The 72,089-nt window shown below is 37.3% G+C and overlaps 3 protein-coding genes across 4 annotated transcripts; 1 reads left to right on the plus strand and 2 right to left on the minus strand.

Annotated features, from left to right (window-relative positions):
* Positions 1-9,606: 9,606 nt before the first annotated feature.
* Positions 9,607-29,616, plus strand: LOC110603614 (transcriptional corepressor LEUNIG). 2 transcript variants are annotated; one of them, XM_021741408.2, is made up of 19 exons: positions 9,607-9,870; positions 9,951-9,998; positions 10,979-11,076; positions 11,196-11,305; positions 11,879-12,160; positions 12,242-12,315; positions 12,450-12,534; positions 12,618-12,687; positions 15,319-15,368; positions 15,538-15,828; positions 21,516-21,662; positions 22,079-22,321; positions 25,662-25,779; positions 25,873-25,982; positions 26,283-26,432; positions 27,458-27,613; positions 27,719-27,835; positions 28,681-28,887; positions 29,093-29,616. In XM_021741408.2, exons 2-19 carry the CDS (start codon positions 9,970-9,972, stop codon positions 29,234-29,236), a joined length of 2,481 nt encoding a protein of 826 aa, XP_021597100.1. In that variant the 5' UTR covers positions 9,607-9,870; positions 9,951-9,969; the 3' UTR covers positions 29,237-29,616. The 2 variants fall into 2 exon arrangements, with proteins under 2 accessions (XP_021597100.1, XP_021597101.1); XM_021741409.2 differs by lacking the exon at positions 10,979-11,076 and having other exon boundaries at positions 9,608-9,870.
* A 140-nt stretch (positions 29,617-29,756) lies between these two features.
* LOC110603615 (gibberellin 3-beta-dioxygenase 3) lies at positions 29,757-32,193 on the minus strand. Its single transcript, XM_021741410.2, has 2 exons — positions 30,954-32,193; positions 29,757-30,354 (listed from the first exon to the last, which is right to left on the minus strand). The coding sequence occupies exons 1-2, from the start codon at positions 31,412-31,414 to the stop codon at positions 29,757-29,759; spliced, it is 1,059 nt and encodes a 352-aa protein (XP_021597102.1). The 5' UTR covers positions 31,415-32,193.
* Positions 32,194-35,841: 3,648 nt separating this feature from the next.
* On the minus strand, positions 35,842-47,081 carry LOC110603698 (ABC transporter G family member 32). Its single transcript, XM_021741542.2, has 24 exons — positions 46,623-47,081; positions 45,680-45,800; positions 45,490-45,578; positions 45,321-45,405; positions 44,742-44,901; positions 44,484-44,560; positions 44,333-44,386; positions 42,728-42,818; positions 42,310-42,611; positions 41,951-42,229; positions 41,445-41,761; positions 41,176-41,336; positions 40,997-41,100; positions 40,384-40,543; positions 40,154-40,276; positions 39,961-40,052; positions 39,547-39,879; positions 39,189-39,479; positions 38,856-38,939; positions 38,608-38,741; positions 38,269-38,496; positions 37,685-37,856; positions 37,342-37,596; positions 35,842-36,373 (listed from the first exon to the last, which is right to left on the minus strand). Exons 1-24 carry the CDS (start codon positions 46,895-46,897, stop codon positions 36,101-36,103), a joined length of 4,260 nt encoding a protein of 1,419 aa, XP_021597234.1. The 5' UTR covers positions 46,898-47,081; the 3' UTR covers positions 35,842-36,100.
* Positions 47,082-72,089: the final 25,008 nt, after the last annotated feature.

Genomic DNA, 72,089 nt, shown 5'->3' on the forward strand with positions numbered 1-72,089 from the left:
GATGAAATGTTTATGGACCGAGCTTGACATATAGTATGCTGACCCAACTAGAGCATTTGATGAGGGCTCTAGTATAGGGGTTCTATGTTTTCAGACATAGTGCGTGCACAGGTCAAGTTTGGTAAGTGAAAAGTGTAAAGTTTTATGGAAATGTTTGATCATGTATGGGATTATACCAGCTGTACAAAGTGCATAGTAGGCTTGCTACGGGTCCCGGCGGCCTTAAGCCGATCTGGATTCTAGCACCGATAGCGGTCCAGTTTTTGGGCTGTTACATCAGCCGCCAAACTTGCTTGGGAGGCAGCCTTTTAGTCGCCTAACTTGCCCCCGAAAACATGCACTTTCTTCTCTGGAGGGGAGTTTTGGCCGCCGAACCCGCCCCCGAAAGTCTCTGACTTTCGGATCTGTGGAGGACCTTCGGCCGCCGAACCTGCCCCCGACAGACTCCGACTTTCGGATCTGTAGGGACCTTCGGTCGCCGAACCTGCCGCCGAAAGTCCCCTGTCCAGCCTTCCTTTGCCTGTTTTGCGTGCATGTTTTATGGTGTTTTAGGGGGTTTTTGGGGAGATGTTTAGAGTCCTTAGAGAGTATGTTTGGTCCCTCATTTGAGTCCACCTGTGTAGGATCAGACCTGAGGAACCGAGGTGATCAGCAGTGAGTTAGCTGCTCCAGAGTCAGTTGAGTATCAGCCAGAGGTGAGTAGAACACAACTCTTTTTATTTCAAAGCAATTAAACTTTTAAGCATGTTCATGCATCATGAATGCCATGTATGTAATAGGTTGTATTGCATTAGAATTCACGAATATGACGCATTGCATAATATGATGTTGATGTGGATGGATGTTGGATGACCCATTGGCCCTTGATATGATATGATATGATATGGTATGGTATGGAAGTCCAGATCGAGGCCCATTCTACGCCCCTGGCACAGAGTAAGAGAAAGTCCAGGTCGAGACTCATTCTACGCCCCTGGCACAGATGGATATGTTATGTTATGATATATTAAGCGAAAGTCCTGAGGAGCTCCCGTTGTGGGCCGGGCACATTGGATTATGTAGAGGGCCATTGGTGACAAGTCCATCCTTGATGTGAATTGTTTGTGATGTGATGCATTTCATGAAAGCATATGTTTAATGAACCATTTTTACTGTTCTGCTCACTGGGCTTTTGTAGCTCACCCCTTTCCCCTAACCCCCAGGTTTGCAGGGTCAGAGATAGCAGGAAGTCAGCAAGGGTAATGGCTATGTCATGTAATAGAGTTGTAGTGGACATGTAATGTAATGTAAAGTAATGTAATAAGGATTAGTATTGTGCTTGGCCCTAATGTTTATTGTAAATCCTTGTTGTACATGATCTTTATGTAAATGTTCTAATGATGAGATATGTTGAACCAGGCTTGACATATGAGATGTTGACCCAACTGGAGCATTTGATGAGGGCTCCAGTAAGGGGTTTTATGTATACAATCATGATACATGCACAGGTCAAGCTTGGTATATGAAAAGTTTAAAGTTTTTATGTAAATGTATGATCATGTATGGAATTTCATCATGTATAACAGGATGTATGTTAGCCTTGCTACTGATTCCGACGACCTTAAGTCGATCTGAATCCTAGCGCCGGTAGCAGTCCAATTTCCGGGTCATTACACATTTCTTCAGGATTGCTTGTCTCTTGAAGCTGCCTACTTGGATTTCCACGGGAATGACTGCCTCGGCTCTGTATGCAAGAGAAAATGACTTTCTCCTGTAGCTGCCCTGGGGATAGTTCTGTATGCCCATAGTATGTGGAGTAATTCTTCGGACTAATTACCCTTGACTTTGTCGAGTCTTTTCTTTAGACCCCATATGATGGTCTTTTTGTTACCTCAGTCATAACATTGGTCTGGGGGTGATAGGCTTAATTGAATCTTAAGTCAATTTTCCATTTTTTGCATAAATCTTTAAATCTGGAGCTTGCAAACTGAGTTCCATTATTGATGATTACTATCTTTGGTATTCCGAATCGAGTGAATATGTTCTTACTAATGAAGGAGATCATTTGTTAGGTGGTGATGGACTATACTGCTTCAGCCTTTATCCACTTGCTGAAATGATCTACTGCCACAATTACGAACATCCTTGACCCGGTTGCCTTAGGGAACTGGCCAAGGATGTTTATCCCCCACTGAAAGAAAGGCCAAGAACTTCCAATGGCCGATTTTATTTCTCCTAGGGTTCTTGGGATGTTTGCATGCACTTGGCATCTTTGACACCTCTAGACAAGTTACTTTGCGTCTTTTATTATCATCGGGCAGTAATATCCTTGCCTAAGTGCTTTCTAAACGATTGTTCGGGCTCCTTCATGGCTCCCACAATCACCTTTATGGATATTCCTTAAGATTTTCTAGCATTCTTCCTCGGTAGCACACCACAACCATGGATATGTTGAGGACCTCCTGTTTAACCAACTATCAATTAGTGCGTATGTAGAAGACTTCCTTATTACATATTTGGCTAATAATTCATTGGCTGGAAGATAATCTTGTGTTAAGAATTTGTATACTGGCATCATCTATGATTCCCCTTCTTCTATGGGGAAGGACTGTTCTATTTCTGTTGTCGGAGTGTGCAATTTCTCGAACTAGAATGGTTGGTTCAAGTATTGTTCATCCACCGCTGCCATCTTGGCTAGAAGATCCGCCTCTTCATTGTTGCCTCTAGCCACCTGGCAAAGTTCACAGCTGCCTCGCCCATCTTTAATCCTATCCATCAGGGACTGACGCTTCTCCTCATATCTGACAAGGTTCGGTTCTCGGACTCTAAATTGTCCCTTGCAGTGATTAACAAACAGCTGTGAATCACTAAAAAAAATGAATTTTTATATACCTAATTCCTTGATGATTCTTAAGGCCGTTATTATAGCCTCGTATTCAGCAACATTGTTGATGGCATTGAAGCCGAGTTTGGCCGCATATTGGAGCTTTATTCTTGTATGAGATTGTAGTATGATCATGATTCCTGAACCCCTAGCTCCACAAGCTCCATCGCCAAACTTTCCATACCTTTGTGTTCTCTTTTGAGGACCCTGAATGTTCTAACAGCGGAGTCATCTCTGCAACAAAGTCGGCTAACTCCTGGGCCTTCATGGCCTTTCTTGGAACATACCTGATATTGTAGGTTGACAGTATTACTGCCCAGGTGGATAATCGCCCTAACAACTCCGGCCTGTATAAAATCTTTTCACAAAGGGTAATATGTCCTGACTTTTATAATATGTGACTTGAAGTATGGTAGTAACTTTGTGGCTGACATTAGAATTGTGAATGCTAACTTTTCGAGAGGGGGTGGTTCAACTTTACTCCCTTCAACACCTGACTGGCATAGTATACTTGTAACGGTCAGCTGCCTGCTTGGGATTCAATCCCACATCGACGGAATACGGCAATTCCAAATTGTATATAATAGCTAACACGAAACTACTAAATAACTTGGGTTAACCATTTTGGGCCAAGTGAAAAATAGAGTCCAAAAGTTATTTGGACCAGTTTGGACCGAGCTGTTTCAATTGGTATCAGAGCCACCTTGGGTCAGACAAATTGTACAGAGTTAGTGGACCTGCGAGGAAAGGGCTACCCGTATGAGAAGAGGTGGAGTCGCCCGAGGTACTAGCGAACCACAATACCCGAAGGTTCGGTCCTGGTTAACAATTGTATCTGATTCAGTTGCGACGAGGACGTCGTAAATTTAGAGGGATCGAGTGTAACGGTCAGCTACCTGCTTGGGATTCAATCCTACATCGGCAGAATACGGCAATTCCGAATTGTATATAATAGCTAGCACGAAACTACTAAATAACTAGGGTTAACCATTTTGGGCCAAGTGAAAAATAGGGTCCAAAAGTTATTTGAGCCAGTTTGGGCCGGGCTGTTTTAATACTGGTGTAATACCCGGCTAGACTCCGGTATCGGAATTCCTACCGCCCGGTGGAATCTCGGATGTCGGAAACCTCTAGAAGGGTAAAACCATGTTTTCATAAAATGTTTTAATGTATTTCATGGTTTTAAGTAAAAAGGAAATGAGTTTTTGCATGAAAATAACCTTGGAGGAAAACCCAGGTTCGGCCGCCGAACATGCAGGCATTTCGGGTGTGCCTTAGGCCCCCGAAGGCATAAGTGAGGGAAGTCCAGGTTCGGCTGCCGAACCTCAGGTTCGGCCGCCGAACCTCAAGTTTGGCCGCCGAACATGGCATGCATGCGGAGGCACGTTCGTCCCCCGAACGTGGCCTGGCCAGCCAATATAAAAGGGTCCCTTAGCCGAAAACGGGCGAGTTTTCTCCCCATTGTCGGCCAAGGTGAGCTCTCCACCGTTCCTCACCAATCTTTGAGTTCTTCCTTCAAATCTTTCACGATTTTCACAAGTTTTCATCTTGTTTTGAAGATTTTCAAGTTTTGAGCAAGTTTTGAGCTTGGAGATCCAAGGAAGTTGAAAAATCTCCCATCTCCAAGATTAGGTCGTCTCTCTCTCGATTCTTCAAGAGGTAAGAGCCGATCTTAAGCTCATTGCATGTTTTAAGTCAGTTTTATGAAGATCTATGGGGTAGAATGCATGTTTAGCTTATGGTTAGGTTTATGAGTTCATGTTGTGTTTTTGAGCAATGTGGCTTGCAAATGCATGTTTGATGTGTTGTAGATGGGGTTTTAGATAGTTTGAAGCCCATAGGAGCTTGTATGATTGTGTATGTGTGTTGTAGAATAGGTTTATGCGTGTTTGAGAAGTTTTGGAGGCGTATATGCATAGAAGAGCTGAGTTTCTGCCATTCTGGGAGAAACCAGGTTCGGCAGCCGAAGGAACTTTCTGCCGCCGAACATGCTTGTGGAAGCAGCCTTCGGATGCCGAAGCTTGCCCTCAAAAGGAGACTTTCGTCTCTGTCTGGGAGTTTCGGCCGCCGAAAGTGCCGCCGAACATGCATGAGTTTCGCCTCTGTCTGGGAGTTTCGGCCGCCGAAGGTGCCGCCGAACCTGCCTGACTTTCGGCTCTGGAGGGACTTTCGACCGCCGAACCTACCGCCGAAAGTGCCCTGTCCAGCCTTCCTTTGCATGTTTTGCATGGATGTTTTGAGGTGTTCTAGGGGGTTCTTGGGGGATGTTTTTAGAGTTATGTTATAGTATGATGGTCCCTCATTTGAGTCCACCTGTGTAGGTTCGGACCCGAGGAACCGAGGACTCCAGCAGTGAGTTTGGCTGCTTCTGAGTCAGTAGAGCTTCAGCCAGAGGTGAGTGGAATAACTCTTATGCTTTTAAATAAATAAACCAGTTTTAGCATGATTCACGCATCATAAATGCCATGAGATATAATAGGGTGCTTGCATTAGAACTCACGAATATGTTGCATTGCATAATATGTTGATGATGCGGATGAATGTTGAACAATCCTTTAGTCCTCATATGTTATGATATGATGATGATACGGTACGGAAGACCAGTGAGGCGCATTCTACGCCCCTGGCACCATGTAAGAGAAAGACCAGTGAGGCCCATTCTACGCCCCTGGCACAGTTGGAATGTTATGTTATGCTATGTTATGAGTATGTAAGAGAAGGACAAGTGAGGCCCATTCTACGCCCCTGGCACAGTTGGACCATGTAGAGGACTATTGGTGACAAATTCATCCTTGTTGTGATTAGCTGTGATGTGATGCATTTCATGTTATCATATAAATTAAATATTTTATTATTCTACTCACTGGGCTCTAGTAGCTCACCCCTTTTCCCTAATCCCCCAGGATTGCAGGTGCGGGTTAGACTGAGAAGTCAAGAAGAGTAAAGTCGTGTGTTTGTAATAGATAGAAAGTGGACATGATAAATTGTAAAATGATGTAAAGTTTGAATAGTCATGTTATGTATAATGATATTAAGGATTAGAAGTTGTGCTTGACCCTATGGATGTTGTTATCCCTTTTATTACATGATCTTAGATGTTTTATGATGTAGATGTAAACCAACTCAACACATGTTATGCCACCCATTGGGGGCATTGATGAGATCCCACAGAGGGGTCAAGTATATGATTATGGTTATGTTCAGTGCATGCACAGGTTGAGTTTGGTGTATGATAGATTGTATGAAAGAAAAGTTTTAAATTTTTATGTATGTTGTTGATCATGTATGGGATTAAACAGGTTTACAGGTTACATGTCAGGCTTGCTACGGGTCCCGGCGGCCTTAAGCCGACCTGGGTCCTAGCGCCGGTAGCGGTCCGATTTTCGGGTCGTTACAACTGGGCTTTGCTCCCCGTTGTTTTCATGAACAAGTATCGAGTACATCATTTCCTTTGTCATCGATAAGTATAGAAATAAAATTTCCCCTTCAACGGGTAGGCTTAACAACAGTGGGGATGATAAGAAGATTTTTAGACTTTCAAATGCCTCTACACACTCTTCTCCCCTTCAAACTTGCCTTTGCCTTTCAAAGTCTTAAAAAATGGGAGACACCTTCTAGCCGAGTATGATATGAAACGACCCAAGGCAGTGATCCACCCATTTAGCCTTTGTATCTCATTAATGGTTTTGGGTACTTTCATATTTTGGATAGCTCTGATCTTCTCAAGATTCACCTCTATACCTCTTTCTGAGATTATATATCCCATAAACTTTCCCGTTTTTACTTCAAAAGTACACTTTTCAGGGTTTAACTTTATACTCGCCTTGTTCAAGATGTCGAAAACTTTTCGAATATCTTCTGGATGGTCTTCTAGGGATTAACTCTTCACTATCATGTCATCCACATACACCTCAACTGTTGATCCCACTATTTTCTTGAAGATTTCTAACACCAGCCTTTGGTATGTCGCATTTGTATTTTTCAAAAAGACATTACTTTGTAGTAGTAAACTCCTTCATCTGTTATGAACGTGGTCTTTCCTGGATTCTCAATATCCATCGTGATTTGGCGGTACCCTGAAATGGCATCAAGGAAGGAGACTACCACATACCTTGAGGTCGAGTTCACTAATCTGTCAATAGATGATAACGAGTAATGATCTTTCGGACATGCTTTATTTAGATCAGTAAAGTTTACGCACATCCTCCAATTTTCGTTAGCTTTTTTTACTAGGACCTCATTGACCAGCCATGTGGGATACTAAACTTCCTTTATCAACCATGCACTTAAAACCTTACAACCTCTTATTTGATCACCTGCTGCCTCTCTTGTGCGAACTTTCTTTTCTTTTATTGGACTGGTTTGATGGTCTTGTCAATAGATAATTTATGAGTAATGAGAGCTGGGTCTACACTTATTACATCTCTTAGAGACCAAGTGAAAGTGGTTACTTGGCTCTTTAGCAACTCTATTAAATGAACCTTCATTTCTTTGGTTAATGCAATGCCAAACTATACCTTTTTCTCCTTTTCTATTTGGACCTCCTCAACCAGATCCACAGGTTCTGACTTTATGTGAGATTCTGGTTTTCTCCAGTAAGTCGATGGGTATAGTTGCTTTTCTGAGGCTTTTTGCAGAGTATTTGTAATTTTTTTTGGCTAATTTTGGATTGCCTTAGACCACTGCTATTCCCCTAAAGCTGGAAGCTTAAGACACATAACACCCATATTAATAACGATACTATGGTAATTCAGGACCGAACGGTCGAGTATCACATTGTATGCAAATGAGATGTCTACCATCGCAAACTCTGCATATAACTCTCATTTATACTTTTCATCTCCGAGTACCGGGAGAAGGTTGACGGTCCCCAGCACTGTCACAGTCTTATCTCCTAATCCTACTAAAGGGTAGGAGACTCTAACAATACTATTTTTATCCAAGCCGAACTTGTTAAAAATATTTAGGATAAGAAGGTTAATAGAACTACCTGTATCCACTAGTACCCTCCTTACCTCGTACCGGTTTAGGAGGATCCTAACGACCAACGGATCGTTTTGAAAGAATCCAATCACCTTATCCACGGGGCTGAATCTTACCTCTTACCTGGTCCATGATTCTTGATAAATAGATAGGACGTCCTCTGCTACCCGCTTATTTTTTTCCCTTATCCTTATCAGGTTCTCTGATGATGACATGCACAATTTCAGCCATTTCCGAAAATAGAAAAAAGTTCCTTCTTTAGAGAGAAAAAAAAAAGATTAAGACCCTGTCGTAAACCCAAATGATCAGAAAGAATTCAATGGGCTTCTTAGCAATGAACCAAATGATGTTGCTGAGATTAGATTAACGATATGACCAAAATAGAGTTGTGATGTGATTGGCTAGAACTTGCAAGAGAAGAAACATGAGGCGGTGATGGGTGCCCATGGCAGCCACTCTGACGCTCAAATCAGTATCTTGAAGAATAAAGAGAATGTAATGGACTATTTAGAGCTTGAGTAGTATTAGAGATAGCATGCCTTTACCTTTGCGATCGTTTCTTTTTTTATACTATAAGAAGATGGAGATTAGTATAGTATTTTTTGAGAATCCGATGATGATGTGGTCGGCTGCTCGATAAGGGATGATACATAGCAATTAGCCTTGGATTTTACGACAGACTTGGACCGAACCTAATTTTTGCTACTGACGTCCGATGGAGACCCACGATAGTTTTTTAAAAAGAGAATTTCGAGATGCACGACTTTCAAAAGTATGATGAGCGCTGTAGGTCTGTAACAAAATTTGAGGTGAAAATTTCACTATTTAGAAGGTCAATTTTGCATTTTGATTATTGTTTTGAATTTTTTTTTTATAATTTTTTATATTAAGGTTTTTTTATTATAAATAACATTTTATTGACTGTTTTGAGTTACTTTCCAATCTTTCAAAAAATTTTTAATAAGAGTTTTCAGCTTTTAGCATATCGTTTCGTATTTCCCAAACGTTATTGATTGAAATTTTCGACAGAGTCTAATCAGTCCTATATCAAGAGATACCACCAACTAATATGTTAGTGATCTCGCGATTACATGTGAGATGAGAGTATATTTAGTAACAGTGATTTTGTGCCAAGACTCGGCCTGTCGAGGAGGACAAGCCTTGATGGCAAACTCGATATTAAAGTGTCTGGATCTCCCTTTTTTCTAATCCTCGAATGGCCACTTATTAGATATTTGCCACGTGGCCTGTTTTGTGGTGATAATAAATTACTTATTTTGGATAGGTATCATATAACATCAAATAGTAATTTTTTTCTATAATTAATATAAAAATTACTATTTAATCTTTATATTATAAAAAAAATTATTAATTGATTTTATTTTAAAAAATACATTAAATATCTTTAATATTATAAAAAATATTTTAATTAGTCATTTATTAATTTTATTTTTTAAGTATGATAAAAAAAATTAAAATTTTTTTAATATAGAAACATTAATTAATAAATTTTTTATAACTTACAAAATAAACAAATGAATTTTTCTAAAATTTATAAACTAAAAATAAAATATTTAATAATTAAAATTAGCAAAAAAATTAATTAATAAATTTTTTAAAATAACAGTAACATTTTAAACTAATAAATTTATTGAACTAAATATTAAATTTCTCTATTAAAAAAAAAAAGCTTCGAACAATCTCATAAATTTGCGTTACAGAAGTCTACCTGGGCCTCATCTGAAGTACGCACGAGAGACTGTTGAAATTGAAAAGAAAACAAAAGAAAGGGAGAAATTATAAAGAAAGGAAAATGCAATGGCTCACGCGCACGCATTCTATAGACTTCAAAAGAATGAACTGGAATAGCATATCTTTGCGTATCGTTTACCAAGTGGAGGAAGGGGTGGCAGTGGCAACCAATTTCTAAGGATTTTCTTTCCTTTTCTTTACTTTTCTTTTCTCCTTTGAACAACCCACGCAGAAGAAGAAGAAGAAGTTCTAAAGAATCTCATCCAAGAATTGTAGGCAGATATTCTTCTCCTTTTCTTTTTTTTCTTTTCTGCCACAGTTTCTAAGGTTTTCTTTTTCTTCTTTACCATAGCTAAAGCTCTACTACAGCCATGTCTCAGAACTGGGAAGCTGATAAAATGTAAGAATACACTGTTATTTGGTGGTATTACGTTTTTTTCAGTCATTCTTTTTCTGGGTTTTAGCTCATTTTAAGCTTTTTGGACTTTTGGGTTTTCTTTTTAGGGTTTTTATTTTTATTTTCTTTGATGTTTTGTTTCGTTTCATGCTTCTTTAATTGGCAGTTTAGTGGTTTCTTGTGGAGTTGGTGTTGTTGTTGTTTTTTATAATCATTTTTCATTCTTGGGCGTGCTTTGTGTTCTTGTGCTTTAGTTTTGGTTCTTGGTATTTCATACTTCTTGGATTTTCAATAGAGATTTATGTTTTGCTCAGTTCTGGTTGCGGGTTTTGAGATTTGGCTCTTCGTTGTTTATTGATGCTATGACCCTTATGGATTGTGTAACGGATGAACTGATCTCTTTTGGGGGTTATGTTACTCGCATTTCATCACATTTTGGTTTCCTGTGTTAACGTAAGGAGATAGTTCTGTTTGGATTCTATGATTCTGTTCTCAATTTTGAACCTTTTCTCCCTAGATTTTAATCACTTCAACTAAAAGCAAGTACTTTGGCTTGTTTTAGAAATAAAACAGGGTTTTGTTGAGCTTTTCTTCCCTACCATTTTAGATTCAAAGTTGGATTTTTGAAGATTTGCCCTCAACCAAATGGATCATATTACTGTTCATTTGGAGGAAATGGGAATTAAAGTTTCTACTTTTGTGGCCTGAGCTGTTTGATACTGAAGATGAAAATGAAATTATAATTTCAAATAAGCTGTATTATTTTGTTAGAATAATCAATGAGGTGGGTGGTTCTTGTTTGAGGTTTTGAAAATTAGCAAGTTGTAGAACAATAAATTTATGCTCTTTTTTTTCATTAGTCTATACTCTAATTTATTAGCAGTATAGGCTTTTAGGTCTTCGGTTCTCATGTGTTTGCCATTGTTACACCCTCTTCTACTTTGTTTGACATATTTGTTATGTTTCTATTCATGGTGCAATAGGCTGGATGTTTATATATATGATTACCTTATGAAGAGAAAACTTCATAATTCTGCAAAGGCGTTTCAGGCTGAAGGGAAAGTGTCCACAGATCCTGTTGGTAAGGCTATTTAATAGAAGAGATAGATAGTAGTTAAGCAAAGGGTTTCAAATGGTGCTCTTTCATTCATCTTTTTTTGTAACTCTACTAATGTTGGTTTTTTGTGTATCTTTACCCAGCTATTGACGCACCTGGTGGTTTTCTCTTTGAATGGTGGTCTGTCTTTTGGGACATCTTCATTGCTAGGACAAATGAGAAGCACTCAGAAGCTGCTGCATCTTACATTGAGGTCAGTTTATGGAGTTCGTTTAACTGTTCTTTTTGGTTAACTTTTCAGATAGTTCTTGTTTTGATTGCCTCATTTTTATTCTTTTCTTCCTGCGCATGCCTATGTGGTATAGGCCTAATTCCAATATTATGCTTTCTGTATCCAATCACATGTATCTAATTTGCTAAGGAAAAATGAAATTGCATTTTTCACATAGCTAATGGAGTTGTCAGTTGTCTATTTGACATTTTTGCAGCTTGCTCTTTGTTGTGGACGTACTCTTCCAACAAAACCTTTCCCTGTACAAAGGAAGGAAATTGTCTTCTGCAGTTTTGTCCACTCTTTGAACTTGTAACTTTTGATGTAAACTTATGTTGCTAAACAACACTTAAATTTATTGTGCGAGTCTTTAATAGTTTTCTCCACATTCACTGCAAGAACATAAATAGCTTTTGTGTGATGTGTCATTGTTGTATCGGCAAAATAAAAATAGAGCAATATGTTTCATTAGACTTTCTTCAATAATTTGCCGTATAGTTGCTAGGTCAGTAATGTTCTTGACAAACTTACAGATCAAATGTTTTAAAATGACAGACTCAAATAGTCAAGGCACGGGAACTGCAACAGCAACAACATCCAAAACCTCAGCAGCAGATGCAGATGCAGCAGATGTTATTACAGAGGCATGCTCAGCAGCAGCAGCAGCAGCAGCAAAGAGATGGCAATCCACATCCAAGTGGAACTGCCAATGGCCTTGCTGCTAATGATGTCACAAGACATAACCCTGCAACTGCAAATGCCTTGGCAACAAAAATGTATGAGGACAGGCTAAAGCTTCCACTGCAAAGGGATTCCCTGGATGAAGCATCTGTGAAGGTGTTCAGTTTTGTAAGAGATTTAAGATTGACATCTTTTAATTGCCGATATTTGAAGTTCTAACTTCATATTATTATTCAGCAAAGGTTAAGTGATCTGGATCCAAATCATGCTTCATTGTTAAAGGCAGCTGCATTAAGTGGACAACCACCAGGGTACTTTTCTGCATGATATTATTTTTGTTTGTGATGATTATGCTGTATCATGATATAGTCTTATTCTGGCTTGATATCATCAATTAATTGTAGCTGACACCACATATGTGTATTTTATTTTATTTTTTGGGTAGGCAAACACTGCATGGTACGCCTGGGGGCTCAGGAAATCTGCAGCAAGCTCAAAATCGGAATCAGCAACTTCCTGTATCTACGCAGGTAAACTTTTGTTCTGGGTTTTTTGAATGACCTTTAGAACTCTCATATTTGTTAGTTATACCGGTTCATTTTTGCTGCAACAGGATGTAAAGAGTGAGATTAATGCAATGATAAATCCCCGGACTGCTGGTACAGAAGGATCATTGATTGGAGGTGGTGATTCATTTCCTTTTTACTATTTCAGAGGAAACCTTTTGTTGCCTTATTATATTTGTGTGTGGATAACTAGGAAGTGCTTTGAGAAAACTGTTTCATTCAAGAAATAATTTTAGCAATGAATTCAACTAAGATCGCCTAAATCCTTAGTTTTAAATATTGTTGGGATAAAAGTACTTGCAAAATCATTAATTATTATATCCTTGAAAAAAATGGGAAATGGAATAGAATTAGCAGCAATGAGCCAAGGGGGATGGCCCCCTCCTGAAACTTTTGAAATTTTTTAGGGGTATATAGGTAATTTTTCCTAAAACATGAAAAATTAACATTAGTTTTCTGTATGTTATAAACTTACCAGCTTACCCTTATTTCAAAATTATTTAATTATTATTATATTTTATAAAATCAAACTCTTTAATCCATTTGTTAAAGAAAATTTTTACTATTTAATCCCTCATCTTCTCTATTATTTTTCAATCAAAAAAATTTGCTTCTCATTTTCAAGATTGAAGTCCAAGTCTCCATTTTTTCTTAGGTTATTCTCTCATTATTTAATTTAATTTCATATACCATTTTTATTATTAAGTGATAATTTTTTTATTTATCTCACTTGGTGACTAATCTATTTATATGATTGAAATTATACGAAAATAAATTTTAATGGGTTAGAATATTGATTTTTCTAAAAAAATCAATAGCAAATCATTTATTAAAATATTATATTATTTTAATAGTATTATTATTATTATTTTTTTTTATGGATTTGCATGTTACAAACATAGCGAAAAGAGATGTTTTTACGGTAAATATCATTAAAAGTCGACTCTATAATAAAATTGGTGATGAACCATGAATATTGATGGATAACTTATATTGAAAGAATATATTTGCAAATGCTGATAATAATATCATCAAGAATATATTTCAATCAATGAAAAATAAATGAGAATGATCATGACATAATTATAATAGTTTACTCACTTTTTATAAGAATTTATCTTTTGAATATGTATTTATTCTCTCTATCCTATAATTTTTATCCATTTTGATTTTTCACACATATTAAGAAAGACAATTTATTTTATTAACTTTCTAATTATACCCATCTTAAAAATATTAAATTTTATTAAATATTAAGAAGTGTTTTGAATACTTATTTAGAAAAATAACAATTAATGATAGGTTGATTTAGAAATGATATAAAATTAAGTAGGATTGTAATAGTCAATTATATATTACTATAATAAAAGAAAGTGGACAATAGTTTTGGGACAATAAAAAAAATCAACAAAAATAATGGAACGGGAGAGAATATGTTTTATTTACCTTAGTTATTTAAAAATTGGCTCCCCGAATTAAATTCCTGCCTCCATCACTGGGAATCATGGTCTTTGAGTTAAGATTGGGGCATGTAACATGAAGACTGTGAATTAGTTGATTTACCTAGGATAATGCTTATCCATATTATATGAAAAAGCACATACTTTGGGAGATCATTAATAGGGAAAAGGGAATATTGAAATGAATTGTATGACGATATACTGTATCCTCAACTATTAACATATGTTTCTGACACAGACAAGGAACTCAAGAAAATTCAAAATTAAAGACCCAAAAGACTTGAAGTTATGGTCTGGATGTCACATAGGATGTATTTGGCACATGTTTGGTGATGAGAAGCTTTGTTGGGAATGAACTTAGGCTAACCTTGTCTTGATGTTTGCATAATTTCTAGATTTACTGTAAAATATGTCTAGATGTTTTAAGGAGTTCTGATTTTTTTCTGTTTTTAAGTTTAGGGTCCTTGTTGATTTAGGATAAACATTATTCCTTAAAGCTTTCTTTAGGAGATTGAACCCTTAGAGGATTGGCTAGTTCTGGAATCCATATCTTAAAATCTAGGATTAATATGAGTTTTATATACCTATTATTGAAATGCCTATAATGCAGTTCTGTTATCGGAAAAAATACCAGAGGTTATGCTTCTTTGGTTGTCTCCAGCAATTTTACTTTAATCTGATGCCCATACAACCTTGGATGTTATGCTTAGGTAGCTTACTTGTATTGTATTGCAAACAGCTCAGAAATCTTCTCGTGTAAATTTTGCTTCTCCTCAAATCTTAACTGTGTACCTGAATTTCTAGTCATATTATTATTATTATTATTATTAAAATATTTTGATAATACAATACAAAAAGTGAGCTACAATATATCGTTTATGTAGTATAGAAGTTTAGATACTTCTTAGAAGGCTTATATAATGACTAATAGTGTAGTTAAATTCGTGCATGAATGTCTGTAAGAAGGCCAATATGTGCTTGCACTATTTGTGTATTATAGCTTTCTTCAGTGAAGTCGGAAAGTATATCAATGTAAATAGATGTTCGGTTTGAATAAAAGTTACAGTCCGTAGAATATATAGAGTCATTGACACTCTGATTTGATGTTTGTTTCTGCAGACATTATGAGTTTACTCATCATATTAAATCATGTATTACTGTTAAATATCATTAGGAAGTAGGAACCATGTGAGATGCCGATGACAAGAAATTAAAATCATAGGGAAAAGGGCTAGTTATTTGAGTGGTTGATTGGAATTAACATTTCTCATATATACATATTACATAGGACAAAATCAAGGGGGAAGCAACTTGACTTTGAAAGGATGGCCTCTAACAGTAAGTTTTCCAACTCATGCTTGGTATGATCCTTTGATTGCTTAACAGATAACAAAATTTCTGAAGAAAAATTAATAAACTTTTTGTAAAAAGAATTAGGAAACCTAATTCTAATTAAGGCCTTAAGTTGCAATTCAGGACTAACCAATATTCCTGAGTACTTTATTAGGGAGTGGATCAGCTTGGGCTTCTTCAGCATCAAAGGTTAATGCAATCCCCTCAGCCACTCAGTAAATTTCAGTTACAACAGCAGTTGATCCTACAAGCACAACAAAACTTGTCATCACAATCTGTTAATGATTTGGAGCGTAGAAAACTGAGAATGCTTCTTAATAACCAGAATTTGGGTCTTGGAAAGGATGGCCATTTAAGTTCTGGTGATGTTCTTGGTAACTTTGGATCACCTATGCAAGTTAATAGCCCTACATTGTCTCGTGGGGACACTGATCTATTGATTAAGGTATTCTTTTTTCCCCCTTTGTGCTTAGTGTTGGTAAATCTTATTATTGATTTGAATTGGAAAACCTTCATATTATTAATTCATACTGCACAAAAATATACACAGTTTAAATCCAAATAGGGAAGAAATAAAATCCCTATGATCATGCTAACTAATATATATATATATATATATATATAAATATATATTCTCGCTTCTTATTCTATAAAAGTCCCTCTCAAGTTGGAGTGTAGATGTCCTGTCAAGAGCTTCATTCATTTTCTATTAATCATGCCCAACTTATTACAAATGTAGTAAACTCAAGCTCTGTTTAGAGCTTTGTTCATGTCTCCTAATTGCTATCTTGTTTTGGCATGTCTTTAGACCAACTTCATTTAATTGCTGATATACCCATACAATCTCACATACAAATTGTCATAGCTATGTAGATTCGGAACTAGACCAAGATATTTTGTTTTTTTACTTTTTGAGACACCAAATTTCCTTCAATAAAGACACAATATCATGTAATGGATCTTCTATTAATTTTAGATCTTGCTCAATCTGCATCTTGAGAACATCCAATATTGGTATGCCCATGATTTCCATAAAATAAACCTCGCCTTGGAGTTTCCTTCAAATAATATAGGCTTTGTTCTAAGGTTGTCCAATGATTAATTGTTGGAGAAGACATGAACTAACTTACAATATTGAGTATGCAATATTATGACGAGTTGATGTAAGATAGTTTATTGTATCGATCTGTTCCATATACTTCTCAGGCTGTTCAAATAATTCACCTTCGTTTTTGGGAGCTATTATTTTGGAGCGATAGGTGCACTACACAACCTAGCACTCAATTTCCCGTCTTTGTCAACAAGTCAAGAGCATATTCTCTGTGACAGAAAAATATCTTCTTTACTCCTTCCTACCTTAATACCCAATAAATATTTAAATAATCCCAGGTTCTTTATTTGAAATTGAGTGTGAAAAAAGTATTTTAGTGATGAAATGGCAGCCATACCACTTCCGATAACAATAATATCATTAATATCATCAACGTAGACAACTAATAAGATTATGCCTATCTTAGACTATTTATAAAGTAATGAGTGATACACACTTAATCTTTTGCATCTCAAATACTTGAATTGCATCACTGAACTTTCCAAATCAAGCACTAGCGTTTTGTTTCAAACCATGCAAAGATTTGCAAATCTATACACTTTTCCATACCCTTTGTGTAACAAACCCAGGTGGTTGCTTGAAATACACTTCCTCTTGAAGATCATCATTTAGAAAAACACGTTTGAAATCAACTTATTCGAAGGGCCAGTTATGAATAGTTTTTGAAGAAATGAATAGGTAAATAGAAGCAAGTTTTGCTATTGGAGAGAAAGTATTTGAATACTCAATGTTATAGGTTTGGGATGAGCTTTAAGACGGTCCATCAAACTATAAGGTTTAACTTTTTGCAAACACCTAGTTACATTCAATATCTCTCTTTCTAGTAGGCAAATTTACTAAATACGAAGTACCATTACCATCTAAGGCCACCATCTCTTTTTCCAGGGTAGTACGCCAATCAGGGTGAGATTAAGTTTCATGAATAATTTTTGGAATTGACACAAATCTAAGGATGTAATAAAGGAAATATAAGAAGAGGATTCCTTAAAAACAAATGAGGAAATAGGATAAGTACATTGACATGTACCTTTTTTGAAAAGTAATAGGAAGATCAAAACCAGAACCATGATCGCTTAAGACTGGATCTGACATTGTTTGGAATAGACTTCGGCAACAGGAGACCGAGCTAGTTCTAGAGTTGGTGTAGGTGCAAAACAGTTCGGGGACTGGCAAAATGAGTTACAATTAGGGGTGGCAATAGGGTAGGGTACAAGCGAAAATCACCTACTCAAATTTGAACCTAATTATTATTTTTAATACTCAAAACATGTCCCAAATCTAATTAAAAATGATCCCAAACTATCTGAACCCATCTCAAACCAATTATTATTACTTGATTAATATTCGAACCCATTTAATTTAATATATTTTAATTAATAATCTATAAAAAAATATATTTTTCATAATAATTTTATTTTAAAATTTTAATATTTCATTAAAATATTTAAATTCTATTTTTCAAATGAGGATGTATAAAAAATTTATAAGTATAATTATAAAATATTATTATAAAATATATATTTCATGTTTAATAAACTGAACTTGATTCAAACCCATCATAGGTACTGAATTTGAACCTAATTATTATTTTTAATACTCAAACATGTCCCAAATCTAATTAAAAATGATCTCAAACTATCTGAACCCATTTAATTTAATATTTTTTAATTAATAATCTATAAAAATATATTTTTCATAATAATTTTATTTTAAAAATTTAATATTTCATTAAAATATTTAAATTCTATTTTTCAAAGGAGGATATATAAAAAATTTATAAATATAATTATAAAATATATTTTTCATGTTTAATAAATCGAACTTGATTCAAACCCATCACAGGTATTAATGTCTATATTCGAACATGTCCTAAACCTAATTATATACTATTTGAACTTGTTTTATTAGGATTCGATTGGATCGAATACTCGAAAATACTTGACCTATTACCATCCCTAGTGAGAATATAAATCAATAAATAATCTTCGTCTCCCAGACTCATAAAAAGAGGGTGAGGAGAAGAAAGGAGTATTTTCATGGAAATTGACATTAATAGAAACAAGATGAAAGTCAAGAGTAGCATAAATGCAGAATAGCACCTATATATTTTGAAGTTAATTTGGTGACCTAAGATGAACATTACGAACGAAACAAGTACTACTAAATATTCTAGGTTCAATGGAAAATAAAGATTTAGAAGTGTTAAATTTAGAATAATAGAAGAGAGAATAAAATAACACAAGAAAATTTACATGATTCAATTACGAGAGCCTACAGTCACGGATACAAAACCTCAGAGGGCTACATCTTTATTGACTTGTATTATCTCCTTGTAATACAAAGGCTTCCCTATTTATAATGGAGGATCCAAGACACCTATGGCATGATACCATAAATTGAGAAATTATCGAATCCCCTATTTTAGGAATATATAGATATACATTATTCTTGGAATACAAGAGCTACATTAAATAGGAATAACTTTCCATAACACTCTCTCTTGATTGTAGCATCGAATCTCAACAATTCTAATACTCCCTCTTGATGAGATTTTATATAGAAGCAAAAAACTTTCTCATAATAGCTTATACTCATGAGCATATTCAAAAACATTTGCACAAAGGCATTTAAGCAAAGTACTAAAATACAAAATAATCTTTAGAAATGCACTTCTCTCTCTAAAAGCAATGTCGATGAGGAAACATCAACACAAATCTCTCTCCAAAAGCAATACCGACAAGAAAACATCAATGCAAAACAACTCGTAGAATTGAACAAACCACACCAATCGAACACAAACGTAGATGTGAACAGTATCCATAAACAATATCAATAAATAGTGCTCATAAACTGTACTGATGAACAATGTTGTGAATGGTATCGATGAACAGTACCGTGAAAAGTATCAATGAAGAGAGAATTGAAGGCTCTGATACCATGTTAAATTTAGAATAATAGAAGAGAGAATGAAATAATACAAGAAAATTTATGTGATTCGGCTATGAAAGCCTATATCCACGGACACAAAACCTCAAAGGGTTACATTTTTATTGAATTGGATTATCTTCTTATAATACAAAGGCTTCCCTATTTATAATGAATGATCCAAGACACTTATGGTATAAGGTATAATACCATAAATTGAGGGGTTTTTCAACTATAATAGGAATATATTAAATCTCCCTATTTTAGAAACATATAGACATATTATTCTTTCTACGTATGAATACAAATCCTATATTAAATAGGAATAACATTCCACAACAAGAAGGAAAGAGAATGGTATCAGGAATATATCAATTAAGAATAGTGGAAGGCATTCGATTATTAAAAAGAGGCAGTAGAGATAGTGTCAGCCCAAAACTGATTAGAAACTTTCTTTTGAAAAAGAAGTGTTCAGATGTATCAACACAAGAAGATTGATGAAGAATGCTATTTTGTGTCATATAGGACTAAAAGGCAGTCAAAGGTGTGCTTTGGTATTATCACTTTGCAATGTGTGCACGAAAGCATTAAATTGTGTTTTTATTTCATCACAAAATGCACAAAAAGTAGAAAATAACTCAGAACAATTTTTCATTAAAGTATAACTAACATGAAAATAATCCTCAACGAAAATGATAAAATATTTAATCCCAACTTTGGAACAATTAGTCATGGACCCTAAACATTAGAATGGATCAACTCAAAAAAAGATGAGGCCTGTTTATTGACTATAGAAAATGAAGGTAAGTGATGATATTTGGCAAATTGACATGACTTGCATTCTAAAACTGACAATGATTGAAACTGAGAGCATAATTTTCTAAAAGCAGATAATAAAGGATGTTCTAATCAATAATGGACTTCAAAGGAGTTAAGACAGTAGAATAATCAAGAGACCTTTGCACCTTTTTGTCGAGAATATAAAGACCATCATATTCATGATCTCTATCAATAATTCACTTTGTCATAAGATCTTATAGTGGTTAGGAAAAAATGAAATACAATAATTTAAAGTCCGAGTGAGTTTACCTGCAAAAATTAAGCTAAAAGCTTTAGATAGACTTAACATGGATGACTTGGAGATTGATGAAGTTAAATTAATAGTTCTAGAACCAAGACAAAAGAGGTGGACCCATCTGCCAAAGTGATATTATAGGATGTTGTATAGGATTGAAAAGTAGAAAATAGATTAGGATTACATGTCATAAGATTTGTAATACCAGAATCACTGATCTATTTGGATGATGGGTAAATAAGAAACATAGAAGATTTATCTGATTCAGTGATAGCAATGGTCTGAGTAGTGTGGACTTCACTGTGCCCAATACCAACAAAATTGGGCATACTCTTCTACGGACTAGGATTTTTTTTCCCAATTTTCTGCCATTATTTATAAGTACTGAGATTAGCTTGAAAAACCTAAATTTCCAAAAGTAGATCACAAGACATATTCAAATAATGCAAGTGCTAAAATCCCAGCAATCAAACAAGCCTAAGGCTTCATGTCAAGAAATAGAGCTATAAACTCCACAATCATATCAAAACCCAGCAAATTGGAAGAACTAACAAGGTTCTGAAGCCTGCCAACTGCCAAGCCTAGAACACAAACAAAAACATACCCAACTGCTGATGCAACTCATATAGTTGGAGTATTCTGATCGAGGCAACACCAAAAAGTGAAAGCATGTCACTGGAAAATGCAGGATGTGCTGCCACACACTGGTGTCTGGGACTATCAGCGAAAGTGAAGGTATAGGACCTACTAGCTGGTCCTCCAGTGACTAGGGTTCTTCATAACAACTGATCAGTGACCGATGATGCTCCTAGATCAGGTAGTGAGGACAGAAATTTCACCCTGTATGGGCGACCTAGTTTCCAGTAAGGTGCACAGAGTCCAAAAGCCAAACCAAACGCACGCTCTCGCTCACTAATATTTACTTCCAATTCTATAACGCAATTCTTTGCATTTTCATTAAGGTTATTGCTTCTCTTCTTTTCTTCTTGGTTTGGCTTGTTTATAATTTAATGTTTCTCAGATACAGCAGCAACAATATCAACATATTCCACTCATGAGTCAGCAGTCTCAAAATTCAAATCACAGCCAGCAACAAGACAAAGTCATTGGTTCTAGCAGCGTGACAGTGGATGGTAGCATGTCAAACACTTTTCAAGGAAATGACCAGGTTTGCCATTTAGATTCTAGTGACTTTTTAGTATTGCGAAATTTGGTTTATTAGACAATACTTGTGATAATATATAGCTTTCTTCCACCTCTTTGCCCAGTGAGAGTGTTTTCAGCTTCAGTCTTATATGCTTTAACCCATAATTATGATTGTGATGTTATGAAAAGTTTGTGTCCATCCACCATGTAACATCTATCTGTGATTCTTTCTTACATCAAGTGCCTTTCTTTTCCTTCTCTCTCTCTCTCTCTATTTTTTTTTCATCTTTGTATTTTATGTGTCATGTATCTTTGTATTTGTGCATGCAAGCATATTATTATTATTTTTTAGGACCTCAGTATTTTCCATATATCACCTCTAAGTTTATATGCTTTATTAGGTTTTCAAGTTCTAACTGAAATTCTTGTTTGTTTAAGGCTTCAAAAGGCCAACTTGGTCGGAAGAGAAAGCAGCCAGGGTCATCTTCAGGCCCTGCCAATAGCTCAGGCACTGCTAACACCACTGGACCAATGCCAAGTTCACCTTCAACACCTTCTACTCACACACCAGGAGATGCCATTTCAGTTCCCACTTTGCCACACAATAGTGGTTCCTCTAAGTCTCTGCTCATGTTTGGATCTGATGGATTGGGCTCCCTTGCATCTGCTTCAAATGAACTGGTAAGCAATTTCTTTTTTCTACCTGTCAAATTTCATTTGCAATGCTCTCAACCATGTTGCTTTTATTTATGTATTTATTTTTTCTTTACATTGATTTCTCTTAATTTTGAGCTGTTTTGTTTGCTCAGATGGAATAACCATTTTCTCCCAGTTTTACAACTTTGTTTTAATCTAGATAACTTATTAAGAGAGAGTGATAGAGCTTAAGAGGATTTGTAAACAAACAGATATATAGCTATCAATAGTAAAATAACCACTTACATTCACTATTCTGTATTACAATTTTCAATCAATAGCTCTCAATATCAATCAACTAAGGAATAGGAACAGAGTAACAAAAAGGAAAATAAGAAAGATAAATGTTGCTAACAACTCCCAGAAAATCAATTCCTGTGCTAGGGAAGCTAATGCTGCATAAATAAAGAAATTACTGCCTGCCTTCCTCTCTTGCTGTTTGCATGTTTTTCACTGAAGAAAGGTTCACCTTCTCTTCTCTCATTCCCTTGTGACTTCTTTTGCATTTCCCTTTAACAGCTCAACCAATCCCAGCTGTTGAATTCTGGAACCTTCTTCTTCCTTTCCATGTGCTTATAATCCTTCTTTTTCCCCCCTTGAAGTATCTTCTGTAAATTTTGGGCCGTTAATTTCTCTTTCTGGGCCATTAGTTGATTGCTTAAGAGAGAGAAAAGCTATTTTTTTTGGCGGGTGAGAGAGAGAGAGAGAGAGAGAGAGAGAGAGAGAGAGAGAGAGAGGGGTACATCATGTGAAGGGTAGGAAAAAGCACAACCGATTTTCTAAATGGTTTGTCTATCCTTGTAGAGCTTTTGAAATCTATTGCCTCTTGTCTAATTTATGTGCTTCTAAATTTAAAAAGCTAAAAATTTTGAAAGGTACCATCAGGTTCAATTGGCAAACTGATGCAGTATTGAACTTGAGGAATTATAGTTATTGTATAGAGTTAGGAAGTTCTAACTTTTGTTGTTTAGGAATTGTGTTGTTATTAGGTTTGTTATTGTTTTCTAGTTTGTTCTATTTATGATTCCGAATTAGTATTTGATTAGGGTTTCTCAATTCTAACAGTGGTAGTAGGATTGCTACTCCACTAGTACCTATGTAATATGGGTTTTTTCTTAGAACTTTTTTACTATATTATTATTGAGAATTGGTAAAAAAATTTGAGAATGTCTCTTGATTGTCAATTTCTTCTTGTTCTCAATCAATTTTGCATCTGAGCCACAACGAACAGATATTCTTCTGTTTTATAGATCTAGTTACAATAACAGTCTTGACTATCCTGCTTGCTAATCTTGAATTCTATAATGACCTGTAATAATTTGTAAGTGATCTCTTGGCTAATATTTTCACTTTCCTCCTAACTATCAAGCTCCTACTGTTTATTCTTCTGCTTTCTTTTCACCTAAGAAATTTCTATTTAGCATTTGACTAGGATTTCTCAATCTTTGTAGTAGTAGGATGCTAGTCTATAAATTCCCATGTAATGTGGGTATTTTTCTTAAACTTATTACGATAGTACTATTGAGAATTAACAAAAAATTTGAGCATGTGTTTCTCTTCCTCTGTGTCCTGGGAGGCTGGGAATGAGTTTCTCTTGATTGTTGGTTTCTTCTTGTTCTACATCACAAACCTAAGACCTCCCAAAATAAAGCAAGTCTATGTCCATTGTTTGCTTCAATCTAAACTGATTTGAGTGCCTGGGATTGGGTTGCATGTTGTCACTCTGCAACAATGTTTTCACTTTTTCTCCTTGATTTCTTAGTGAGGTTGCTTTAGTTCTATGGTAGAAAAGTGACCTGGCATAGACAGTTAGACACCCTTGCTACAACAGAATGCCATGCAGCTACAGCATTTGCACTGGGCATGAAGGATGATATTATCTTAAAATGTTTTGTGTTGCCGATGGACAGTATTTTCTCCAAAATGTCCCTAGTTTTGTTGTGTCATCATGATTACTTAATTTATATCAGATGTCAATCTTAACGTTGACAAGTTTTAGTCGGACTAAATTTGCTGCTCCAAGTTTTTGATTGCCAGACAAGAAATATAACCAAGACAGTTATTGATGGATGGAAGTTGAAGATGATGAGGAAAATGAAATGCAAAGAGATGGGGAGAGTTTTCATAACCAGATTTTTGTAACTTGTGAATGAGTTGATTAGGGAGGGAGGGAAGGGAAGGGGGTGGGATTTACTTGCCATTTTTGTGGTATAATGTGCTAAATTAATATTTTTAATCTGTGCGTTCTTATGGGTTATTATTATGACAGTAAGCGAAGATAAACAAAATGTATCTAATTGTTGCATTGGCAGAATGTTAAAGAGTGAGTTCACGGACTGTTTATGCTAATGCTAGTGAGAAATTAGAAGAAAGATTGGAATAATTTAGGTTGACCATTGTCCCAAGCCTTTGGGGCTGTAAAAACTGTTTACAGGAAAAACTGAACTTAATAAGAAAACCTATCTGCAGGTGCTATTTAGGCATATAACAAATGTTCCTAATTACAAAGCCATTTCCTAATGTATTGTAATTTCATAATTACAATGACTATTTGAACTACTGCAATTGGCTTCAATTGTAATTGGGACTTAACAGGTGGCTTAACATCTTTGTTACATATTGTGATTTGGGGGTTGGGAAAAGGTGAGAGGGTGTTTGATTTTGTTTTTATTGGTATTTTTCACTTTTGCATAAATTGACATATACAAGAGTTGGATTGCTTTTATCATTGTGATTTTCTAAATGAGTACTGACAAGGCTTGGAAGAGCCATCAGAGATCATGTTAAATTGTTCATTACTAGGCAGAGTATTGCAGTGACCGGGTAGAAGATCACATTTTATGATTGGCTTCTACTTCATTCACAAGCCTTTGTGTCAGAAATATTGTGATTCATTTAATGCATCCTAGTAAATGTTATTTACTATATGTTAAAATTAAAATAATAGAAGAGAAGAAAATAACATAAGAAGAATTGGATATAAAACTTCAAAGGCGACATCTTTATTGAATTGGAATCTATCATTCATAATACAAAGACTTTTCTATTTCTAAAGAAAGATCGAATTCATATACAGTATGATACTACAAATAAAGAGATTCTCCAACTATAATAGGAATATATCAAATCCCCCAATTTTAAGAGTATATAGACATATATTATTCTATCATTTTAGGAATGCAAATTCTATATTAAATATGAATAACTTTCTATAATACTCCCCTTAATTATAGCATGGAAGCTCATGAATTCTAACACTACACTTGGGGGGAGTTGCCTCTAGCATTGCATTTGAAATTTCAATAATCAAGTAAATTTCTTGCAGGCTGATACGGATCGTTTTGTGGATGATAGAACTCTGGACGACCATGTGGAATCTTTCTTTTCTCATGATGCTGCAGACCTTAGAGATAGAGTAGGTCAATCTGCAGATATCAGCAAAGGTACATATAACCTTAGTGTTGCTGATGGAGATGAATGATTCATATTATTGAATAATGTAAATTCTCAGCGATTAACATTTCATTCTAACATAGGCTTTGCATTTTCGGAGATCCGGACTATTCCTGCGAGTACCAGTAAGGTTGAATGTTGTCACTTCTCATCAGATGGAAAATTGCTTGCAACTGGTGGGCATGACAAGAAGGTAAGTCCAGAATATAATAAAGCCGTTTCCACTTTTTTGAAGTTCTGGTAACTCATTTTACAAACAATGATGGAGGGATAACCCTTCCTCTTAAGTCATGAGAATGGGCATGGGCACGAGTTATCTGATTACCACTTTCTCTCATGCTGATGGATGTAAAGCTTAATGCTCCCACATATGAAAATTTTCTTCTTTTCCTCTTCCTTCCCGATTCTTTTTCCCTCTTTTTTTTTTTTTTGAAATAATAATTTTTTGAGGAGAAAAAAAAGAAAAACTTGTTGGCTTGATTATTTCCTGCAGGCTACATTGTGGTGTACAGAGTCTTTTACAGCAAAGTCTACCCTTGAAGAGCATTCTCAATGGATTACTGATGTTCGCTTCAGCCCAAGCATTTCACGTCTTGCAACATCTTCAGCAGACAAAACTGTCAGGGTTTGGGATGCTGATAACGTTAGTAAACATGTGATGATTTATTTGTTTGTGAATGGATAGATTTTGAAGTGTGATATGTGCTAATTACTTGGGTCAGTGTTATATAGATGTTGTATACTTTGATGTCAGAGACCATCCTAGTTTTAACCACATACAACCTTGCATATATATGGAGGGGTGAGCACTAATTCAGTTCAAATCGAAAAAATCGATCGAACCGAATTAATTTTAAAATTCGGTTCGGTTTGGTTCGGTTTTTAATTTCAGAAATTTCGGTTATTTCGGTTTGGTTCAATTTTGATCAGAAAAAAATCGAAAAAATCGAACCGAACCGATTAGTGATAATAATATGTTATTTTTAATAATATAGAGAAATTAAAGTATATTAAAATTAAAATATTTTAATTAAAATTTAAAAAACTAAAAATAAAGTGTAAAAAATAAAAAAAAAATTATTAAAAATAGAAATCGATCAAACCGAACCGAATCGAACCGAATCAGACCGGTTCGATTCTATTCGGTTTCTGATCAAAATCGGTTCGGTTCGATTTTCATAAATATTAAAATTTCAATTTTCGGTTTATTTGGTTCAGTTCGATTTTAAACCGAACCGACCGAATACTCAGTCCTATATATATGAAAAGTTTTTACCACATACAGCCTTGCCTCACATTTATGATTTAGCGGTGACCTTATCAATATGGACAATCTGTTATTTGTTTTTCAGTGCAAATTTTGAAATTTGTTCTGAAAGGAGATTTAATCACTTATAAGAACTATTATTTAACTAGTATTGGTAGTTAATTCCTAATACTTAAGACAGTGACCCTATTGGTTGAGTTTTATTGAAGAGTTGAAATCAACTTCTAATTGAATGTTTTGTACCAACTTGTAACCGAAAGTTGTTACTTTCATTATGATAGGCCTGTATTTTTAAGAACATGTATCTGATTGAGTTGCATTTTGTTAACCTTTTACCCTTGCTTATATGGCGTTACACCTATTTATCTGACTATGGTTCAATGGATTATTTTAAATTGCAGCCAGGCTACTCGCTTCGCACATTTACAGGACATTCTACAACTGTGATGTCAGTGGATTTCCATCCTAGTAAAGAGGACCTTATTTGTTCATGCGATAATAACAGTGAGATTCGCTACTGGAGTATCAAGAATGGTAGTTGTGTTGGAGTCTTCAAGGTATAAAATGCAGACGTTAAACATATTCAGGGTCTTGGGCAAAACTACATGTTATTAATTTTTACAGATTTAGTTGCGTTATTACTTATTTCATGAGTCTTTTAGGGTGGTGCCACTCAGACAAGGTTTCAACCTCATCTTGGAAGGATCATTGCAGCTGCTGCAGAGAATGTGGTATCCATACTAGATGTTGAGACTAAAGTGTGTAGGCTTAAATTGCAGGTTAGTGGCAACTGTCATTATTATCATACAACTTCCAATTGAACAATATTCATGGACGTGTTCAGTGGAGTAATTATCAAAATAATTATGTGGTCATGCTCAAATGAATTACATATGGTTCATTCGTGGATTACAGATTGGTCAGCTAGATGGGAATTTCTCGAGTTGATCTGCCTATATGCACTTCTGATGTTAAGGCAGTTACTTCACATAGTGAATTTGATTGCCTTGCTCTTTAGCACCTCCCTGGATTTCAGGGGTGGTAACTACGAGTCTCTGGCACAGGTTTCTTAGTCCAAATACAAGAATTTGTTTTATTATTTTTCAAGGGAACACAGTAAACAAATTGAAACCTTGGATTTTTACAACACCGATTAAGCAACTATAATTTCTGATTTTCTGCCTTATGGCTGTTCAACTTTTAAAGCTTATTTACTTTGGAAGCTATTTTCTTTAATGCAACTTCCATCGGCAAAGAGTCACCGAGTGAAGATTGCTATGAGCATGCATGTGAAGCTTCACAAATTCATCATGTGGACTCTATTGAAAAATCTTTTACCTGCATTTGTGGCTGTTGTTGGCATATGGATTTCACTCTCGGAATAGTAATTTGTCTTTATGTGTCTGTAGTGGTAGAATTGTCAATTGCTATGACTGCTTTTGCGAAAGATAATTTGTCAGTATTTTAGGCCCAATCTTCAAAGAAAACGCATTCTAATGATCTCCAACTTAGCTGATGTTTCTTATTCTTCATGCTGATGGTTTATTTGTCTGTTTCCACATTATACTTGACTCAAAGACTTCACATCACATTCATATTATGGATGTGGAATTTTTCATTGTAGGGCCATAAAAACCATATCCATTCTGTGTGCTGGGATCCTTCTGGCGAGTATGTGGCATCTGTGAGTGATGACTTGGTTAGAGTGTGGACGGTGGGTTCTGGCAGCAAAGGGGAATACGTTCATGAATTTAACTGCACTGGCAACAAATTTCATACTTGTGTTTTCCATCCCACTTACTCGTCTCTGTTGATCATCGGCTGTTACGAGGCAAGTCATTGCTGCTTTTTTACTGTGCAATTACCTACTCATATATTTTGAAATTAAGGTGAACGTAGACTTCATATGATACAAGTGTTAGATTATAATTTGAACGTGCAAGTTTATGCCTTGGTTGTCATGGATGTGTACGAAATGAGCCTTCTCATGATCATCTAACTGCTTTTTGTCTGCATCTCTTCACATTGTCTTCCAGACTCTGGAGCTTTGGAACATGGCAGAAAACAAGACGATGGCTCTACCTGCACATGATAAACTGGTATCTGCATTGGCAGTGTCAAACGTTACTGGATTGGTAGCCTCCGCTAGTCACGACAAGCATGTCAAGCTCTGGAAATGATTTCATCGTGCCTCTTCGTTTGCATACTACGCAATGCAAACTAGTTTCCAGATTTTCTGACAGATGCATTTGCAGCAGTTTATGGTGGCAAAGTTACTGCCTGTTTAGTATAAGGGGTTTAAAGATTTTGTCCATTTTACGTTATATATTGGACACTGACCCAAATCCCAGTAACCCCAAGATCTCAAATTTTGGTCATAATCTGGCAAGTATTACAGGAAAGACCTTGAAAAGTTGTCATTGTAAATTCAACACAAACAGTATATGAACGCAATGATAAAAGATATTATTAGTTTCAAATTTGCTGCACTCTTTGATATTGAAAGAGTGGATGGCTCCTACTCTTGAGTTTCAATCTCACTGACCTTTCTTTCTGTTTCCATGCGCCTGTTTTCTGTGAAACTATCATAAAAGCAAGTAGACTGAATTTGCTGCTTTAATCTTATTTAGTAGATGAGGGAGTGAATGCGAATGTGCTGTAAGGCATCTCTCTCTCTCATTCTAAAAGCTCTCTAGCAATTCATTCCATGCCACTGAATGCATCATATTGAATCAACTCCAGTGCCTTGTCGAAATGTGTAGCCTTGATATCCAGATATTCTTTCCATGTCACCGGCTGATATATTTTCGGATGATCAAGGTCGATCAGCTTCATCAACGGTGATATCTTCACGTCCCTCGGCGGGCCAAAGAAATAAGCAATTGAAGTTCTGTGGCGAGTGTTATTCACTAGAGCTCGATGTTGTGCACTCTTGAACCTGCCATTGGAGATAATATGCATCAAGTCACCAACATTAACGACAAGTGCACCTTCGACTGGATGCACCGGCACCCACCCAATCCCACCATCCCCAAGGACTTGGAGGCCAGTGACGTTGCTTTGGTGTAGAACAGTGATAAAAGATGAATCAGTATGAGAAGGCAAGCCCATGGCTCGGCTCGGATCAGGGCATACTGGGTATGAGTTCAATTGAAGCACAGCTTGATGGTGCTGGGGATGGTTTATGGTCCTGAACCAGCTGATGTCTTCTGGGTTCAAGCCCAAGGACTTGAACATTAGCCCACTGAGCCTGTGGCTGAGCTTCTTCATCTCCTGCTGGTACTCTTCCATTACGTCACTACGTAAAAGGACATTACGAAAGATAAATAGTGGAAGGCTCATCATTTGTCTTTATATCAGGGTTTTTCTGCATGCATGATTCATGCAGCGACAGCACGTGTCAATAAAGAGTTACAAGGGTGTGCTGTGCCCCATAAACGACAAGATACACATTATATATATATATATATTTATGGATAAATTAGGGTTAGGTTGGAAATCTTAATTTTAATAATACTAAATGATTAATAAGTGATATGAACTGTTAATTAAACTCAAAGGAACCCAGTAGGGTTGGGTTTGAAATTGAAGCTACGTTAAAGAGAGTATGCATGTGCATGAAATGAAATTCATCAGGTTAGTTTCCGACCACTTGTATTCAGCCAAGTCCTATTTTGAACAGGTCGCTATTCTCATAGATAATAACGTAACATCTCAAATTACAAAAGCACCCCTACTGTTCTTATATTCTTTAATGACACCATCCCTAAAACTAAACAAACTTAGAAAAGATAATAAGTGATGACTGATAAACGTATACAAGAATTGTTCTGAGTAGTAAAATTATCAATTTTTTTAAAAATAATAAATAAATTGAATGGAAATATATGCACGTACCAGAAGATGGTGTGATCATTTGGCCAAAGTTGGCAGGCATGCTGCTCCGGTGAGCCCATGATGGTGAACCCCTCATACCACATTTGCTTGGGAAAAAAGCTGGAGATGCGAGCCAGGCCGTACCCAGTAAACCCATCTGGTGACCGGAGGGTCAGGAGTTTTCGGTTAGCCGGCAATGCAAACAGTCTTTGGGTTTGGGATTCAATTTGGTGGAAAAGGGTGACGGGAATGCAATGGTTTGTGACCTGAAACATACCCCATGTTTCACAAGCTTGTCTGATAAGTGAAAGTGAATGTGGGTGTGCGAGGTCTATTAGGGGAATGGAGTGGTGGGTTAATGAGTCGTCGGAGAAGAGAGTCCATGCGTGGGAGTCTGGTAGGTCGAGGACATTGTTGAAGTCTAGAGGGATGATATGGTTGAGGAGAATAGGGTTGTTTCTGGACTCAGAGATAGAACTCATGACGATAAATAAGAGTGAAGAGAAAATGGGTTGGTTTTAGATATTGAAGATGAATATATATTTGGTGAATGGTGGTGGTGGTGGATGATTTGTCTGTGGGTGGAAGTGTGGGAGAGAGAGCTCTTGACTCTTGTCTTGAATGTAAAGCTGGGTTCAGATCAGATACATGCAAAATTTGTACGAAGGAAAATGCATATTGTTTTATTTTGTATTCTTCCTTTTTGTTTTTTCCTGTCTTTTTCTTTTTTTTTTAATAATTTTTTTTTTCATTTTCGTGTAAGAGAAGGATGCAAATGTGTCAGAAATTTGCATTGAGTTTAACTATTATTATTATTATATCGCCTCAAATTTTTTAAATTCTATTTACTCTTTTAATTTATAAATTTTGATTAATTTAATTTCTACAAATTAAAAAATTGTTTAGGGAGCATATGAACTCTTTTAACATTTGAAACATTTTCAAAATCATAATAGTATTTTTATCGGCATTAGCAGCAATCTCTTTGTTGGTCATATATATGGATAGTCAACAATCAACCTTCTTAACTCTTACAATAATAAATGCAAAAATTTTAAACAGACGACATTTTTTAAAAGATATAAAATAGGCCTATTAACCAAAATTTACATAAATCTTCACCTTTGTACCTAATTTCTAGAATAATTTGTGAAATTTAGTATAAAAGTTTAAACATTTCTCCCACCTTCTCTTTATATGGACAAACTTTCTATTTTGAATGTTTTATTTAAATTGAGAAATTTACTTGATATAAAATGAAAGGAATAGTTATTAAATTTAAAATTTAACCATACTTTTAAATTTTAATTTTGAAATGTATTTTATTTAAAACTCACACATGCAAATTTTGATATTACATAAGTTGATTTCTCTTGTTTATTTCACTCATTAAATAATGATTAAGGGTAAATTAAAAATATATCTATAGTTTAATTATCATTTTAATCTTTATACAAATTATGTTTTCCCTATATAAAGAGAACAGAGGGAGTATATTTAATCATAACTATAGTAAAAAATTTTAATTTTATACCGCAACTTTTTAATAAATTTGTTACAATTATACGCGATCTTAAAATAATTTAATTAATTTTAAATTGGTACACAATCATACAAGGTGTTATTACCTTTTTGTTTCATAATATTTATTGTTTAAAATATCATGGTCTTTGCTTTTCTCAATATTAATATTAAATAACTCAAAAGATAAATGAGTGAATAGATAGAATTTAGGAAATTGAAATACTATAATTAGTAGGAGTATATATAGAAAATAGAAATTAATTAGACAATTGGAAAAAAAATTCAAATTTTTACTTAATTTATATTTATATTCAATACTGAGAGTAAAATTAAACCTTTCCAAAAATAACTAAATTAAATTTATATAAGTTAATGATAAATTATAATATAGTTTTTAAAGTTCTATTTAAATAATAATATATATTTTTTTATTAATCTCATTATTCTCCATATTTTATAAAAATATAAATAAAAACTTTAAATATGAAAAATATAAAAAAAACTTTATAATTTAAATATACATATTTAAAATATTATTAATGGAAAGTAAAGTTTTTTAAATATAAAAAATATATACATAATTTATAATATTAAATATAAATATTCTGTATATATTATCAATATATGATGTTTTATATAATAAGATTTTATTTATAATAAATATTTATCTAATATAATATATTTAACATTGTATAAATTGAATATAAAATATATTTAATTTTAATATAAAATTTAAAATTAAAAAATTATATGTTTTATTAATAATATAAAATTTTAAGAATTATATTATAATTTACCATTAATTTATATAAATTTAATTTAGTCCTCCGACTATAATTATAATAAATTGAAAAACAAAGTTAGCTTTATTCTCTAAAATTTAAAATATTGAATATAAATATGAATTACTCTAAATATTTAAATTTTTTATTCAATATTCCATATTAATATTAGTTTAAAATTCTCAAAATAGCATATCATTTAGAAAAAAAAAATCTCTAAAATGACAGTTATTATAAAATAAAAATAACATTTATTTTTAAATATTAATAAAATACACGTAAGTAATTATTTAGCTTTTATTAATCATCTACTTTAAAAATATCCAACTCTTATTATTTTAATCTCTAATATAAAATTTAAAATTCCAAACTACTTTAGTTTAAGATTCATTTAAAACATGAATTTCATATTTAAATTAGTGATTAAAATAATAAAAATTAATTATTTTTCAACTAGAGCTAATTGATTTTTTATATACATTTAACCAATGGTTAAAAGTGCAAATGGGATAACATGAACACTAATTTAAGATTGATTAAAATTAGTTTAAGTATGTTAGATATAAAATTAAAAATTATAATTATAATTATAGTTAAATAGAAAAATTTAAATTTTTATATCCAACTAGATGAATTTTTTTGATATTTTTTTACAATTGTATTAATAAATTTAAAAGTTTTGTTATACAACACTGAATTTTTTTTTGTTATAATCATTATTAAAGTTAAAATTTTATCTTTTTATATGCAATAAATAAAAAAAATGGGAAAAAGGCTTAATTTAACACTTAAATTATGAGCTAATAGTTATATAAATTTTTAAAAAATTTTAGGCATAAAAAGGTCTTTTAGTTGGCTATAGATCCCTTGGTTATTAGGGATATGCAATAGAAAATAAGTGATTGAATTTAGTAGTTATTTTTAGAAAATTATTGACTTTAAAAATATAATAATATAAAGAAAATAAAATTATTTCATGTACGATCAGAATCAAAAGCGTTCCTTGGTTCAAAGAGAGAAGAACTAAGTTATTCACACTTGATTTGATGGTCCCATGTGAATTGAAAATTAAACTGTGATAATTTCTATTTTGATTCTAGTGTATTTAAAAACTTGAACTAAATTAAAATTTTAGCATGATTTTAGTTTGCTACTTTGTCTTTTCAATTTCAATACGGTACGCTTCTCAATTTCTTTGATTCCTATATTGTTTGGTACAGTTCAATAGGATTCTTGATTCTTAAAAGAAATTTTATACAATTTTTTTAAAGAAGAAACATATTTAAATTTTAAAATTGGTTATCAATCCATATTACATTATACTAAAATATTTTCTAATTATATATATATACACACATATATGTCTGTGGAAATACTATGTTATTTAATATATATTTTAATTACTTCTCAACTATATAATCTTTAATTATAAAATATATGGGTAATAAAATGATTAAATATATTATAAATATAGTACCACAATTATAGAATGATAAAATGATTTACTATATTTATATATATATATAAAAAGATAATGATGGTTTGTAAATTATTCATGATTATAATATATATAACATAATAATTATAATACTAGTCATTTCAATATTATAAATTGAAAGCATATAATAAATTTAAAGGAATAAAAAAGAAAAAAAGCTAGGCAAAAAGTTTAAACCAGCTCTTGAACTTTTCATCTAAATCTCAGCAAACCCAATTCATTTTTTTTTTTTCAGATAAAACATTAAATTTTATTTGTACCTCCTAATAAATTCTGATATAATAAATATTATTTTTTTAATAATAAAATATTATTTTTATAATTATTTTTTAAAATAAAAATTGAGAACCAAAGAAATCAAACCTGAAAATTCTCAAATTTACTCGAATACACTTTCTGAACTTAACTCTAACAAACTAACTCTGTGAGTGTTTTTATAATGTTAAATATCCAAATTATTTATTATTCTTAATAAAAAAACATAAAGATAAAATATAAAAATAAAATATTAAATGACTTAATATTTAAAGTTATATAAGCAATATTTTATTTTTAAAATAATATCTATTATTTAAAAAATACTTATTTGAATTTAAATGCAAAGTTCAGAGTTTGATTTGGCTAAAACATCAAATTAAACTTACTTGCTGATTTAGACTTTTATCTTAAAAACAATGTTTATAATATCAATTTTTGGTTCAGCTCCAATACAATACATTATCAATATGGCTCAAATTGGATTTAGTGAAAAAACAAAATAAAATCAAAACAATAAAAAAAAGTTTTTTTTTAATCAGGGGATTGGAATATAAGAACTCAGCATCTAGGTTTCCTAAATATGCAATCTCCATTTAACATTAATCAAACCAGGCTAGGCTAGGCAAAACAATAAAATGAGTTTGATTCAATACGTTTTTTTCAATGATACCTGCATGAACCATACACACCACAACTGGTTAATAATAAAAATCATTGCAGGATTACCGAGACTTTGATGGTATATGCTGCTGCTAAAAAAATGTTGAAAAGACAAACTTGAAAGAAATGCATTAACACAAAATCCTTCAATCATATTGCAACTTCATTTATAGAAAATAAAGCAAAATAAAAATGAAAACTGAATTCTCCCAAGCCAGTAATAATGCAATTTAATTTACAATTTCGATATAATTCCTATAAACAAAACAATACATGCAGCAATATTCAATGTGTACAAGATTATTATTCTTTTACAGCTAGAAGAATTTTTGATTTCATGTTTTGATTTTTTCTTTTCTTAAATGAGCTATCAGCATAATTGTTGGTCGGAGGAAATGATTTTGGGGATGCAAGGGCATATTTAATAGAAGCACAAACTGACCTTTTTATCTTCTTTGGAAATTGAAGGCTTTTATTGCGAAGGCAAAAATAACTGCAAAAAGCACACAGAAGAAGACCACCATGACACCTGATACACCCACGAAATCATGCCTATACCCAAGAACTTCCTTCAGGACTTGCTTTACAGGTATCAAACGATCCCCATCTGATAGTTTCATCAGTTGATCATCATCACCGTACTGTGATGTCAGGAGCCCATATAGTGTCCAAGCTATAGGGTTTGCCCAGTAATACCATCTCCACCATATGGGGATTCTCTGTCCATAAATTATTTATTTTTCAGAAATTAAAAAAAAAACAAAGTGAAAAAAGGCATTACCTGTTCATAAACAGAGAGTCAGCAGGAACAATTTAAACAAATATTAAAATAATAATAATAACATATTCATTGCGAACACAATGTTATGAACTTATGAATAATTGGTTCTCCAGAAAAATTGTTATGAATATTGCTATAAATGCCTTCAGAGTAATTTTTAAAATACAACCAGCCATTGTCCAACATTGAAGTTGAATTAATAAAATTTTATTGGAGGGGTGCACGTACACCTGATGGCATTTGAAAGATTCAGTAGAAAACACTATGTCTCTGTAGTATAATACATGAAATTTCATATGGAATCCACTGTGGCTACAGCAACAATTTTAAAAGTTAAAACACTGATATTTATTAGTAAGTGAATTACAAAAGTTATTTCTTAGCACTTGATTAAATATTATCTGAACAACTATCTACCACTAAAATAATTAATTAATATTGTCGAATAAGGCCTATGTATTTAGGCTTGGTCTAAACAGGTATTTTTCTCTTTTTATTTTCTTTTTCCTTTTTCTTAAATTTGTTTATTATGATTATTATTAATATTCTTGGGTTAACTCATGAATCAACCAAAACAGAGTCCCGTCCCCTTCCTATGTGAGTCCAAAACCACAATCCCCATGCTTGCTTAGTCTAAACATTGAAAAATTACCTCACCAGTTTTGGCCTCAGAATTTGAATCTTGATCAACAGGACAACCAGCAAAATGAATTCCCAATTAAACCCTAGGGATTATTTCTACGAGTTCCTAAACTTTGGCCCATACTTACAACATGACTTGTGGAAGTTAAAAAAGTTTAAAATGTCATGATGAGAAGCCAATTAACTAACCAATTTCCCAAAGACGAGGGTATAAAGATGCATTTCACATGCGCCAGACTCTTGATTCATAAGAAGCTTAATTACCTTGTGAGGAATCATGAAGCCGCTGAAAAGGTTCCAAAGCATATAAAATGGAGCCGCAATGATTGAAGCCACGTTATGATTTGGTGTGATGGCAGTGGTCATCATTCCATACAAGGTGAAGTACAACATAGTAAAATACATAAAGAATATGTACCAAAGAAACTTGATAGCAGTCCACTCAAATGAAGCCAGGGAATAGAAAATTCCACAGTAAATAACTGTCTGACAAAACACATAGGGGAACTCAATAACAACCTGCGAACAAAAAGAAAATAAATAGCTGATTTTTAGAGAATCTAGTGCATTTGCACAAGTAGAAGTGGAAATGAAGTCCAAGTTAAACCTGAGCAAATGCAAATGGTAGAGCTGAGTACATCCCTGCAACTCTCTCTCTATATGAAACAAATCTTTCAATAGAAACAACTGGCTGAACAGCTGATGCATTGGTAATTCCTATGAACAGAACTGCAGCATACATGGATCCCATAGCATTGAATAGTTCTTGCACATTCTCCCTGCAAAAATAAATAAATAAACAAATAAATAAATAGAATAGCGGAAAAGCTAATGATACAGAAACATAGATTCTAGAACAGAAAGAAAAGTACAGTATAGGCGAACGCTAAAGGAAACAGAAGCACTCTAAAGGATCAATCCATGAAAAGGAACAATCCCTCCTTTCTGCCTATAGCGAGTTAACTATCATTTAGATCCACTATTCGCTCAGACCTTGCAGATTTATTTCTGCATAAACTTGGCCTCTATTACTATTGGGACATGGGATCTATGCAGCATCATGAGTGATTAAATTTTTTCCCGTACACAAAATTTGCAGTAATGAAGTCAAGAGTTCCTAGGATGAGATCATATCAACAAAATGTACAAAGCAGATATTTAAAGTTTGAAAACAGTTCACAGCAAAAAGACCTTTTTGATCCAAATTTCCAACATATTGTTCCAAGCATTAATGAGATAACAACAGTGTAGAAGAAGCGAACTGCAGTGTATTGTGGGTTTCGCCAGTAAGATAGTTTTTGCTTCCAAAGACATGCTAAAAACTGCTCCAAAAATGACCGAGAATACTTCGTTGGAAAGTTCAATTCTTTTGCATTACTACTTGGCCTGCTTAGACTTTCAACCAATTCTTTATTTCGTCTGTAACAACAGAAGAAAGAAAGATCAGATAAAGCAGAAAGAAGAAAAAAAATGGTAGTGGTTTTCCATAACGGGAAAACCAACAGGAAATTTTCCAAATAATGACCATACTGGAAAAGATTAGATCTTCGATAAATTTCGGCAAAATCCACACCAAGACGATTTTCTTCAGATGAGGAAGTAACCTCTAGCATCCAGGCAGCAGGATTATATCCCGACTTTATTTTTTTCACCCCTTCAACTGCCTACAAAACAAAGATATGTACCATTTAGATGATTACAGCTATTTCAACACCAATTTAACCACGAACTAGCTAGAGATGCATTATAGCAGTGGCATAAGAGGTGCAAAATCTTACCTCAAAATACTTGATGAGATCACAGGACCTGGCGCCAAGAGGACCAGCATAAATTAGCTGTCCTCCACGCTTCATAAACAAAAGCTGAAATAAAAAATGATACAAGCAGATCTATTAGCCATCATGGAATTTTTGAAAGGAAAGACCTCAGCTGAAGTTAATCTAGATACATTTGCCTTTCTCTAAATAAGCTACCAGAATGAGGCACAACTGATTTTGCCTATTCACGATAATTTCTGATTTCAGGCTGTAAAATTATAGAAAAAAAAAGAAAAGAAAAGAAAAGAAAACACAGCTCCAGAGAGTATTTTGCATAAATAAAGAAATACATACCTCATCAAAGGATTCAAATATGTCTATGCTGGGTTGATGGATTGTGCAAACAATTGTCCGCCCAGTGTTTACAATATTCCTCACAGTCCTCATCACAATGGCAGCAGCCCTTGCATCCAATCCTGATGTGGGCTCATCCATGAACACTATAGATGGGTTGGCAACCAATTCAACAGCAATTGTTAATCTTTTCCTCTGTTCAGTTGATAGGCCATCTACTCCAGGTAGACCAACCAATGCTCCACTTATAGGAGTAAGCTCTACAAGTTCTATCACCTCCTCAACAAATGCCTGAAATTTTCAAACCTCATGAAGTCGCAAGATACAAGATAATGTAATAAAGGATATGCATGTTTACCTGTTGGGTCTCCATGTCAACTTCTGGCGGTAAACGGAGCCAAGCAGAGAAAAGAAGTGATTCAAAAACAGTCAAGCAAGGAGAATGAATATCATTTTGCTCACAGTAACCAGAAATTCTTGCAAAAGTTTCTTGCTTTTTGGGATAACCAGATATACAAATGCTTCCTTCTATGATCCCTCCCGTTTTCCTACCAGCTAAAACATCCATAAGAGTAGTTTTGCCTGCACCACTGACTCCAACCAATGCTGTAAGAACACCAGGTCTAAATGCTCCAGTGACATTAACCAATAACTGCAATCTGTCTTCTGCTATCCCTTGTTGCTTCAACTCCTGAAAATGTACTACAATAAGGTTTTTTTTAACTATATTTCACAGTATGTATCACAGACACGAAAGTCACTATGTACACACCACAGGGACATCCACAAAGTAATTGATATTGCTGAAAGACATAGAAAGTGGTTGAAATGGAAGGACCATGCCTCTCTGCTTGAAGTATTTTCCTGCCCATAAGATGAATGAAAGCTCAAACTTTTAGGTGCACTGGATATCTGGCAGTAATTAAAAGAAAGTTTAAAGCCAGTATGGATTGTAGTTCACAAACCATTTATTGAGCCAGAATGCTGCAAATACTCCCTTAATTCAATCACAATATCTTCACCTTTCCTTCTTTTATCTCTCTCTTGAAGCTCTTCCTTGGAGACAACAGCTTGTTGCCTCCCCCAAGCTGTAGAAAAAGAAAAGCATTACTTTAGGGTAATTACTTGTATGTTCAGACAAATCATTTTTGGCATATCAGAATTAGGAAATGTTTCAATTCAATAAACAGCTTACGGTTAAGATGAGCTAGAAAGAATGTAAATAGGATATTGAGCAAAATTGTATATCCAACCAAAGCACCAACTCCAATCCAATACCAGTAGCTCTCTGGAAACAAACTCCTTGCACTCAGTAATGCCTCACCTAATGAAAAGTTAGTGTCGTTCCTGGCCCTCTACAAAAGCAATAGAGAAAGAAAAATAAATAAGTTCTAAAGCAGAAGTGACAATCCTGTAACAAGTCAAAACTAAGGCTAGCACAGAATTCAAGTATTACATGTTAAAATCCAAGAAAACTCCAGTTTGGATTTATGAGATTCACAGTTACGAGGAATAAGCTCCAAGCTACAAGCATTTATATCCATTGGCAAGTTTGTTCTAAATATATCAATTTCAGATTTCATACGTTAAATTGACATATCACAAGGTGTAAATGGTTTTAGTTCAAATTTATGAAGCAGATACATTCAACTGAGAGGGGAATATCCACTTATGCTATTAGTAGCATTCTACCCTCTCCAATTTATAAGTAATATTTTATAAGAAATTGTCCACATATTATTACCATGACGAACAGAATAAACAGCCAGTCAAAAGTTTCAAAGCAAATGGCAGAGATGAATAACAACCTTAGCCCAAGAATGACCAAGGAATTCATTCACTGAAGCTGCATTTTGAGCATACATCAAAGGAGAAACCCAGAAACCCCATATCCACCAGCTAGGGATATACTCTGTCATGGGAAGTCAATATGTGAAAGCATGTGAGAAAGCATACTAAACATACACTGCAAAAACTTTAGTTTTACCTCTTGATATGATGTATCCGCCAAGAGCCATGACTACCAACATAGCAAAAGATCCAAATGTGTTAGAAACTATCATATTACGGCCCAGGGATCCAATGACACGGAACAAAGCTATAGACATTTGGTGCAGAAAAAAATATATCAAGAGCTGCCGAAAAAATCTGCAGATTAACATTTTAGAAAACCTACTGAGAAAAGAATCAAGGCAACAAAGTCCTTTGAAGTTAATCACCATAATTGTGCACAACTTCATGCAAGTTTATAATTACCTTGTAATATTAGGATCATATCCAATCGCATAATATGTAACTGCCACCCAGAGACCAGACTCCATGAGTGAGGTTGGTATACTCAGGACCCAAGCAGGAATTGTGTAAGCCCAGCTTGGATAGAAGTGCAAATCTCTATGCTTGTAAAGGACGGGAAGCTTTGCCACCAACATTGAAACCTCCGTAAAACCATTGAAAAGAATAATGACCATGGAAAAGTACAGAGCCCCAACATATATACCTCCATCATAGATTGTATTGTGATGCATTGTTGTCCGGAAGAATACGCTCATTGTGATCAAGGCAACAATAAGAAGCTGCAATATGGTTCATAAGACTTGTAGAACTCGTGTTTTTTTTTTTCATAGTGGGAGAGGGAATGGAGTTTAAAGTACAAAAAAGTGATTAAGCATTATTGCTAAAAAAAATATTACCAGGAACTCAATTGTCCACAACTGAAAGTAGTTTAGAATTCTAATAATTAACAAATAAGGTCAATAATTTACCTGAATAAATTTGAAAACATAGATAAAAGAATTCCTTTTCATCAGTAGCTTCTGCCAGTTAAAGCTGACCTTGAAGAGTTCACTTCGATTCACACCAAAGCGAGAAATTGACAATGCTGCTGGATGATTATAACGTTTATCAAAAGGAACTTCCAGTTCCTCACACAAACTTTTACCAGTTTGATATGCACGAAAGGCTTCAACAAACTTCCCAGGAGGCATATATCGATAAGGGCGGTTTGCACACCAATACTGTTCTTGGTCCTTTTTTGATGTAACCTGTAAGCAAAGAAAGGGTTAGAGCAAAAATAACAAACAATATTAGCTTAAATTCACACCCCGAGCCCCTCACTACATACTTCTTGCAAGAAGTCCGCCACATTCTTTCTTTGAGGACATCGAAATCCCATATAGGAAAAGAAATCGAGAACATTATCACGGGGACCCTGGTATACAATCTGCCCCTCACATAAAAGTATAACATCATCGAAGAGCTCATAAGTCTCAGGAGCAGGTTGCAGCAAAGAAATGAGAGTAGTCCCATCAAGGGAACAAGTTGAATGCCTAAGATACTTTATGATTTGATAAGTGGTTGAACTGTCAAGCCCATTTGAGATTTCATCCATGAATAGCACTCTAGCTGGACCAACCAGTAATTCTCCTGAACAATTGAATGCACCTTTAGCATTCTGGTAGAAAAGAAACAATAAATCATGCCACACAGGCATGCACAGAGGAGAAAAAAGAAAAGAAAAGAAGGGATTAGTCCATGGAAACCTGTTGTTAGCCGCTTCTTCTGGCCACCCGATATCCCTTTTAGCATTTCATCACCTACCAATGTGTCAGCACATGTGTCCAACCCTAAAATCTTTGTCAAATATATTTTAGCACTTCAGGCTAATTTATATGAATGAGGTTCAGCAATTAATCTTGAGATAGATATTCTAAATATGGTTCAGACACTTTGTTATAGTGAAACATTTCCTTTCAAACATCTTCATGATGGCTATTTAACTGATTTAGCCAATCTGTTTGAGTTGTTAACTTTCAAGGAGTCAAACCCAATGTTAATTCAAAGAGCCAGTCCGTGTTTCAGATCTTCAACATTAAGTATGCAAGTGCATCAAGGCAATTCTCATCAACATTTCAATTATTTCTGATACTTTCTTAATTTAAATGGAAAAGCATAGCTGCAATCTGGAATCTGTGAAAAAGATTCAAATTGCTCTATGCTATTTCCATGAATTTGAAGCAAACAAATTGCTCATACATGAGCCTAAAATATTTCATGTGCCAATGGCATAAACAAAACTTCACTGAAGCTTTTGAGATTAACTGGAATTTGGAAAGCAATGTAATGATGTATCCTAAAACAAACAAAAAGATGCAGAGCGACAAATAACTGTTTAAGTTTCATAACATCTTTGCATAGATACGTAGAGAAATGTGCTCCACTTATTCAAAACTTCATTATGAGCTTATTTTGGCCCAGCTGGAAAAAAGGCTCTATAGTATTACATTATAAAGCTATGCCAAAGGTGTCTATTTATTATAAAACTGTTTCCAATGGTAAAATTTTTTAACAAAAGCACACTGAAGAGATATCTTTCAAGAGCTACAAGTCGCAATAAATTTTCATCCTTGGGTAAGCATCCAAAAGAACCCAGTATTTCTGAGAGGTCCCAAGCAGCAAAAGAGGTTAACTTTAGGGATCCATATTAAATACAGGAAAGCTTTTCTAGTGTAATCATGTCTTTCTGACTGAATTTCAAATAAAGGATATGTTAATAATTAAAGGATAAAATTATAATTTTAACATTATAGAATATAGACCAAGGAGTTATCACTTCCCATAAAGCTTCTAGAAAGACAAACAGTATATATGTGTAGAATGGATTCCTACATGAAAGCGTGCTCAAAGCCACCCAGAGTAGATTGCACCATAGGTACCAGAATATCCAGACTAAACAGAAGAATAGAGCTTCAATCAACCTGGCATGCAACTTTCTTGTTTTAACTAGGATTCAGTTTTTTTATTTAGTTTAGGATTCCTATTGAATTTTAGTTCATTTAGAATTTCTAAACAGTAGTTTATTTTATTATTAGGATTAGGAGTTTAAAATCTTTATAAATAGGTCTAAACTCTATGTATTTCCAGTTTAGAATTTCAGTTTTATCAAATAAAATCCAAGCAAAGAATTTCTCTCGATTTTCACTCTCTTATGTGAGAGTGTGTGTTCTCATGAGCTTCATGCTACATCAACTTTTGACAATCATTAAGTGGCGTTGCTCTGTGAAAAGTGTCAGGAAAAGGAATTTTAAAATCTACAATTGCAACAGGCTCACTGTGAGCATAAAGTGTAATTAACTAATAGAGAATACCTTCATAATGTACTCCACAACTAGACCTGTCTCCTGTCCCCCCAAAGCTAATGACTGGACACAAGAAATTATGGTAATGATCAAAACGTTGTAGTGACAAATTATCAGGCAAAAAGAAAGAAACCTGCCATGAGTTTAAAAGTAAAAGTACCTTAATGAATATATCAAGATCTTCATCAGGTTTTATCCCAGCAATCTTTTCTCTTCTTGCAAGTTCCACAAGCATATCTGGAACAAACTTTTTTCATCAGCAAGTAGAAAATCATGTATTGAATCCTTAGCTTAGGTGATCAAAGAAGAGCATATACTTAGGAAGGTTCTTTGGTTACCAAATACCAACAGCGCAGGTGGATAAGAAATAAGAAAAGGAGAAACAAAAAGAGGCATATGAATGAGTTTCTAATCTTACCATATTTGAAACCAACACCTTGACAGCGTCCTGCCAACTCTAGAGTTTCTCTCACAGTCATCTCTGCCACATGCCAATCCTGTTGACTGACATAAGCTGATGTTCTCGGAGCAACAAACTCATTTAGACCATACCCATTGTATGTAATTTTCCCTGACATCTTCAAGAGAAATGAAAAATAAATGAATAATAAGTAAATGAGAAAATAGAGAAAGGAAACGTTGCAAGGCACAATGTTTTACTCATCCAGATCAGGCATTTGTCCATCCAACTAGAAAAACAAATTAGTTGTATGAAGAATGTGATTTTTGAATCATAGTCGATATTTAGATGGAAAAGACAAAATATGAGAGACAATATGTGATTGCTGAAGGCTCCATTGAACACTGTATACATTTTATCCAACACTGTCCTACATTGTTTGCAACTCTTCATAGGACAAGCAGGCAACATGATAGTCCAGAATAACGATTTTTTAACTTTAGCCCTTTAGAATAGACCATCTCATTCTCACTTCAATATATAGGACAGTTCATAACAGAACACTTCCTAAACCTCTATAAAACAAAATCTTGATACCTGCAAATTACATCCAAGACGTCCAGCAAGAGCCAAGAGCATTGTTGTCTTTCCAGAGCTTGGAGGACCCAGCAGTAGTGTTAATCTACAGCGTACCATTTGCAAATTAGAATGCAAAGAGTGTGACTCAAAAATCATTGGTTAATAACAATACAAACTCAAAGTGTACCTTGAAGGTCTAATAATCCCACTAATATTATCTAAAATTGTTAGCTTGCTTCTATTTCCTTGATAAATCCGCAATTGCCTTAAAAGTGCCTGGAAAAAGATTGAATGGAACAATTTAATCTTACAAAATTGAAAAACAGAAACAGAAAAAAAAAGTGTATGCTCTTAAAAGATTGTAAGAATGCTCCTACCTCAGTCATATTGAAAATAAAGTTCGGAATGGTTGGAAGTGCCCTACTTCCAACGTGCACAAAAGATTCAACAGTAAGATTCTGAAATCGAACTTCAATCTTTGGAAATTTCAAATCAACTCTGTGAATAGAGACAAATGAAAACTTAATTGTAACCAAAACTTGAAGTTATTTATGAGAATAAATCATTATAAAATACACAGCAATGTTGCAATTACGTATTGAATAATTTACTAAATGCCAAGGCGATTAAAAAAAATCACAATTTCAGATAATAATATAAGGAAGATCTGTGTCGCACAGTAGTTAAATCCTTTGACCCATTCAAATAACCATTAAGCTCAATAATGGTTTTTTTTTCTGTTCTTCCATATACCATAAGATAGAAATTTAACTCAAACTTTAGTTTCCTTTCTTCTTCTGAGAAACCAAACATTGGCCCCCACTCGGGGTTGAGGTTGGAGACCAAGAAAACCATTTGTTGAAAAAAAACAAATTCAGCATTTTAGATAGTGCTAAAAAACTGTTTGAATAAATTCTATTTAGTTGTTTTGGAGTTTTCATGAAAAAGATATGTTAATTTTAACTTTAAACTAATTCTTAAAGCCGTCTAGCTATCAAATTAATTAACAAAAAAAATTAGAAAATTAGGTGAGCTCGTCCAGTCTACAAGAAGTATCGGAATGTAGTCAACTGAGCTCACCAACTGATCAACTTAGCAGTTCCAAGTTTTTCAAACTTCCAAACAACTCTCAACCATAACAAAAAACAATTTTCACAAAGAAATGAAAATGTCAAAGAGTTCTTTTCCAAACCAAATTACCTCTTGAATTCAAAGGAAATGCAAAATATATGAACTACTATCTGAAAACCTTAAATAAACTATCAAATTAAGGAAAAATGATGAGACTCAAGCTCATTAAAATCCAGTAAGAAGAATTACGCGTCGAATCGCTTCCGCATCCGCTCGAAAAACAGCTCAGGATCATCATCTACAGAGTTCACTAAACGTTCCAAAACAAGCTTCTGTTCCTGAGCGTGAAGCTCACTGACATCGATCTCTTTATGATCTCCAATGACGTCTTTGAAAATACCTCTGCGTACTCGAGCATACGTAGGTAACCGCTCAAGAGCAGCCCAGCGGAGCGCCTCCTCATCTTCTCCTTCCTCGCGAAACGACGGCGTTCTCGTGAACGCATTCTCAGCCGAGTTCCACATTTCGACAAGATACGAGTATAGATCTGAAAAGACCGAAACAAACCCTAGGAGTGTGAACTAGTTGTAGAGTTGTCGTCCATAAAAATAGTAGTTGAGCTCTGCATTAATGGCTATCTCTCTCTCTCTCTCTCTAGGCTTGGTTTGTGGTTGCTTTTATACTAATCTCTTTCTCTATCTCTTTCTCCCTATCTGTTGTTTACGTTAAAGTTTTGCAGAGAAGACTCATTAATAGCCGCGGGAAAGACAGATTTGGCGGGTGTTCTTTCAAACTAATACTTTTGAGAGTGTGAAATACATGATACTCGCCTTCTATAAACTACACGTGTTACGATTTACACGTGGTCGGTTGAGATCGAGAGTACGTCATTTTCAGTGCGACTGCTACGGATTTGTGGTGGTTTTGAATTGAATTTAAAACGGTTCGGAAGTGTGAGAAAGAAAGTAAAAACATTTTTGATTTAGTGTGAAATTTTGAAGTTTGAAAAGAAAAGGTAAATTTCATTTTAATCTTTTATTTTTAATATATTAATATATTAATCCCTATATTTCCAATCCATCCAAATATCAATTATTCTATCTATTAACTATCATTGAATTAATTTGAAATACCGAATTACAATTTTTATTAAACATTTTAATCTTTTAATTATAATTTCATAAAACATTTCAAACTAATAAATAAATTTAATAAATATTAAATACTTTAGTGATCCACTTATCATTATATAATATACTTCAATTCTCGATAACGTTATTACCATAATATCAATAGCAATTAATATTATTAAATTCAATCAACTTTATACACTTTTATTATTGAATTATCATTTATTAAAATACTTTATTTTTGATAATTTAAATAGATTTTCAAAGACCATATTAAAAAAAAGTTAAGATGTCTCTTTTGATTTAACCTTTCAAATAAAAATAGAATAAGTTTGAGATAGACATGAAAATATGAAAATTTAAATGTTTGATTTTCAAAATATATAGATTGATACGTTAATTATATTAAAATTAAAAAATTAAAATATAATTTATTTAAAAATATAATTTTGAAGCTTTAAATTTGAATTGATTATCGATGACCGTTGGGTTTCTATCACCTGGACTGCAGTTGAGTTCTTGTAGAAGAATCAGGTCGTAACCCACCAGAGCCCATTATGCAAGCCTGTCCACTAGCACGTGATCCAGACCTAACACGTGATCCAGACCATGCTCGAGCAGATCAGGCAGACCAGGGCTCAGGTCCAATAAAGAGAGATCCAGCTCATCTGACTTGATGGGTCAATGGGAGAACGGACCCATCTACATCTAGGGCCATGTCAGCACAGGCACCAGAGGGAATTAAATAGCCGCCTGACGATGGAGAAAGGAGGCAGCACGTCTGTACGTACGGTTTTGTATGATAGCGACATGTGGCGCTGTAGCAGAATGACGATTGTATGTCACTAGAGGACAAATGGAAAAAAGAATAAAGGAAGAAGGTATGAACCATTCAGACTAGGCTTACATACACATCAAAATCCTACTCTCCTCTGGATCTTAGATCATTAATTGGCGTCGTCTGTGAGAACAAAGAAGATCTTTTCATCATTGGAGTTCTCATTTTCATTACACCCACTGAGATCCACATGGTGAACCACGACGAAAACCACACCGGAAACACCCTAAACGACCTAAATTCCACCCATGAAGGTCAACAGTTTTCATTCTCCAGTCCTACAGCCCCATCAAACAAACTACCTGCATTGTTCAACCCCTCACCGAGCTCGGCAGAGAACATGTCTAAAACCACTCTTTCGTACCAAGAACTACAAAATATGGCTATTTGACTGCAGAACATCGCCCATTGGCTGGAGCAAATATTATAGCAAAAGGGACTCAACACTCCGTTGAGCATACCACTTATGATCAAGGGCTTCAACGTTAATGAGCTCCAGCCTTGAACCACCAAGTTCCTCAGCAAAGCAACAGGAGGACAAGCGAAGGAGGTGAAGAGGCCTGCAGAAGAAATGAGCCGGCAGCCAGAGTAAGGGACCGAATGGTTAGAGAGCTTATAAAAAATGATGAAGTCGAGAGCTATTCCTCCGAGCCAATACGAGGATCGGGAGGAGAGGAGCTGGAAGGAGGCTACCACCTGGAGAAACGGCCGAGAACGGAAGTGTAATACCCGGCTAGACCCCGGCACCGGAATTCCTACTTTCCGACGGAATCTCGGATGTCGGAACTCTCTAGAAGGGTAAAATATATTTTTCTAAAATGTTTTCATGTGTTTTAAGGTTTTAAGTAAGAAAGAAATTGAGTTTTTGAAAGAAAAGCACCAAGGAAGGAAAGCCAGGTTCGGCCGCCGAACCTCATGTTCGGCTGCCGAACATGGTGAAGTTTAGGGAGCACCTTTGGCCCCCGAAGGTGGTCTGGCCAGCCACCTATAAAAGGCCCCATGTCCGAATATGGGCGAGTTTTCTTCTCAATTTTCGGGCAAAGGTGACTCCATACCCTTCCATGGTTAGTTTTAATGTTTTCCTTCAAATCTTTCAAGCTTTTAACAAGCTTTCGTCTTGTTTTGAAGTTTTAAGCTCAAAATTGAAGTTGTGAAGCTTGGAGACCTCCGGAACTCATTTTTCCCAAATCTCCAAGTTGGGTCACACCTTCTCTCGATCTTCAAGAGGTAAGCATCGATCCTCACCGTCTTTGATGTTTTAAGCAAGTGTTATGTAGGGTTATGGGGTAAAGATGCATGATTAGGCTAGTTGTAAAATGTTAGGATTTATGTGAGTTAAATGATGAAATGTATGTTTATTGTATGCTAAATGTTGATGTGGTTGGTGTATAGGCTAGTGTTAAGCCCTTAAATGCTTAAGAATGTGTTTATGCATGAGTTGGTTTGAGTTGTGAGGTTTGGTTGGCTGAATGTGTGTGAGAGGCTTGAGTTTTGCCATTCTGGAAGAACTCAGGTGCGGCTGCCGAAACCATGTTCGACTGCCGAACCTGCCTGTGGAGGTGATTTGGCCGCCTAAACTTGCCCCCGAAAGTTTGGACTTTCGGCTCTGGAGTGGAGTTTCGGCCGCCGAACCTGCCGCCGAAGGTTGGTGACTTTCGGCTCTGGACAGACTTTCGGCTGCCGAACCCTGCCCCCGAAAGTGCCTGACTTTCGGCTCTGGAGGAACTTTCGACCGCCGAACCTGCCACCGAAAGTGTCCTGTTCAGCCTTCCTTTGCATGTTTTCTATGATTGTTTTATGATGTTTTAGAGGGTTTTTGGGAAAATGTTTAGAGTCGTGTTAGAGTTTGTTTGGTCCCTCATTTGAGTCCACCTGTATAGGTTCGGACCCGAGGAATCGAGGACCCCAGTAGTGAGATAGCTGCTTTAGAGTCTGTTTAGAGTCAGCCTGAGGTGAGTAGAATGGATCTTTATGTTTCAAAGCAAATAAATTTCGAGCATGTTCATGCATCACGAATACCATGATATATGCTAGGTTGTTTGCATTAGAATTCACAAATATGTTGCATTGCATACTATGATGTTGATGTGGATGGATGTTGGATGACCCATTAGTCCTCGATATGATATGATGACGATGATACGATACGGAAGTCCAGTGAGGCCCATTCTACGCCCCTAGCACAGAGTAAGAGAAAGACCAGTGAGGCCCATTCTGCGCTCCTGGCACATTGGAATGTTATGTTATGTTATGTTAAAAGAAAGACCAGTGAGGCCCATTCTATACCCCTGGTACTATTGGAATGTGTAGAGGGCTATTAGTGACAAGTCCATCCTTAATGTGATTTGTTTGTGATGTGATGCATTTCATGAAAGCATAGATTTTAATATATTGTTTTACTATTCTGCTCACTGGGCTCTAGTAGCTCACCCCTTTCCCTTAATCCCCTAGGCTTGCAGGTTCAGGATAGATCGGGAGGTCAGCAAGAGTAGAGGCATAATGTATGTAATAGTTTAATTGTGGACATGAAAGATAATGTAATGTAAGATATTGTACGGATTAGTATTGTGCTTGACCCTAGAGTTATGGTTAATCCCTTTTGATACATGATCATTATGAAATGTTTTTATTAGTGTGTTGAATGTAATGTTGACCCATCTAGAGCATTTGATGAGGACTCTAGTATGGGAGTTTTATGTATTCAGTTTCAGTGCATGCACAGGTCGAGCTTGGTAGATGGAAAGTTTAAAGTTTCTATGTAAATGTATGATCATGTATGGGATTTATCAGGTATAACAGGATGTATGTTAGGCTTGCTACGGGTCCCGTGACCTTAAGTCGATCTGGATCCTAGCGCCGGTAGCTGTCCGATTACGGGTCGTTACAGGAAGAGGCGAACGTAGACCAAAAGATGGAGAGGCTAAGGGAGTAGCTCTTGGCAGAACTAGGGGCACGGGACAACAGCAACCCCCTGATACCTACTTCATCCCCATTCGCGAGGTGGGTACAACAGGAGACTATTCCTAAGAAGTTTATGATGTCGCCGATGACCGCATACGTTGGCACAGGGAACCCCCGAGAACATGTCCTGAACTACAAAATGTTTGTGGAGCTCCAGACCCATTCTGATGCACTCATGTGCAAGGTCTTTCTACCATCCTCATCGGACCAACCCGGACGTGGTTTAACAGCTTAGAAGCAGGGAGTATTAAGAGCTTCATGGACCTAGCAAGCGTATTCATTAGCAGGTCCATTGCAGGGGTCCTGGCAAAAAGAAAAATAAGCTACTTGGAAACAGTTAGACAAAGGAGGAATGAGTCTCTAAGGGAGTATGTAGCTAGATTCAATTCTGAGGCCCTGCAGATCCTTGAGCTCAATGAGGCCAGAGCGGTAGAGGCCATACAGAAAGGGACCACATCCTAGGAGTTTTTTTGCTCATTATGTAGAAAGCCACCCACTACTTTGGCTGAACTGATGAAAAGGGCTGAGAAATGCATAAGGCAAGATGACGCCCTGACCACCAGCAGGTTTGCCAGGGAAATGAGAGATAGGGGGAAAGAAGTAGAGGACAGACGACCTAAAAGGCAGGAGAGAAGACAGAATCGGGGCCCCGAAGCATTGAATAAGCACCAATAGGAGAGGAAAGAGCAGAGGCCATACCAGCCCCGAATTCCTGAGGTAATTACTCCCCTGAATGTGTCTAGGGCTGAGGTGCTTGTGGCTGTGCAGGATAAATACTTTATACAATAGCCCAACCCTATGAAAGCCGAGGCCACCCGAAGAGATCTGGACAAGTACTGTCAATACTACCAGACTCATGGCCATAACACCAACGACTGCTACTAGCTGATAAATGAGATAGAAAGGCTCATTAAAAGGGGGCATCTCAAGAACTTTATGAAGAAACCGGAGGGATAGAGACCTTAGCAAAATGCGATGGCAGAGAGGCCTTATAGGCAGATGGGAGGACTTGTGAATGATGGATCCAGTGGGATGATCAATATGATCGTGGGAGGATCTGGGGGGACGAATAAGCAGAAGGGGAAAGAAGAGGAGCAGGAGGGGAAAGAAAAGGAGTAGGAGTGGAGAAGGAAGCAGTGCCGAAATCATGCAGATAGCGGAACACTCTCCTGTGACCATCTCTTTCTCTCCAGAAGACACCCATAAAATCCAAATGCCTCATGACAATTCCCTGGTCATTGAAGCCGTCATTCACAACTTCCGGATCCACAAAGTCCTAGTGGATGATGGGAGTAAAGTAAATCTGCTACCTTACCAGATCTTTTAACAAATGAACATACCTGAAGAACAGCTAGTCAGGGATCATGCCTCGGTTAAGGGGATAGGTGGAACCCCCATGGCGGTAGAAGGGAAAGTGAAGGTAGCTCTAACGCTAGGAGAAACACCCTTGGCCCGCACCCACTATGCAGTATTCCTTGTGGTGAAGCTGCCCCTGAACTACAATGCTATTTTGGAAAGGCTGGTGCTGTACAACTTCGTGGTAGTGACCAGCATCCGGTACCTAACCATAAAATTCCCCATGGAGTCAGAGGCGGGCATAGTGCGAGGAAGGCAGGAGGAAGCCTAAGCTGTATATTTGGCCACTGTGGAAGAACCGAGCAACCTGCTAGAAGAAATAAACCAGAAGGTCATGGAGGTCTAGGATGAGAGAAAGGAAATCAAGATAGAGCCAATTGATAAGCTGAAGGCATTCCCACTGTCTGAAGAGGAAAGCGACAAAGTCTTCAGTATCAACGAGAGCATTAGAAAAGACTAGAAAGAAACAGCAATGGCTCTTATCAGAAGGCATGCCTCAAGCTTTGCCTGGAAGCTTTCAGACATGCTAGGGTTAGACCCCAAAGTGATGACGTACAAATTGAATGTCCTCCTTGGAGTTAAATCAATAAAATAGAAGAAGAGAGTGTCCGGGAAGGAGAAACAACAAGCCACAAGAGAAGAGGTGCAGAAACTAGAAGATGCGGGATTTATTAGGAAAGTCATGTACCCAAAGTGGTTAGCCAACCCTGTGCTAGTCAAAAAGACCAATGGGAAGTATACATTGTGTATAGACTTTACCAACTTAAATCAGGTTTGCGCAAAAGATTGTTATCCCCTTCTCGATATTAATAAAATGGTTGATTCTATGGCCGGTTTCAATTATTTGTCGTCTCTAGATGTAATGTCGGGGTATCACCAAATCCTCATGGACAGGTCGGATGAAGAAAAGACCTCCTTCGTAACTGAAGATGAGACATACTATTATAAGGCTATGTTGTTCAGACTAAAAAATATCGAGGCAATGTACCAATGGTTAATGAATAAAATCTTAAAGATCAGATAGGGAGGAATATGGAAGTATACGTAGTAGACATGGTAGTAAAAAGCCAAACCTTCCAACAACTCCTAGTCAACTTGGAAGAGGTATTCGGGGTACTACAGCAATACAGAATGAGATTGAACCCGACAAAGTGTGCCTTCTTTATCAGGGGAGGAAAATTTCTAGACTATATAGTTAGTGGAAAGGACATAGAGCCAAATCCAGAAAAAGTAGAGGTCATATTAAGAATGCCCAAACCGACCTGTGTGAGGGATATGCAGAAACTTACAGAAAGAGTGGTGGCGCTCAATCGGTTCATGTCGAAGTCAGCTGAAAGATGTTTACCATTTTTCAAGAAGCTGAGGAAAGTTCTGAACTTTGAGTGGATAGAAGACTGCCAAGAAGCTTTTAGAAATCTCAAGCAATACCTCAGTTCTCCGCATGTGCTCAGTAGTCCTCTAGCTGGGGAGGAACTTTTGCTATATTTAGTCGCCTCTGAACAAGCTGTAAGCTCAGTATTAGTGAGGGATGAAGCTAGGATGCAGAAGCCTATTTTCTACGTTAGTAAGGTACTCAAGGATGCCAAGGTCAGGTATATGAACATTGAAAAATTAGCGTTTGTCTTGTTGCTAGCGGTAAGAAAGTTCAGAGTATACCTAGAATGCCACCAGGGGATAGTGATGACTGACCAACCTTTAAAGAAAATCTTGCACAAACCTGAGACCTCGGGGCGGATGCGAGCTTAGTCCATGGAAATTAGCCCATATTGCCTCATTTATCGACTTTGGACGGCCATCAAAACCTAAGCCTTAGCTGACTTCATAGTTGAGTGCTATTTCAGATTAGATCAATAGGAACAGAGTAAAAGGCTACCGAGCTCAGCCAAAGAGAAGGAAGGGGACCAACAACCATGCGAGATCAGATGGAACCTATTCATGTACATAACATCTAGCGTCGCGGGCAGCAGGGCAGGGATACTTTTGAAAGGGCGGGATGGATTCAGGGTGTGCTATACTCTACGCTTAAAGTTCCTAGCATCCAATAATATGACAGAGTATGAAGCTCTCATAAATGTAATGCAGATAGCATTGGATGTGGGAGCAACTGACCTTAAAATAAAAAGCGACTCTCAACTCGTAATCAACCAAATAACAGTTACCAGGCAAAAGATCTTGTCATGCAAAAATATCTGGCCAAGGTCTGGGCTGTAGAGATCGAGTTCGATGAGCAGGGGATTGTTATACAGTATCAAAGAGTGCCTAGAGAGGAAAATGAAGAAGCAAACTTGCTCAGCAAGCTATCCGAAGAAGAACTAGAACAACTCCCAGACGAAATGTACATACAGCACATTAATGCTCCTACTTACGAAAAACCTAGCCCAATCATGTAGATCGGAGAGGAAATGAGCTAGATGACTCCCTATTTGGAGTACCTGGAGGCAAGTTACCTGAGAACAAAGCAGAAGCAAGAAAGATTACGGCTAAGGCTGCCAATTACCAAGCAGTAAAGGGGACTCTGTACTGAAGGGGGAAATCTAGCCGCCAATTACCAAGCAGTAAGGCTAGAATTGTCAAGGAAATACATCAAGAAGTTTGTGGAGTCCACGAAGGAGCAACCACATTGGCAAACAAAATCTTTCGGCAGGGGTATTACTGGCCCATAGTTAAGAAGGAAGCAGAAGAGTTTGTCAGAAGATGTGATGTATGCCAAAGGTTTGCTAATGCCATTAACAGCTCGGCCACACCACAATCAAGCATATTCAGCCTTTGGCTGTTCGCCTAATGGGGGATCGACATACTGGATTCTTTTCCAAAGACAGTGAGGCAGAAGAGGTTATTGATAGTGGTTATGGAATACTTCTCCAAGTGGCTAAAGGCAGAAGTTGTATCCACAATCACAGCTCACAAGGTGATAGACTTTGTCTAGGGCAACATCATATGCCAATTTAGGATACTGAGGATGCTCATATCAGATAATGGCAAGCAATTGACTGCAAATCTTTCAAGGACTTCACAAGGAACATAGGCATATGGCACAAGTTTTCTTTGATGGTTCACCCCCAAACAAATGGTCAAACGAAATTAACGAACCGGGCTATCCTCCAAGGATTGAAAAAACGACTGGATGGAGCTAAAAATGTAATACCCGGCTAGATTCCGACATCGGAATCCCTACCTTCCGTTGGAATCTAGAATTTTGATGATGCCAGAGTCTTCTAGAGGGGTAGAATGTGTTTTCTAAAATGTTTTTACTGATTTCATGGTTTTAAATGAAAAAGAATTGAGTTTCGAAAAGAAAAGACCAAGGAGGCATTTGCCAGGTTCGGCCGCCGAAAGTGAAGTTCGGCCGCTGAACATGGAAAGGTTTCGGGAGCACTTTTGGCCTCCGAAAGCTTTGTTTGAACGAACCAAGGTTCGGCCGCCGAACATGTATGAGTTTAGGGGGCACGTTAGGCTGCCGAAGGTTGTTGACCAGGCCACCTATAAAGAGCCCTCAGATCGAAAATGGGCGAGTTTTCTCCCCATTCTCGAGCTCAGGTGAGTTTATGCCCTCCTTTGGTCGTTTTCATGTTTTCTCTACCCATCCCTCAATTTTTTCATGAGTCCTACCTTTGTTTTGAAGTTTTGAAGCTTAAATAGGAGTTTTGGGAGCTTGGAGGCTTTTGGAGCTTGGATCCTCCACACCTCCGAGTTAGGGATCGCACCACCCCTCGATCTTCGAGAGGTAAGTGTAGATCCTTGCTTTCCTTGTGTTTTAATGAAGTTTTAAGTAAGTTTAAAGAAGTTTTGATGGTTGAGTATGGGTAGATATGCATGTTAGGGTTTATGTGGATTTTATGCCCAATGTGTATTTATGTATATTTAAATGATGTTATGTTGAAGGTTTAGGCTAGGTTATGCATGTGGGAGAGTGTATGCATGATTGGGAGAGAGCAAGTGAGGTTTTGAGTAGTTTTGATGGTTTTGGCTTATGTGGGTCATAAGCTCTTTATGTATGCTCTATGATGTTTTTGTTGGAGTTTAAGCTTGTTTAAGCTCCTCCGTGCATGGTTAAGGGTTTATGCATGTTTTTGGGAGGTTGGATACTTGTTTTGGGGTGTTTGGAAGATTTGGGAGGCTTGTATGCATGAGAGGCTGAGTTCTGGATGAACTCAGGTTCGGCCGCCGAAGGTAGTTTCGGCCGCCGAACCTGCCTATGGATGCATGGATTGGCCGCCTAACCTTGCCCCCGAAAGTTGAGTTTTGGCTTGAAAGCAGACTTTCGGCCACTGAAGGAAGGTTAGGCCGCCGAAAGTGCCTGACTTTCGTCTTTGGAGAGGGACTTTCGGCCGCCGAAGGTGCCGCCGAAAGTGCCCGAGTTTTGTCTCTGGAGAGAGGGTTCGGCCGCCGAAGGTGCCGCCGAAAGTGCCCTATCCAGCCTTTTCATGGTTGTTTCCTATGCATGTTTTGGTGATGTTTTAGGGAGTTTTTGGGTAGTTGTTTATGAGTTGTTTAGAGTGTGTTTGGCACCTCACTGGAGTCCACCTGTGTAGGATCGGACCCGAGGAACCAAGGTGGTTGGCAGTGTTAGCTGCTTCAGAGTCAGTCCAGAGCTAGTCAAAGGTGAGTAGAACATAACTCTTTAATATTAACGAAATTAAATGTTTAAAGCACGTTCATGCATCGCGGATACCATGTCATGTAATAGGTTGTTGTATTAGAGATCACGAATATGTTGCATTGCATAAAATGTATGATGATGATGTGGATGGATTTTGGATGATCCATTAGCCCTCAATATGACATGATATGATACAATATGACATGTATGACATGATATATGATGGAAAGACCAGGTGAGGCCGTATCGCCCCTGGCATAGAGGAAGAGAAGTCCAGGTGTGGCTGTATCGCCCCTGGCATAGAGTATGTGAAGTCCAGGCGTGGCCATATCGCCCCTCGCATAGAGCATTGCTGAACTTGTTATGATATGACATTTATATGTAGAGGGCTATTGGTGACAAATTCATCCTTGATGTGTATTGTTTGTGATGTGATGCATATCATGAAAGCATATGAGAAAATAAACTGTTTTCCTATGTAGTTCTGCTCACTGGGCTTTTTTAGCTCACCCCTCTCCCCTAACCCCAGGTTTGCAGGGACAGAGATAGTTCAGGAGGTCAGCAGGTTATGGCTATGGTTATGATGTGTAATAGAATAGTAGTGGACATGATGTAATGAAAGGTTATGTATTGATGTAAAAGAGTTGTATTGAAAAATGATATTATGTAATATGATCAGAGTTATAGTATTGTGCTTGGCCCGAGTTGGATAATCACTTTGTACATGAGTTGTATATTATGTTGATTTGTATGTTGGACCGAGTTTGACTTAGGGTATGCTGACCTTAGGGGTTCTATGAGTTCAGTCATAGTGCATACACAGGTCAAGCTTGGTAAAGGTAAAGTTTTAAATGTTTTATGGAAATGGTTGACCATGTTTGGGATTATACCAATTGTACAGGATGTATGTTTGGCTTGCTACAGGTCCCGGCGGCCTTAAGCCGATCTGGATCCTAACGCCGATAGCAGTCCGATTTTCGGGCTGTTATAAAAAAGAATTGGGCAGCCGAGCTTAACAGTATCCTATTAGCCTTTAGAACTACACCTCGGACACCGACGGGAGACACGTCGTTCGCACTAGCATTCAGAACTGAAGTTGTAGTCCCCATAGAGCTACAAATCCCCTCTCACTGAGTTCAGTTTAATGATGAGAATACCAATGGAGAGAAACTGAGGAGTAACCTGGATGCCCTAGAAGAGGTCAAAGAAGAGGCTCAAATAAGAATAACTGCTTATCAACAGATGGCATCACGGTACTACAATCAAAAGGTCCGTGAGAGGAACCTGAAGGTTGGAGATTTGGCCTTGAGAATATTAAAAGCAACGGAAAAAAGAGCAGCTGTGGAAAAACTGGCACCAGCCTGGGAAGGCCTCTTCAGGATAACTAAAATTGTCGAGCTCGGGGTGTACTAAATTGAAGATCTATAGGGGAATCCAGAGCCTCACGCGTGGAATATCCAGCACTTAAAGAGGTATATCGCATAAGAAAGAGCATAGTGTAAAACCCTGTCCTTTGAAATATGAATGAAAATTGTTGTTTCACTTTTTCTATTTAGTAATCCTAAGAGTAGGTAGGGAAGACCCCAATGAGGTGGGTGACTAGTCTTGGAATATGACCACCGGAACTAAAAAATCGACTAAGAGGAAGAAGACCCCAGTGAGGTGGGTGACCGATCTCGGAATATGACCACCGGCACCAAAAAACCGACTGAGGGGAAGAAGACCCCAGTGAGGTGAGTGATCGATCTCAGAATATGACCACCGACACTAAAAAAACCAGTTGAGGGGAAGAAGAACCCAATGAGGTGGGTGACCGGTCTCAGAATATGACCACCGGCACCAAAAAATCGACTGAGGGGAAGAAGATCTCAGTGAGGTCGGTGACCGATCTCAAAACATGACCATCGGCACCACAAAATCGACCGGGAAAAAAGAAGACCAACACAAGAAAAAGGGCATTAAACAAAGGCCATGAGCCTCCCAAAGAAAAATTGAGCAATAAACAGTCGACTTTAAACATAACCTCAGCTCAAGTAAGACGCAGCAAATAAGAAAAAATCGGATCCCAAGAAAAGAGCTCGGAACACCCAGGAATGACGGGTAAAAACCCAATTCCGACCTCGCTTAAAGGATCAAAACGTAGAACCACGAATCATAAACTCAAATTCGACCTCATTGAGGGATACGGATCTCAACAACATCTGAAAGGTCTAAATCTGAATCAATTAAAAAGCTCGATCTATAGGAAAAAAAAGTCTCAATACCATAAAAATGAGCTCGCCCCACTTCAAGGCCTTGGGCAAATGCGAGGTAAAACACGGAAACACAGTCCGAATGAGCTCACAGGCTGAATATGCAAAAACAGCCTAAGTATAATATAACCGAGCTCACAGCCTGAACGAGCTCACAGCCTGAACACACAAAAACAGACTAAGTATAATATAACCAAGCTCACAACTCGAGCGAGCTCACAGGCTAAACATACGAGAAAAGTCTAAGTATAATGAAAACGAGCTCGTAGCCTAAGTAAAGCTCACAAGCTAAATACATAAAAATATACTAAGTGTATTAAAACAAGTAAGCCAATAATTGGCAGGGTTCGTTGGTCGTGTATGCAGAAATAGCCTAAGTAAATGGGTTAAATGATAAGAGGTTTAGCCGAGCTCATAGGATGAAGAATGCTTAAGTCCAAAAGAGCATAAACATAAATAAACCAATTCAAAGGGGTCATTAGCTCAGAAAAAATGCAAAAACTACACATCCTGGAATTGTTTAAGTAGGTAAGCAAAACACACATTAAAGTTAAAATTTACGAGATACCAGCCTAACAAAGTTCGCAAGCAATACATACAAAAAAATTTAAATACAAAGTGATAAATAAAATAGACAGAATAGATAAAAAAAATATATAAAATTTATTGATTATTCGACTGGGTTACAGAGGTAGCAGGGGAGGGGGAACCAGAACTAACTAAGTCATTTAAAGGTTTGTCCACAATATCCTCCCCCTCAGGTTCGGGAGGTAAGCGAGGAGCACCTTTGAGCAAAGGGTTGTCATCCTCTCCGTAACGCACCTCTTCGCTATCAGAGTCCACTTCTGAAGCTCGTAGGTCTGCCAATGGAGTGGAGGGGGCATCCCTAGCCGACTTCAAGCCCTAGTTATAGCCCGAGGCAAACATTCAAAAGGCCCCCTTATATATAGCCTCATTCATCTCCGCGGAGGTCTTATATTCCTATAGTCGTGCTTTGCAAGCTCGGTGAATTATATCTTTAAGCTCGGGATAGTCTTTATATTCTTATAAGCGCTCCTTGCAAGCCGGCTAGACCCTATCCTCTATGACCCGGGTATCCTTCAACAAGGCAAAACCTCTCTCCTCCAGAGCAGTGACTTCTTGGTGGAGTTATTGTTGCTGAAGATGAGACTCCTCCGCTGCCAAGGCAATGCCTTTCAAGTCCCCAATGTATTTATTGAGCTCCTGTTGGAGGACTGCAGCGTGAGCTATGGCCTCATCACGTTGATGACCATACTCCTTTAAAGAGGACAGCTGTGACAAGGCTGTTAGAAAATTCAGAGATTTACTGCAACCCAAACACACAGCGGAAAAATTAAAATATCTTATTTTCTTCCCGGGATCCGTGTGCTTCGTTTAACTTGAAAGGAATGATAAGCTACTAACCTGTTAGACTCGACGAGAAGATACAATCCCAGACTCAAGGTGCTGCTTTTTTAATGAACACCCGCTATGGTATCCACACAAATGTCTTTTATCCTTCTAGAGTGCTAGCTCTTTCTGAGGGATATGCTATGTGTTTCAACCTGCAGCTTTAAAACAAATTTTCAAAAAATGTCTCCCCCACAATTCGCAGCAGGAGTTATATGCGTTTTAAGTCTTTCAATTTTCCCACACTCTTTTTGCAAAATAGTTGTGTGCATAATCCACTATCACAATCTCACAGATAATCTAATATCTTACGTGATAGTTTATTTTAATAAGGAAAACCGAAGAATCTTTTATCTGTAACAGTTACAGATAGACCGCAGATCTTTTAAATATTATTATCTCATAATAATATTTAATATCAATAATAATATCTTTATTATTATTAATTATACTAATAGGCTTTTAGCCCATTAATATAACATATCAACAACGTTCTTTTATTTTGTGTGTGACCCAATAGGCTCATATTAATTGGCAATAGACCCAGTCCCACAAAACCAATAAATTATAAGCGGCCTCTAGCCAGACATTATGACTACCCAATTAATATGAGGATCGATAGTCCGATAAAACCTATTAAATAGAATATGTATTAATCCCTTTATCACACGATATCCAGTTTGAATATAAGTCATAGTCAATGTCAAACTTATAATGTTCAAACTTATGATTTCTCGATCTCTAAGTAGACTGATAAATTCAAATGATATTGATCACACTATCAATTCATTTGAGCACGGCCATGCATTTCTCAGTCTCACTTATCGAGGGACCTAGAATATATCTCTCTCAAAGAGAGGGAAAAATTCTATCTTGATTGTTCAATATACTCTACATAATTTCTATTATGCTCAATCATAACCTTTATGATTGTCCGATTAAAGACAATATTTGGTTATGTCAAAACATAACAGTCCTTATGTTGGAAACTATGACAATCTCAAGTCAAAGGATTAAGACATAACTACTTTGAGATTCACTTACGACAATAACCCATGTAGTGATCTCAGTGCGGGTCCATCCAATACTTTATTCTCTAACAAGTATCTATGATTATTGAATTATATCAATATATACATAATCATCTCATGATTATCAATCAATAACCATACCAGTTATATTTTATTATTATCAACATAATAATAAGTAACCAAGAATGTTAATCATTATTATGTAACATGCAAACAAATAATAATGATAGTAAAAATCTCTTTTATTAATAACCAAAATGACATACAAAAAGGTCCAAGATAATGGCCTAGGGCAAATACACTAACAAAGGTCTCGTCTCGCTGAGACTCAACTGCAGAAGCTCGGTGAGAAGCCCAGGCGGCCTCTTTTTTCATATTCCCCAGTCGCTGAGTGAGGTCCTCAATGACTCCTTTCAGCTCGACAATTTACTTGCGAGCCTCACCAGTGGAAATAATATTCTCGTTCTGGTGCTTCTCAATGATGCGCTGCTCCACCGAGCTCTGGAATGACTGGTTTTGAGCATCAATCTCGAGGAACATTCTGAATGCCTGCCACAAAGAAAAAAAAAAGACAGAATTAGAAAAACCAAGGGAGATATAAGTATCCTCAGGGAAAACACAATAGCTTACTATAAGAAGTATTTTCCTCAGGCTACCTCTGAGGTAGTCCAGGGAGCGAGCACTGAACACTGCTTGTTCCTTAGTGGAGCAGGCAAGGTAGCTGACAAAGGCCAGGAAGCGAGGATCCGAAGCATCTGGAGCACCACCAAACATTTTATTACAAAGCTCCTTAGTAGTTGAATCCGATGTAGATTCAGAGTCACCTCGGCAGTGTTGAAGGACTCGTTGTCATGGGCTGAGGATAAATATAACGACCCGAAAACCGGACCGCTACCGGCGCTAGGGTTCAGATCAACTTAAGTTCGCCGGAGCCTGTAGCAAGCCTACTATATATCCTATGTACCTGATAGAATCCCATAAATGATCACATAATATGACAAAAACATAAACATTTCATGAACCAAGGCTCGACCTGTGCATGTAACAACACTGAAAACGTAAACCCATACTAGAGCGTTCATCAAATGCTCCAGTATGGTAAATATCACATGCCTCAAGCTTAGTTCAAACATAACTCATAATTAAAAATTTTATATAAAAATCATGTAAACTGGGATTACAAGGACAAAAACTAAGGCAAAGCACACTTCTAAAACCATAAAATAATACATGTCCACATCTATACTATTACAAGAAGCTATACCAGCAACTTAGCTGAATTTTCCGAGCTAACTCTGACCCTACAAACATGAGTTTAGGGGAAAGGGATAAGCTACAAGAGCCTAGTGAGAAGAATATAAAAACAATTTAATAAACATATGATCGAATAAAATGCGTCACAACACAAACAATTCACATAAAGATGGATTTGTCACCAGTAACCCTCTACATATTCCAATAGTGCCTGGCCCTCAACGGGAGCTCCTCAGGACTTCCTCTTAAACATAACATAACATATCCATAGTGCCAAGGGCATAGAATGGGCAAGCCCTGATCTTTCCATACCCGTCATAACATATCATACTAGAGGGCTAGTGGGTCATCCAATATCCATCCACAACAGCAGTAAATTATGCAATGCATCATATTTGTGAATTTTAATGCAAACAACCTAATACATATACATGGCATTCGTAACGTATGAGCATGCTTAAAAAATTTGATTACTTTTAAAATAATAGATTAGTTTAGTTCTACTCACCTCTAGCTGATGCTTGTCTAAGACCGACGCAGCTATCTCACTGTAGGCCTCTACGGTCTCCCAGGTCTGATCCTACACAGATGGACTCAAATGAGGGACCAAACATAACTTTTATAAGACTCTAAACAACTCCCCAATACCCCCTAAAATATACCAAAACATATATATAAAGCAAGTAAGTAAAGGCTGGGCAGGGGACTTTCGGCGGCAGGGGACTTTCGGCGGCAGGTTTGGCGACCGAAGGTCCCTCACAGATCAGAAAGTCAGCAACTTTCAGGGGCAAGTTCGGCGGCCTAAACCCCACACAGATCCGAAGGTTGGAACCTTCAGAGGCGGGTTAGGCGGCTAAAAGGCTACCTCCACAAGCAGGTTCGGCGGTCGAACTTGGGTTCTCCAGCAAGGCAGAACCCGATTCTACCCTATGCACACAGCCACCAAACACTCCGATCCTCACACCCAACAACTTATAAACATATCTAAACTTACCTCTTGGAGATTTAAAGGTAGCAGCAACCCAAACTTGAAGATGAGAGAAAATCAATTTCCGAAGGTCTCCAAGATTTAAAACTTAGATTTAAACTCAAATCTTTAAAAACAAGGAAAAACTCATGAATTTTCTGAGAAAATTGAAGGAAAAACAACAAGAGCAACAAAAAGGAGGGCAAGGACTCACCTCTACCCGAAAATGGAGAGAAAGCTCTCTCATTTTCGGGTTGGAGAAACCACCTTCGGTGGCCGAACAGGAAGGTCCCGCGGCGGCATGGAGGAACTACCTTCGACAGTCGAACCTGGAGTTTGCTCGAAGAAATTTTCCTTTTTCTTTTCTCAAGATTAAAAATTCAAATTTCAAATTCATTTTATGAAAATCTTATCTTGCCCTTCTAAGAGATTCTGGCTTCGAGATTCCGGATCCCGATGGAAATTCCATCGGAAAGTGAGAATTCTGACGCTGGAGTTTAGCCGAGTATTATAATAATAGGTCCATAACCCTTTTCCCTTTGTCAGTAGGAGGGGAGGCGCGGTCTTGGCAGGATCTACAGCTCGAGTCCTTTTAGAAACTCTAACTTCAGAAGTAGGCTCGGAGTTCCGTGCCCGCTTACCCGCGGTCCCTCTAATCACCACGGCAGCGACTGTCTGAAGGGGTTGGATGTCCAAAGGAGCGAACTCAGCACCTCCCCTAGAACCGCCCTTGGCAGATTCACTGATGGTGTTAGGCTCCTTGGAGGTACGCTGCCGGGGACTTGGCCAAGCCAGGCATCTTAGTAGGAGCATATGAGGCTGCAGAACGAGAACCCCCCACAGCAGGTGTCAACACCAGGACAGGGGCAGGAGTAGGAGTCTGGCTCACAAATGTAGGGGCAACAACTTGGAAATCTCACGAGTCACGTCCGCCATGGACTTGCCAGCCTTGAAGGCTTCTAGCGTGGCCTTCATACTCTCCCTATAACGACTCGGGAATCGGACCGCTACCGGTGCTAGGGTTCAGATCGACTTAAGGTCACCGGAGCCCGTAGCAAGCCTACTATACATCCTGTTACACCTGATAAAATCTCATATATGATCACAAAAACTTAAACGTTTCATAAACCAAGGCTCGACCTGTGCATGTAATAAAACTGAAAACATAAAATCCATATTAGAGCCCTCATCAAATGCTCCAGTATGGTAAACATCACATGCCTCAAGCTTAGTTCAAACATAACTCATAATTAAAACTTTTTCATGAGGATCATGTAAATAAGGATTACAAGGACAAAACACTAGGGCAAAGCACAATTCTAAAATCATAAAACAATACATTTCCACAACTATTCTATTACAAAGGACTATACTAGCAACTCAGCTGACTTTCCTGAGCTAACTCTGATCTTGCAAACCTGGAGTTAGGGAAAAGGGATAAGCTACAAGAGCCTAGTGAGCAGAACATAAAAATAGTTCAATAAACATATGATTGAATGAAATGTGTCACAACACAAATAATTCACATCAAGATGGATTTATCACCAGTAACTTTCTACAAATTCTAATAGTGTCCAGCTCACGACGGGTGCTCCTCAGGACTTCCTCTTAAACATATCATAACATATTCATAATACCAGGAGCGTAGAATGGGCAACCCTAATCTTTCCCTTACATAGTGCCAGAGGCGTAGAATGGGCAGCCCTGGTCTTTCCATATCCGTCATAACATATCATACTCAAGGGCTAGTGGGTCATCCAACATCCATCCACAACAATAGTAAAATATGCAATGCATCATATTTGTGAATTCTAATGCATACAACCTAATACATATACATGGCATTCGTGTTGCATGAGCATTCTTAAAAAGTTTGATTTCTTTAACATAATAGAGCAGTTCAGTTCTACTCTCCTCTGGCTGACGCTCGCCTAAAACTGAAGTAGTTATCTCATTGCAGGCCTCTACGGTCTCTCAAGTCTGATCCTACACAGATGGACTCATATGAGAGACCAAACATAACTTTTACAAGACTCTAAACAACTCCCCAAGAACCCCCCAAAACATACCAGAACATGTATATAAAACAAGCAGAAAAAGACTGGGCAGGGGACTTTCGGCGGCCAAAGGTCCCTCACAGATCCGAAAATCCGAACTTTCAGGGGCAGGTTTGGCGGCCTAAAGCCCTTCACAGATTCGAAAGCCAAGCCTTTAGGGGCAGTTTAGGCAGCCAGAAGGCTGCCTCTACCTGCAGGTTCGGCGGCCGAACTTGGGTTCTCCAGCAAGGTAGAACCCGATTCTACCCTATACATACAGCCTCCTAAAAGCCTCCAAACAGAAACAAACAAAATGCACATGCAAGACCCCAAAAGCTACCATAACCATCTAACACACATATGGGACCTCAAAGCTTGCCTCAAACTCAACATGCATCACAGATTTCCTAGAGAAAAACATTTATCATTAAACTTGACCATAAAGCTTTAGAATAAACAATCATGCATCAACAACCCATTAAACCCTCAAGACACTTATTGAAAAACTTCTGAAAAACTATGAAAAGTAAGGGTTTTAAACTTACCTCTTGGAGTCACAATGGTGACAGCAATCCAAACTTGGAGAAGAAGGGAAAATCGGTCTTCGGAGGTCTCTAAGGTTTAAAACTTTAGGTTTGAACTCAAATCTTTGAAACCACAGAAGAAAAACATGAAATCTTAAGGGATTTGGAGAAATTCAGCAAAAAAAATGCCACAGAGGATGCATGAACTCACCTCTGTCCGAAAATAAGGAGAGAAACCTTCACATTTTCGGGTGGATGGCCTTTTATAGGTGGCTGAGGAAGCCATGTTCGGCGGCCAAACTTGAAGGTTCGGTGGCCAAACTTTGGGATTCCTCAAGACTCTTTCCTCTTTTCTTTTAACACGATCCCAAACAATAAAACCCAAAAATTCATTTTATGAAAATCTTATTTTACCCTTCTAAAGATTTCAGTTTTGAGATTCTGAATTTCGATGGAGATTCCGCCGAAAAGTCGAAATTCCGACGTCGGAGTTTAGCCGGGTATTACACTCCCTAAACAGGATGAAATTCTTTGGCAATTTGAGGTTATCCATGGGCGAGGAAGAAGCTGGAAAAGAGAAAATAACACAACTCAAAACCCAGGATAACAGGAAAAATACAACTAAAAGAGAAAAAATAAGAAAACAATCATTAACAATACCAGCTTTTCGGCAGTTCCAGAGGTTAGACATGAACATGCACTTCCCGACATCATACTTCTTCCGTACAGAAATCAGTCGAAGAAGGCAGATCTGGTCCACCAGGGTCAGCCGGGAAAGGTCATTGCAGCCATGAGGGAGCTCCCTCCAAGAGAGATCAACATCCTAGCTGATCTCCGAGCTCTCCTTTAGCTCAACCACCATGAAGGCCTCAACCCAGTTTTTTATTGAATCTTTGTACCAACAAAGATGGACAACTCTCCCCTAGAAGTAAAGCAGTAAATGTAATACCCGGCTAGACTCCGGTATCGGAATTCCTACCGACCGGTGGAACCTCGGATGTCGGAAACCTCTAGAAGGGTAAGATAATGTTTTTATAAAATGTTTTAATGTATTTCATGATTTTAAGTAAGAAAGAAGCTGAGTTTTGAATGAAAAAGACCACGGAGGCATTTCCAGGTTCGGCCGCCGAATCTCAAGTTCGGCCGCCGAATGTGGGATGGTTTAGGGGGGCAATTTAGGCTTCCGAAAGTGGCTCAGGTTCGGCCGCCGAACCCCATGTTCGGCCGCCGAACTTGCATGAGTTTTGGAGGCACTTTAGGCTGCCGAAGGGTGGTCTGGCCAGCCCCTATATAAGGGCTCCATGGCCGATACGGGCGAGTTTTCTCCCCATTTTTGACCAACGGTGAGTCCATGCTCTCCCATGGTCGTTTTTGATGATTTTCCTCCAATCTTTCAAGTTTTAACAAGTGTTTGCTTGGCTTTTGAAGATTTGTGAACTTTGAGCAAGTTTTGGAGCTTGGAGACCCAAGGAGCTAGATCTCCCCCATCTCCGAGTTTGATCGCCTCTCCTCTCGTTCTCCAAGAGGTAAGAGTAGATCCTTAGCTCATTTCATGTTTTAAACGAGTTTTATGAAAGTTTATGGGGTAGAAATGCATGTTTAGATTATTTTGAGTTTATGGGTTAGTATTGAGTTTTTGAGCAATGTGGGTTGTTTATATATGTTTGATGTGTTGTAGTTGGGGCTTAGGATAGTTTGAAGCCCCTAGGAGCTTATGTATGTGTGTATGCATGTTGGGGAAGTGTTGGTCTTGAGTTGAATGGTTTGGGAGGCATTGTACATTGTTGAGGCTGAGTTCTGCCATTTGGAAGAACTCAGGTTCGGCAGCCGAAGGGACTTTCGGCCGCCGAACCTGCCTGTGGAGGCAAGCCTTTGGCTGCCGAGCCCTGCCCCCGAAAGTGGACTTTCGGCTCTGGAAGGGAGTTTTGGCAGCCGAAGGTGCCTCCGAACATGCATGAGTTTCGTCTCTGGAAGGAACCTTCGGCAGCCGAAAGTGCCGCCGAAGGTGCATGACTTTCAGCTCTGGAGGGACTTTCGGCCGCCGAACCTGCCTCCGAAAGTGCCCTGTTCAGCCTTCCTTTGCATGATTTCTATGATTATTTTAAGGTGTTTTAGGGGGTTTTTGGGGATTTTTGGGGAGTATTTTAGAGTCATGTTCTTGTATGTTTGGTCCCTCATTTGAGTCCACCTGTGTAGGTTCAGACCCGAGGAACCGAGGACCCCAGCAGTGAGTTAGCTGCTTCAGAGTCTTGTCAGAGCTAGCCTAAGGTGAGTAGAATGACTCTTTACGTTTCAAAGTAAATATTAAAAGTTTTAGCATGATTCACGCATCATGAATGCCATGAGATATATTAGGGTGCTTGCATTAGAATTCACGAATATGTTGCATTGCATATTATGTTGTTGATGCGGATGAATGTTGAATGATCCATTAGCCCTTATATGTTATGACATGATATAATGATGATATGATATGGAAGTCCAGGCGTGTCTGCACTACGCCCCTGGCACTATGTAAGAGAAAGACCGGGTGTAGCTTGCACTACGCTCCCGGCATGATTGGATATGTATGATATGATATGAATAAGAGAAAGACCAGGTGTGGCCTGCACTATGCCCCTGACAGGATTGGACAATGTAGAAGGGCTAAATGGTGACAAGTTCATCCTTGATGTGATTTGGTTGTGATGTGATGCATTCCATGAAAGCATGAATTTTAAATGTAATGTTTTATTATTTTGCTCACTGGGCTCTAGTAGCTCACCCCACTCCCTTAATCCCCCAGGTTTGCAGGTACGGGCTAGTCCAGGAAGTCAGCAGGATTAGAAGTTATGTTCTATGTAATAGTTAGCTGTGGACATGAGAATGATGTAATGTAAAGCATAGTACAGTAATGTAATGTAAAGCATAGTACAGTAATGTAATGTAATGATTTCTATTGAGGTTTATAGTTGTGCTTGACCCTAGTATGTTGATTAATCCCTTTGTACATGGTATATAAAATATTTTATCATTGTTTATGTAAACCAAACTTATTATATGTTGCGTTACCCCATTGGAGTATTGATGAGAACTCCAGTATGGGGTTGATGGTTATGCTTATGAGTTGTGTATGCTCAGGTTAAGTTTGGTGAATGAATGTGAACGTTCAAAATTTTTATGTATATGTTGACCATGTATGGGATTAAACAAGTATACAGGTTGTATGTGAGGCTTGCTAGGGGTCCCGGCGGCCTTAAGCTGATCTAGATCCTAGCGCCGGTAGCTGTTCAATTTCCGGGTCGTTACAGATTGGTATCAGAGCCCTAGGTTCATATGGTCGGACCTATAGTGTGTCGGGCTCATAGATGTTTTAAAAGGTCAAGCACAATAGGAAAATCATGTCCACTAGGATAGGATGTAGAGTCCTGTCTTGAATGATGATGTGAAATGCCATGATTATATGCATGTGCATTAATGATATGTGATGTATGTGATGCGGGTTCATGTGTTTGCACATGAACCATTTGATGCTAATGTTTTATGTGATGTGTGCTGTTTTTCAGTAAGCAAGATGAGAGAAACTCGTCGATCTGCACGATTGACTGGAGTACCACCTCAGGACGAGGGCACGGATGCCCGTCCTCCTGCATTGCCTAGGGCAATGTCCTGTAGGTCTAGCAGGGAGAGAACATCAAGGGACCCTAGAAGGTCTTTTGATGTGAGCAGAAGAGGAACAGTTCAAGGTGGAGTGTCAGAAGATGTGGGGAATGATATGGATGTGGATCAGAGGAGGGATGGCAGCTTTGGAGTGAGTATGTCTGAAGAGGGTATGGGAGAGTCTCAAGGAGGCACTCAGGCCTCGGGATTTGTTCAGCCACCCCAATACCGACCCTTTTCACAGAATCCCGGGTATTCGATGGGAGGTACATCGGATTACCCCAGCTTTAACCCTTATCACTCTCACATGCCATACCCACCTTTCTACCCACCATACCCACAGTATCCTATGTACCCACCCCCATCTTTCTACCCAGGCACAGCAAACCCTAATCCAGGGGATGTTGCACCTCCTCCACCACCAGCAGAACCCATGGTCCCAGAAACCCAAGTACCTAAGCCTAGCTCATCTAGAGGGAGCAAGGTCAAGATGACCAATTACATGAAGCTGGGTGCTCCCCAGTATGAAACTGGTGATGACCCGTTTGAGTACCTTGGGAGGGTCAAGATGATTACAGATGAGATAGGAGCTGATGACAGTAGAGCCATTCAAATGGCTGGGTTCACACTAAAGTGCAAGAAGGCCCGAGAGTGGTTTAAAAACTATTTGAACCCGAGGTTGGATAGCCTATCATGAGAGGAGTTTGCTAATGAGTTTACAGGATGGGCTTTCCCTGATAGTTCAAGGAAATTGAAGATGATTGAATTTGAGTAGTTAAGGCAGTCAGAGGAGATGAGTGTAGATGAGTATACAGATAGATTCTTGGAGCTGTTGCCGTTTGCTGGGCAAAATCTTGACACAGACCAGAAGAAGTCAAGGAGGTATATCATGAAGCTTCATTCCAGGTATTCCTCCTTGATCCAGTCAGCAGAGAGGGAGAGTTTCCATGCCATAGTGGATATGGCCCGAAGGATGGAGGCTAGTGCCATAATCGAGGGAAGAGTTAAGCAGTCAGTGGCACAGTCTTCTGGTTCCAAGACCCCAGGTGGGGGAAAGTTGGACCCTTCTTCCTTGAGTTCAGCAGCTTCAGGCAGTAAGAAGTGGGATAGAGGCCACAGGAAGTCCAAGAAGAACAAGTTCTGGAGCAAGATCAAGTCAGGTCTAGGATTAGGAAGTGGTTCGAGCTCAGGTGCAGATAATGCAGTATGCATGAAGTGTGGGAAGCCACACAAGGGAGTATGTCGGTTTGGGACGACAGCCTGCTTCAGATGTGGGCAGGAGGGACACATGGCTCGGGAGTGTCCTAGAGCAGCTTTAGTGGCACAGTCTTAGCAGACAGCTTCTGGTAGTGTGGCTCAGCCAGTAGCTCCAGCCGCAACTCAGGCCAGTGGCAGAGGCAGAGGGAGAGGGGCAGCCTCTTCTTTAGCGGGTTTCAGAGGTGAAGGTCCATCAGCTCCAGCACGAATCTTCACGGTGACTCAGCAGGAGGCGAACACATCTAATACCGTGGTGTCAGGTAATCTCATCATTGGTTATTCAGATGTTTATGCCTTAATGGACCCTGGTGCATCTCATTCTTTCATTGCTCCGAGAGCCGTTGAGAGGTTGGGTTTGATGGTCTCTGGGTTAGAGTGTCCTCTATGGGTCAGTGGACCCAAGTGTGACCCGTCAGTGGCAGAGTCAGTCTGTCAGTGTAGTCCAGTTTTTGTTGAGGGAA

Source organism: Manihot esculenta, chromosome 16 (genome assembly GCF_001659605.2).
Source record: "Manihot esculenta cultivar AM560-2 chromosome 16, M.esculenta_v8, whole genome shotgun sequence".
NCBI lineage: Eukaryota > Viridiplantae > Streptophyta > Magnoliopsida > Malpighiales > Euphorbiaceae > Manihot > Manihot esculenta.

Excerpts from the sequence above, each read along its gene's own strand:
- LOC110603614 (XM_021741408.2), top strand. The coding sequence starts at position 9,970 with ATGTCTCAGAACTGGGAAGCTGATAAAAT. Across the intron at positions 27,614-27,718 it reads GTTGTGTTGGAGTCTTCAAG|GGTGGTGCCACTCAGACAAG; the intron begins GTATAAAATGCA and ends TGAGTCTTTTAG. Across the intron at positions 28,888-29,092 it reads TGATCATCGGCTGTTACGAG|ACTCTGGAGCTTTGGAACAT; the intron begins GCAAGTCATTGC and ends ATTGTCTTCCAG.
- LOC110603615 (XM_021741410.2), bottom strand. The coding sequence starts at position 31,414 with ATGAGTTCTATCTCTGAGTCCAGAAACAACCCTATTCTCCTCAACCAT. Across the intron at positions 30,355-30,953 it reads AATGATCACACCATCTTCTG|TGACGTAATGGAAGAGTACC; the intron begins GTACGTGCATAT and ends CCTTTTACGTAG.
- LOC110603698 (XM_021741542.2), bottom strand. The coding sequence starts at position 46,897 with ATGTGGAACTCGGCTGAGAATGCGTTCACGAGAACGCCGTCGTTTCGC. Across the intron at positions 44,902-45,320 it reads GTCTTGGATGTAATTTGCAG|ATGTCAGGGAAAATTACATA; the intron begins GTATCAAGATTT and ends TTTCTCTTGAAG. Across the intron at positions 40,544-40,996 it reads TTGGTCATTCTTGGGCTAAG|AGGGCCAGGAACGACACTAA; the intron begins GTTGTTATTCAT and ends TTGCTTTTGTAG.